This window comes from Nelumbo lutea, chromosome 3 (assembly GCF_056320005.1).
Source record: "Nelumbo lutea isolate HS-2025 chromosome 3, American lotus-T2T, whole genome shotgun sequence".
NCBI lineage: Eukaryota > Viridiplantae > Streptophyta > Magnoliopsida > Proteales > Nelumbonaceae > Nelumbo > Nelumbo lutea.
The window spans coordinates 101,995,403-102,067,491 of NC_142686.1; the positions used below are offsets into that span (position 1 = coordinate 101,995,403).

At 36.4% G+C, this 72,089-nt stretch overlaps 3 protein-coding genes across 3 annotated transcripts; 2 read left to right on the top strand and 1 right to left on the bottom strand.

Annotated features, from left to right (window-relative positions):
• Nucleotides 1–14,982: 14,982 nt before the first annotated feature.
• LOC148867233 (uncharacterized) lies at nt 14,983–16,233 on the top strand. The gene is made up of 2 exons (XM_088976472.1): nt 14,983–15,652; nt 15,839–16,233. Exons 1-2 carry the CDS (start codon nt 14,983–14,985, stop codon nt 16,231–16,233), a joined length of 1,065 nt encoding a protein of 354 aa, XP_088832598.1.
• A 12,086-nt stretch (nt 16,234–28,319) lies between these two features.
• On the bottom strand, nt 28,320–30,351 carry LOC148867234 (exopolygalacturonase-like). The gene is made up of 4 exons (XM_088975973.1): nt 29,962–30,351; nt 29,499–29,810; nt 28,854–29,366; nt 28,320–28,718 (listed from the first exon to the last, which is right to left on the bottom strand). Exons 1-4 carry the CDS (start codon nt 30,085–30,087, stop codon nt 28,494–28,496), a joined length of 1,176 nt encoding a protein of 391 aa, XP_088832099.1. The 5' UTR covers nt 30,088–30,351; the 3' UTR covers nt 28,320–28,493.
• A 3,601-nt stretch (nt 30,352–33,952) lies between these two features.
• LOC148867235 (exopolygalacturonase-like) lies at nt 33,953–35,816 on the top strand. Its single transcript, XM_088975974.1, has 4 exons — nt 33,953–34,174; nt 34,326–34,637; nt 34,770–35,282; nt 35,418–35,816. The coding sequence occupies exons 1-4, from the start codon at nt 34,049–34,051 to the stop codon at nt 35,640–35,642; spliced, it is 1,176 nt and encodes a 391-aa protein (XP_088832100.1). The 5' UTR covers nt 33,953–34,048; the 3' UTR covers nt 35,643–35,816.
• The last annotated feature ends 36,273 nt before the right edge of the window (nt 35,817–72,089 follow it).

Genomic DNA, 72,089 nt, shown 5'->3' on the forward strand with positions numbered 1-72,089 from the left:
TCCAAATATCAGATTTGGATTAAGAAACTCTCTCCTAATTAGATTAGGAGGCTAATCCAAAGAAGACTATAAATAGGGGCAAAATCTAATTTATAATCTGATTAGGACTAGTTGAAAGGATAAGATAAGTCTTATCCATTTAAGAGTCCAGATCCAAATATCAAATTTGGATCAAGAAACTCTCTCCTAATTAGATTAGGAGGCTGATCCAAAAAAGACTATAAATAGGGGGCAAATTCCTTGGTTTTAACATACAACAACCTGTAGAATTCTCTCATATTCTTGCCATCCCTACCTAGTTCAATCTCCTCTTGTGAAATTGATCAAGAAAGGTTATTGATATTGTTTCTTGGTTGAAGAAACAATCTAAAGTCATGCTCACCAGCCTCTATTCAGTTCTTGCTGAAGAGCCATCCTACTGATCCTGCTTTATCTCACATTGTGTCGTATTTAGTGGAAGCAGGTTTTGGCCTTCTCCTTTGACGTGAACACGTTCATTGGGAGTTACTGCTACTTTGTATCAGATATATCTCTCTCCTCTCTTTTGGTTTCATATCTGGTCCTGTTCTGGGTTCAAGATTGATTCTCGAAAATGCAGTTTTCTAAAATAGGGAATGCGATTACCAAATGGGAGAGAGAAATTTTTGAAATTTCCCCCAACCTTCCTACAGGGTTTGGCCATCCATATGATGGATCTCTCATCCCTTCATTACTAACATAGTAAATGGGTAAGAACAGGTCATATCCATAGGGAAGCAAGTGAAAAATTAATATATACTTAGATCTGGACAAGATAATGCAATCGGGAATGGCAAAAAATACGAAAATAAAATCTATTATAACTGAAATTAAATGTTTCAAATTTAAACAAGACAATAAATAAAAATCATAATTTAATAAAGTAAGGGAATCAACAAAGGAAATAAAAGAAATAAATAAAAAAATTATCTAGAATCCAAATCCGATGGCGGTAGTTGCAGATCGGCCAAACAGATTGCAGAAAACCCTCATTACAAGAACTAGGCATCAGTCATTTCTACAACCCTTGAACCCCTCAAGACACCTTAGCCTTGAACCAAATGAATTCAGATCAGCAAAACAGAGAAGCGAACAAGAATTAAATGTAAAACATTACAAAAATAAAAATAACAAGAATGAAAATAAAGAAAAGAAAAGAATGGTTGATCAGATCCAATGGCGGTAGTTGTAGAATGATTGAACAGCTTGCAGGAACCCCTCATGATAAGATCTGGGCGTTCTCCCCTTCTACAACCCTTGAACTCCTCAAGAAACCTTAGCCATGCTAATTGGGTGAATTTACCAACCCCTTCTCCAGGGCCCTTGGGGTCCTTTTTATAGAGAAGGGTGGATATAACTGAAATTAGAGAGAAAGATGGGGGCGGTAGTTGTGTTTTTGCAGAAATATGGGTGCCCTAGGGTTTAGAAAGGAGGGTTAAGGTTGTTCTAAGGTGATCCTAAGGATGAGAAAAGAAGGAGAGGCAGCCCAATATTATGTAGTAGATCCCAAGAATGGAACCATGTTCAAGGATAATGGTTAAAGTCTTAAACAATACATAAAATGAGTTGACAACTTTAGTCTGAGTGATCCAGTTGCGTCTGTCAGAAGACGTTAAACTTAGCAATGGTTGGGAGGCAACCCAACATAGTTTTCTTTTTATTTTAGGATTGGAGTTTTTCTTTTCTTGATTTGAGACCAATTGGCAACCCTTGAACCCCTTGGGAAAATCCTCTTGATCGTTCCCTTTGATCCAAGTCCCTTCGTATCATTCTAGTCATGTCATTAGGGATAATGGCACTTAAGTTGGGGGGTGAGGAAAGAGAGAGAGAAAATTTGAGAAAAAAAAATTGAAGCTAAGCCTTTAGAAATACACAACTAAAAACTTCACTAAAATATTTAAAAATTCTTTTCATTAAAAGAATTTCTCAAACAAAAAAAGTTGAGGAAATTGATAAAAGAATAGTGAATTTCGTAGAAATTGGTAGCAAGTGATAGGAGTGAAAATTGGTCTTATTTGAATATTGTCGAAACCGTTTAGAAATTTGAATATGCACCTAAGTTTGTCCTTATCAAGATAAAAAGAGAAAGATTGAGAAATTAGATAAAAATTCTTCAAATTGTTACAGATAGTGGATTACCTTGAATAATGTTTCAAGAAAAAAGGGTCAATGGACACCCTAGACTTAATAACTGGGTCTCTTCACCTAAGTTAAGTGTCGAGATTCGCATCAAACGGAAAAGGAAATGACAAAAGCACTTACCTAACACTTAGTAACCGGGTCTCTTCACATAAGGCAAGTGTCAAGATTCTCGTCAAACGGTGGAAGGTAGCAATAAAAGTAAGTATACGTATCAAGTTCAGGGGTAGAAATCCACTTTCAGAAATAATGAGAACAATACCTGCTTGCTTTCAAAAATCAATCTCAGCTTATCGAGACAGTTTGCAAATGGAAGGGTATATAAGATTTTTAAGCCAAGATTTTGTAATATTCAAAGAAAGACAGTTTTACACCTTAAACCCAATACCGATTTATACAAAGTTTGAGAATTCTAGAATCAGGATACTTGGCTAATTTTGTTAGGGATGATCTTGTAATGGGAATAATCTCTATACTCAATGTAATTTTAAGGTTGCATTGCTAAGGGACTAGCAATGTTTAAGTTGGGGGGTGTGATAACTCTATAGTTTGATGCCTTAAGGGCATCATTTAAGAGGTATTTTTTGCCTTAAAATAGTCAAAATGTGCCATCTTCCCAGTTAAATTCAATAATGTGACTTCTGAGGGTCTTTGGGCAAATCTCTCTCCTCCTATTTGAACTTTTCTATTTTTGTTTAACGGGCAACTTGGTAAAAATAAGGAATATTTCCACTACAATATTTGGAAATTGTTTTAAGGTTTTTCTAGTATGGCCCAATGAAGACTCGATTTCAAAATAAACACAACAAATGCAACTAATTACAATGCATGAACAAGTATTTCTATTATGCAATTCAGCAATATAACATAAAAGAATAAAATAAACTAATCAAGAGAAACAATTAAAATGATAGAAAGAAAGAAATCCTAACACATTCACAACTAGCAATGATAATTTAACAATTAAATAGATCTATATGATGAATGCTCTTGAATATGAAACCCTAAAAGTTGGAATGCAAAAATTATTTTTATTTTTATTTTTATTTATTTTTTTTATATTTTCTTATTTATATATATTTTTTATTTTTTTAGTTTTTAAATTTTTTGGAAATTTTAAATTCTAAATTTAAATTTTGAAATTTGAAATTCAAATTCTTATTTGAATTTAAATTTAAATTTAAATCCAAACTCATATTTGAATTTAAATTCAAATTCAAAATTTAAACTGATAGTCGAAAATTTAAACAATTAATTATAACAATCAGAAAATGAAAGAAAATTAAATAGGGCAACAATTAATTATAACAATAAGAAAATGAAAGAAAATAATTATGCTAAAAAGATTAACAACTACCAAAATAAATTCTAATAAGAAAATTTCTATTCTAAAAATTAAACCGAAAATAAAATAAACAAAAGAAAATTATGCGTCTATAAATAAAATAGAATAAAATAAATATTTTTTTTGAAATAAAAGAAAAACAAAACCTAATAAGTTAGAAATTCGAGCAAAAAATTAAAATAAAGAAAGAAAAATAGATCTAGAAACAAAATTGAAGAGAAAAAAATAATACTAAAAAAAATTAGATCTAGGAAAAACATAATTAGAAATTCGAAAATCACTATTCAACTGATAAAAAAGAGTTCAAAACTAAATATAAAAAAATAAAAAGTAAAATGGAGCGACTACACCTAAAACCCAATCCAATTTCTCTTTTCTTCTCTTCCGTCTCGTAGTCCCGCAATGCTCTGGTATCGCACCTTTCGGTATTTTGTCTTGCAGAATCAAATCGAAACAAGAATTAAACGGAGATAACAAATCAAATAATTAAATGAAAATAAAAAACATAATCGAACAGATTCGAATAAAGCAAATAAAAATTTTCTCCATTGCTACCCGGGCAACGGTGCCAAAAACTTAGTGTTAGCGAAAGCGAGTCGTTAAACAATCTGCAACACCAATTTAAATATTTATAATTTTTACTGTTTCTCAAACAACTATTTGTTAGATAGTTATGCCCTTATCTCCTATCAAATTGACGTATCTTTTAACATTTATTGTAAATGAATAAATTACATAATTGATTCATGTCATTGTGGTGTGTTTCTATGTAATACCCTTAAACTAAACACTTATGAGACTCGTGTTAGTTTAGAATTTAGGAAGATTTATCCTGTCAAGGCTGACATTGATGTGCCGCCAAGTTGGTTGCGGTGTCTTGTCTAAGCTACCTGGGTGATATTTGAGGTATATGCAGTGTGGGTTTTTCTTGAAACCCTGAACCAAACCAAATTCTAGTATTGTCCTGGACTTTGGAGATAGATGGGAAAAACTGGAATGTTACACCTAATCCCTAGACTCGATTGTGGTACAACACTAAGTGTTGGATTTGGCTGTCTTTGATATGCCAATCAGGGAGATCCTTAGAGGGGGTCAAAACTGGGGTATGGTGGGACAGTTTGAGAATTCACTTGTGTGGGTGATCATAGTGATAGGATCGGCCCCTTTGACAAACAAAGTGAATGATTGGGGAATGCACTCTCTCTGATGGAAATCTAAACTACTAGAAGTTGATTTCAACTGTTGAGATTTGTTTTGCAAAATATATTTATATAGAGATATACATATATATATTATGGTTTCAAAATGTTTGCAAAATTGTTCCTTGTAGCCGAGGGAAACGTCCTCTCTTGTCGGACAGTGCTTGATCATTATGGGCTGAGATGTTATGTGTAAGAACATTGAGGGTAATACCTGATGGGATAATCTTGCATCTGCCCACAGTCCTTGGGTTTTCATAAGTTGGTTGGACCCAAGGACCATTTAGTGTAAATGTTGGGCCCATTAAGATCCCATGGCGATGGACTCAGGGGTTCACTATCTCCTACAGTGAATTTGGCCAGACCTTGTAGCAAAGGCTGGGTTGAACCCATGTAGCTGATGTGTAGATCAATGTTTGGGTCCCATGCCATACAAAGGGAGCCAACTGGGCAGCAGGTTAAGGGTTAAGTGAGCACATAAGCTTAATGGGCCTAAAGCCGAATTCGAACTAGGGTTAAATTGTTAATTAAAAAGAGGCAAGTCTTGATTTATAATCTGATTAGGATTAGCTGAAAGGATGAGATAAGTCTTATACATTTAAGAGTCTAGATCTAAATATCAGATTTGGATAAAAAAACTCTCTCCTAATTTGATTAGAAGGCTGATCCAAAGAAGACAATAAAGAGGAGGTAAAATCTAATCTATAATCTGATTAGGATTAGCTGAAAGGATAAAATAAGTCTTATCTATTTAATAGTCCAAACCCAAATATCATATTTGGATCAAGAAACTCTCTCCTAATTAGGTTAGGAGGCTGATCCAAAGCAGAAGATAAATAGGGGGCGAATTCCTCTGTTTTAACATATAGCAACCTTCCAAATTCTCTCCTATTCTTTCCATTCCTACCCAGTTCAATCTCCTCTTGTGGATATTATCAAAAAAGGTTCTTGATATTGTTTAATGGTTGAAGAAACACTTTGTAGTCATGCTCACCAGCCCCTATTCGATTCTAGTTGAAGAATCCTGGTTCTTGCTGAAGAGCCATCCTACTGATCCTGCTTCATTTCACATTGTGTCATATTCAATGGAAGCGGGTTTTGGCCTTCTCCTTGGGTGTGAACATTTTCATTGGGAGTTACTACTACTTTGTATCAGGTATATCCCTCTCCTCTCTTTTGGTTTTAGATCTGGTATGGTTTTGGGTTCAAGATTGATTCTTGAAAATGTAGTTTTCTAAAATAGGGAATGCGATTCACAGATGGGAAAGAGAGAATTTTTGAAAATTTGCCCAACCTTCCTATAGGGTTCATCCATCCATATGACAGATCTCTCATCCCTTCACTACTAACATAGTAAATGGGTGAGAACGGGTTATATCCACAGGGAAGCAAGTGAAAAATTAATATATACTTAGATCTGAACAAGAGAATGTAATCGGGAATGGCAGAAAATATGAAAATAAAATCTTTTATTGCTGAAATTAAATGTTTCAAATTTAAACAAGACAATAATTAAAAATCAAAATTTAATAAAGTATGGGAATCAACAAAGGAAATAAAAGAAATAAATAAGAAATGATCCTGAATCCGGATCCGGTGGCGATAGCTATAGATCGGCCAAACAGATTGCAGAAACCCCTCCTGACAAGAACTGGGTGTCCGTCCTTTGTACAACCCTCGAACCCCTTGAGACACCTTAGCCTTAAACCGAATGAATTTAGATCAGCAAAACACAGAAACATACAAGAATTAAATCTAAAAGATTGCAGAAATAAAATAACAGAAAAGTAAATAGAGAAAAGAAAAGAATGGTTGATCAGATCTAGTGGCGGTAGTTGTAGAATGGTTGAACAGCTTGCAGGAACCCCTCCTAACAAGATTTGAGCATCCTCCCCTTCTAGAACCCTTGAATTCCTCAAGAAACCTTAGCCTTGTTAAGTGGGTGAATTGACCAATCCCTTCTCTAGGGCCCCGGGGATCCTTTTTATAGAGAATGGAAGATATAACTGGAATTAGAGAGAAAGAGAGAGAGATGGTAGTTGGGTTTTTGCAGAAATATGAGTGCCCTAGGGTTTAGAAAGGAGGTTTAGGAAAGGTTATCCTAAGGCTGAGAAGAGAAGGAGAGGTAGCCCAATATTATGTAGGGCTGAGATTTATGGCTAAAGGTTGAATGGTGAAGATTAGAAGTTAGGTGCTCCCTAGGGTTAAAATGCTAAAAAGAGAGTGTCCAAGAATGGACGATGGAGATTGGATGGAAGGTAAGGATTTAGTAGTTAGGGGCGGCTAAGGTTTGTTATGAGTGAAAAGAATGGGTTAAAATGTGCCCTAGGGTTTGTTAAGGCGTGGGGAGCATGCTAATACAGTAGGAGGTGCGCCAAACTGGGCTTAATAGCTAGGAGGCCCCTTCTTGCTTTCAATTTTTCACAAAAACACCCCCTCTCTCAACTGGACTTCACACCAGCTTCTCAAAATCTACATTTCAGCCATGAAAACTTCCTAGTTTTGAACAAAGACCCTCAGAGGCCACACCATTAAAATTAACTAGGAAAATGACACAATTTGACTACACTAAGGCCGAAAATACCCCTGAATTGATGCCCTTAAGGCATCAAACTGTAGAGTTATCAACGGGGGATGCCACTAATGTAGCAGACCCTACATGTGCATTGTCAACGGGGGATGCCATTATTTGTTATGCCATCTAACTTAACAATAGTCAAACCCATGCTTGGACCAAGTCTCTAGGGGACTTAACAAAGCCAATCATATGCATCCTTCAATATGTTCTTGACAACTTCCATATGAATGGTCCCCCCACAAGAAAAAAAGTCATAGTGAATTGTTTAGAAAGATAAAGCATATTGCGTACATTGTTGAAAACCTTGGTGATGGAAGATTCTGAGCAAAACAGTCATTTCAAAAATACCTCGGGTGATGGAAGATTTTGAGAAAACTAGTCATTTAAAATTGTTCTTCCAATAGAGCTTGATAGCTATAAAAATATAACCCTAGCAAGTGCACTAGTTATCAAGTAGTAAAAAATATTGTTCCCACGGGGATTTAACAAAATAAGTATTAGAACCACAATCTTCCCTAATTATCTGGACAACTGAATTTCAGAATTGAGCAAGAACTATTGAAAATAAAAACTAGAAAAAAAAAATAAAAACAAGGGTGATCACTAATCGAATATGCAAATGATGAAATCGCTAGGACTTTTGGTCCACCTAACCAATGTAATGAATATTGATGGGTCTGATTATCCAAGACTAATTATCATTCCCATAAGCTGAGATTTTTCCAAATTTATTTAATATTCTCTCTCGAGATATACTAAACCTACGCCCATCAGGTAACCCTTCGATCTCTCGAGTAGAGCTGTCAAGATGGAAGTGCATTAAGTCCCAGAAAACCAGTAAATTCAAATGAATCATGTATATATATCTCTATATACCATTCAGTTCACACTTTGAATTATTCTGTCAATTATATGAATTCCTCTCTCAATTCATTCACATAACTCACATCAATTAAGAGGTGGCCAAGCTCTTAATTGCATTAAGCACAATAATTCATAGACTATATGGAAATCACAATCTTGGATAAATCAAGAAGATAAAAATATATTCATTAACATGGTTAGGCTTTCCATAGCCCTAGCAAGAAACAAATCAGTTCATAATAGAAGAATTAAAGCAAACAAAGGGAAAGAAAGAACTCTTGAATTCACCCATGGTGCTGAGATCTCTTCTTCTTGAAGACAGAATAATTAGGGATAAAAATATGATAAATTCTATTCTCATCAAATCCTTCACACTTAAAACTCTTGCCCATCCTCGGGCAAGACAAAACTCAAGCCAGAAATAAAGCTAGAAAAAACTAACTTTCCTACCGATTTTTAAACTGAACTCTCCTTCCTCTTTCTCCACAAATATTCTAGGTTAACTATTGCAAACCATTAAATCAACACAACCATGTTATACTCAACTCATCTATGGACTGAGTGCATTTTATGCTCCGTCCTACAATTGAATTGCTTGGTTGGTAGGTGCATCTTATGCTCTATCCTACCAATTGTAGCAATGGTAAAACAACTACCCCATTTACTTAAACCTGAATTTAGGACTAGCTTAACTGGAAATGGCTTTAGATAAGTCACGTACTCCTTGAGCATACCTCATTACTAGGTTCACAAAAGTTTTCATAGAACATTGTTTTAATTGATTTCTAAAGAGTTGAGGTTTTGATTTTTTTTTGTATGAATCATAAAAAAAATGACCTAAATCAAAAAAATTCTAACCTAAATCCAAAATCCAAAATCCAAAATCCCCTCCCCCACACTTAAAACTTACATTGTCCTCAATGTGAGGTTAAATGTAATGAAATGGCAGCAAAACTAAACTAGAAATGTAAAAAAGAAAAAGGAAAAAAAAAACAAACTTCCCTATCATGAATCAGATCCTCTAACTCTCGTGGTTTCAGCTTTCGGTGTGCTCACCTTCCATCCATCAGGGGTGGGATTAAATATAGAATAGGGGCCTGCAAAACAGAGGGTAACGATCTCTTTATAGAAATCGACAACATAATATAATGAGCATTACCTTGTCCTTCTTGACTGTCCTCCAAATAGTTCAGAACCTTCTTAACTTCCTCATTCAAGTTATCTTTCAAAACTCTTTCAGGGTAAGGGAGAGGAAGTTTAATAGCATCTAAAATCAGCTTAGGTGTACTCCCAATGATCTCTTTTTGTAGATTGGCCACATCAACTTCCTTATCATCCTTTTGGGTCTCACCAATTGTCTTCCCGCTTCCTAAAGCTGTGGCACTTACTTGCTCTTTTGCATTCTTCTCCGTATTGCTGGGCAGCCAATCCTCTTTTCTTTCTAACAACATATGCACAATCTACCCCACTTGAACTTCTAAGTTCTTAATCGATGCTTCATGGCTTTGGAACCTTGCTTTAGTGGCATTAATGAACTTAGAGATCATTTCCTCCAGATTGTTCTTTTTTTCTTGAGGGGGCGACTGTGGTTGGAAACCCATGGGTGCCTTTTGCTGATTGTTACTCCATGAAAAGTTCAGGTGATTCCTTCACCCTGGGTTGTATGTATTGGAGTATGGGTTGAAGTTTGACCTGCCAGCATGAGAGATAAAATTAGCATTCTCATGGGAAATAAAAGGACTATTTAATTGACAATCAAAATTAGTATGTCCTATTTGACCACACAAATCGCATGAGATTCTAGATGGTGTATTCATCGTTGCAATACTAAAATTATCTAGTCTCATATTTAGGTTGGCAATTTGTGCAGATAGGGATGCAAAGGAATCAATGTGGTGTACTCCCCTCTAATTGGTTCGATCATTGCTCCATTGGTAGCTATTTGACACCATCTCCTCTATTAGGTCATAGGCTTCCTCTGGTGTTCTTCTCATGATAGTGCCACCTGCGGCTGCATCAATAATAGATTGATTAGGGGGGGTAAAGCCATTATAAAAGGTCTGATTTTGATACTAAACTGGTATTCCATGGTGAGGATACTCCTTAAGCATCTCTTTAAATAAAGAAGGGTTCTTTCTATTTCAGGATCGAATCTTGCTAGTCCTTCTCTTCTAGTGTGTGTCATGCACTAATAAATCTGAACCAGCAAGAATTCGAACAAATAAACAAAAATAAAAATAATAACAGAAATAAAAAGAAAATAATAACAGAAATAAAATGTCCAAATTAATCAAGGTTAACAAATTTTAATATTATTTTAGGATTAAATCCCCGGCAACGCGCCAAAAATTTGATAGCTATAAAAATATAACCCTAGCAAGTGCACTATTTATCAAGTAGTATAAAATATCGTTCCCATGGGGATTTAACAAAATAAGTATTAGAACCACAATCTTCCCTAATTATCTGGACAAATGAATTTCAGAATTGAGCAAGAATTATTGAAAATAAAAACTATAAAAAGAAAATAAAAACAAGGGTGATCACTAATCGAATATGCAAATGATAAAATTGCTAGGACTTTTGGTCCACCTAACCAATGTAATGAATATTGATGGGTCTGATTATCCAAAACATTATTATACCCATAAGCTGAGATTTTTCCAAATTTATTTAATATTCTCTCTCGAGATATACTAAACCTACGCCCATCAGGTAACCCTTTGATCTCTCGAGTAGAGCTCTCAAGATAGAAGTGCATTAAGTCCCAGAAAACCATTAAATTTAGATGAATCATGTATATATGTCTCTATATACCATTCAGTTCACACTATGAATTATTCTATCAATTATGTGAATTCCTCTCTCAATTCATTCACATAACTTACATCAATTAAGAGATGGCCAAGCTCTTAATTGCATTAAGCACAATAATTCATAGACTATATGGAAATCACAATCTTGGATAAATCAAGAAGACAAAAATATATTCATTAACATGGTTAGGCTTTCCATAGCCCTAGCAAGTAACAAATCAGTTCATAATAGAAGAATTAAAGCAAACAAAGGGAAAAAAGAACTCTTGAATTCGCCCATGGTGTTGAGATCTCCTCCTCTTGCCGCCACTTTCTTCTTGAGATTTCTTGAATTCTTGAACCTTTCTTGAACACTTATTGACTGATTGCTCCTTGCTTGTTGATTCAAATCCGAAATTGAGTGATTTAGTGATGCCTAAACCTGGTCCTTCCCCTCTTTTATATAGCTTAAGGAGAGGGGGTGGTCTCCTACTTCCTCTTGAAGTTTATCTTACAAGAATAGAAAGTCCTATTCTAATCTACTCTTATATCTTTATCTAATGAACTCAATCATTTTATCTTTCTAAGATTACACCAAGAATTTAGATCTGCAAGGACTCTTCTCAGTTTCTTGTTCTTGGATTTGTATTAGACCTCCTCTGCAAATTGGGCTGCTGCTAGGCTTTTCTACAAGTTGGGCTTCAGCTGCGGATTGGGCCTTCATATGAAATTTCCCCGACTTCGGGCCCATATTTGACTTCAATGCAGGCCAAATCAGTAAAAGCTAAAAATAAAAAAGTTGTGGCTTTTTCTCTTATCTTTCCAGTGGGTCTTGAATCGGCTCAATCAAAGTTCAGGTACGCAAGTTAGGCCTAGATTACTGAACGGTGCCAAAACTGTGAAAAATCATCCGATTTGTCTTTCTTTGCTCCTAATGCTTTCTTTCATGCCCCGAACAGAAATATGAGTCCAATTAGGTGCTAATTCAATATAAAAGACAGAATAATTGGAGATAAAAATATGATAAATTCTACTCTCATCAATCATTTCATCCAGATTGTTCTTTTTTTCTTGTGGGGGCGGTTGTGGTTAGAAACCCATAGGTGCCTTTTGCTGATTGTTACTCCATGAGAAGTTTGGGTGATTCCTCCACCCTGGGTTGTATGTGTTTGAATATGAGTTGTAGTTTGTCCTGCCAGCATGAGAGATAAAATTGGCATTCTCATGGGAAATAAAAGGATTATTGATGAGAGTAGAATTTATCATATTTTTATCCCCAATTATTCTATCTTTTATACTAAATTAGCATCTAATTGGATTTATATCTCTTGTATTTTGGTCCAGGGTATGAAAGAAGGCATCAAGAGCAAAGAAAGACAAATCGGATGATTTTTCACGGTTTCGACATCATTCAGTGATCTGGACCTAACTCGCGTCTCCGAACTCCGAATGGACTGATTCAAGATCCACTGGAAAGATAAGAGAAAAAGCCACAACTTTCATGTTTTGGATTTCGCAGATTCAGCCTGCATCAAAGTCTAATCTGGGCCCAAAATCGGGGAAATTTTGTAGGAAGGCCCAATCCGTAGCTGAAGCCCAACTCGCAGAAAAGCCTGCCTGAAGCCCAATTCGCGGAGGAGGTTTATTACGAATCCAAGAACAAGAAACTAAGAAGAATCCTTCTAGATCTAAATTCTTGATGTAATCTTAGAGTAAAAAAGGGATTGAGTTCAAGAGATAAAGAGATAATGTTAGAATTAGGATAGGACTTTCTATTCTTGTAAGATAAACTTCAAGAGGAAGTAGGAGACCACCCCCTCCCCTTCAATCTATATAAAGGACGGGGTGGACCAGCTAAGGGCATCACTTGATCACTGAATCATTCAATCATTCAACTTCTGATTTGAATCAAGAAGCAAGGAGCTATCAGTCAAGAAGGGTTTAAGAAAGGTTCAAGAATTCAAGAAACTTCAAGAAGAAGAGATCTCAGCACCATGGGAGAATTCAAGAGTTCTTTCTTCCCTTTGTTCATTTTAATTCTTCCATCATGAACTGATTGTTTCTTGCTAGGGCTATGGAAAGCCTAATCATGTTAATGAATATATTTTTATTTTCTTGATTTATCCAAGATTATGATTTCCATATAGTCTATGAATTATTGTGCTTAATGCAATTAAGAGCTTGGCCACCTCTTAATTGATTTGGGTTATGTGAATGAATTGAGAGAGGAATTCACATAATTGACAGAATAATTCATAGTGTGAATTGAATGGTATATAGAGATATATATACATGATTCATCTGAATTTAATGGTTTTCTTGGACTTAATGCACTTCCATCTTGAGAGTTCTACTCGAGAGATCGAAGGGTTACCTGATGGGAGTAGGTTTAGTATATCTCGAGAGAAAATATTAAATAAATTGGAGAAAATCTTAGCTTATGGGAATAACAATTAGTCTTGGATAATTGGACCCATCAATATTCATTGCATTGGTTAGGTGGACCAAAAGCCCTAGCGATCCCATCCTTTGTAGATTCGATTAGTGATCACCTTCGATTTTACTTATGCTAGTTTTTATTTTCAGTAGATCTTGCTCAAATCTGAAATTTGATTGTCCAGATAATTAGGGAAGACGGTGGTTCTAATGCTTATTTTGTAAATCCCCGTGGAAACGATATTTTTTATACTACTTGATAATTAGTGCACTTGCTAGGGTTATATTTATAGCTATCAAGTTTTTGGTGCCGCTGTCGGGGATTTAATCCTAAAATAATATTAGAATTTGTTAACCTTGATTAATTTGGACCTTTTATTTCTTTTATTATTATTATTATATTTTCCTTTTATTTATTTCTATTTTTGTTATTATTTTTATTTTTATTTGTTTGTTCGAAATTTTATGTTTTTTTTTTGTTGGTTTAGATTTACTAGTGCATGACACGCACTTGACAGGAAGGTTAGCTGAATTCGATCCATAAATTGAAAGGACCCTTTGCTTGTTGTAAAGGGCCAACATAGGAAAATCAAGAGAAGAGGTTGTTATTTGCAAACCAACCATAGAGATTGAAGGAGAGATGGTAGAAGGAAATCGCACCCTCTTGGATTATGCTTGTCCAAACATTGATGGGGTGACATCCAGCATTTGCAAGCCTACCATCCATGCCAATAATTTTGAAATAAAACGTGCAATAATTCAAATGATCCAAACTAGTATTCAGTTTAGTGGGTTACCAAGTGATAACTCTAATGCACACATCGTTAACTTCCTTGAAATATGTGATACATTTAAACACAATGGAGTTAGTGATGATGCAATTAGGCTAAGATTATTTCCTTTTTCATTGCGTGATAAGATAAAAATTGGCTCAACTCACTCCCTACAAGAAGCATCACCACTTGGAATGATTTAACCCAGAAAATTTTGACTAAATATTTCCCACCCTCCAAAATAGCAAAATTAATTAATGATATTACCACTTTTGCTCGATTTGAGAAGGAGTCCCTGTATGAAGCATGGGAAAGATTCAAGAAGATGCTTAGGAGGTGTCCTCACCATGGGATACCAATTTGGTGACAAATACAAACTTTTTATAATGGTATCACCCCCTCTAATCGATCCATTATTGATGCAGCCGCAGGTGGTACAATCATGAGAAAAACTCCTGAGAAAGCATATGACTTAGTGGAGGAGATGGCATCAAACAACTACTAGTGGAGCAATGATCGAACCAATCAGAAGGGAGTACACCACATTGATTCCTTTGCATCCTTATCTGTGAAAATAGCCAATATAAATAAAAGACTGGATAATTTTAGTATTGCAGCCATTAATACAACACCTAGCATCTCATGCGATTTATGTGGACAAATAGGACATGCCAATTCTGATTGTCAATTAAATAGTCCTTTTATTTCCCATGAGAATGCTAATTTTTTCTCTCATGCTGGCAGGACAAATTACAACCCATATTCAAATACATACAACCCAGGGTGGAGGAGTCATCCCAACTTCTCTTGGAGCAACAATCATCAAAAGGCACCCATGGGATTCCAACCACAACCGCCCCCACAAGAGAAAAAGAGCAATCTGAAGGAGATGATTTCTAAGTTCATCAACACTGCTGAAGCAAAATTCCAAAGCCATGAAACAACAATTAAGAACTTAGTAGCTCAAATGGGGCAGGTTGTGAGCATGTTATCAGAGAGGAAAGAAGGAAGGCTGTCCAACAACACAGAAAAAAATCCTAGAGAACATGTGAATGCCATAGCCTTAAGAAGTGGGAAGACAATCGGCAAAGCCCCAGAAAATGACAAGAAAGCTGAAATGGACGATTTACAAAAGGAGAATGAGGGAAGCACCCCTAAACTGAATTTACATAAAATTAAACTTCCTATCCCCTACCCTGGAAGAGTCTTGAAGGCTAAATTAGATAGACAATTTGAGAAATTTTTGGAAGTGTTTAAAAAGATCCATATTAACCTTCCTCTTCTTGATGTATTGTCACAGATGCCGAAGTATGCCAAATTCCTGAAGGAGGTGATGTCTAATAAAAGAAAGTGGGAGGATGGTGAGATGGTAAAGCTAAATGAAGAATGTTCAACCATTCTTCAAAAGAAATTGCCCCCAGAGCTTAAGGATCCAGGGAGTTTTTCTATACCTTGCACCATAGGGAATATTGAATTAGAAAAAACTTTATGTGATTTAAGTGCTAGTATAAATTTAATGCCTTATTCAATTTTTGAAAAACTTGGACTGCATGAACTGACATCTACAACTATTATTCTGCAATTAGCTGATAGAAGCATCAAATATCCTAGGGGAATAGTAGAAGATGTTTTGGTCAAAGTGGGCAATTTTATTATTCTTGCCAATTTCATTGTGTTGGATATGGAGGAAGATAGGACAATGCCTCTGATTTTAGGGAGACCTTTTCTTGCTACTGGTGATGCTTTAATTGAACTGCGAAAAGGTCTACTTACCCTTAGAATCAATGGTGAAGAAGTGGTGTTCAATGTATTTAAAACCATGGAACATCCCAACACAATTGAACATGAAACTTATGCAATCGATAGCATTGATGTTGGTGCAACTGAAGTAGATACATCTAAATCAGAAGACATGCTGAAAGTTGCACTTAACAATATTCCTAATCAATTGCAACAAGCAAAGCAGAAGTTTGTACTGAAATCAGAATTGCAAAATTTGACTTCTGAGCCACATTCTTTTGAAATTACAATTCATAATGCATTTTTACCTCCATCTCACACAAAACCCCTCCCATCTATTGTGTAGGTCCCTATTCCAGGTTTAAACCCACCTATGAAGGATGAAAGGGGGAAACATCAAAAGTTAAAAACCAAGTGGGGTGAACCCTTTAAAGGGGCTAAAGTATTCCCTCATGGAGCGATTGAAATACATAGTGATGATGGGAGTACATTCATGGTAAATGGACACCGGTTGAAACATTATATTGAAGAACAACCCACCCACCATGGGTCCGTTCTCTCCTTGAAACTGCCATGAGGGAAAGGTGAAAGTCAAGCTCACGACTTAAAACGAGCGTTTGTGGGAGGCAACCCATTTAGTTTAGTTGTTTGTTTTGTTCAGTTTTTTTTTATTTTTTTATTTCTTATGAGTGTGTTTTTCTCTTCTTTGTATCTCACATCTGCAGGATCTCAACGAGGCATTCAGGGAAGTCCTCTTAAATCTCTCTCCTTGTTCTTGTCATGCATATTCCATACATTGAGGACAATGTATATCTTAAGTGTGGGGGAGGAGTAAGGGGTTGATAAATTTTTTTTCGAACTCTAGCATGCTTTGATAATCATTTTTTATCTTTCCTTTTGAAATTTCTGCTCCTTAGAGACTTGTGTTTGAATGATTGCAAACCACCTTGAATCATGTGCTTAGGGAGGATAGACAAGAAAGGATGCATGCAAATCTAGTTGAAATTTCTGGCTAGGGAAGGCATCTCAGTAGTTTGAATGATCAACGGGCAAGATGCAATACAGAGTTGACCCTTGTGAGCATTTGATTTCTAATGGACAAACATGGGTTGATTATTCTAGAACTTGTCTTGCTAGGCATGTTGAGACCACGATAATGAGTTCATGTATTAGAACGTGTTATCCAAAAAAAAAAAAAAGACTCGTGTGAGATGGACCATAAAATGCACTCACACCGAAAGAAAAAAGAGTTAGTGTGAGATGGAGCATAAAATGCACTCACACTAAAAGAATAAAAGGGTGAGATGGAGCATAAAATGCACTCATCCCTAGATCCCAAACCCTAATTCACCTTTCGATGCATTGCACTCATGATAAGTGGTGGAGATGTGATACATAAATAAGCTTAGGGTAATAACATTCTTTGTTTCATTCTAAAGAATCATGAGAGGGTATTTTTTGAATCTTGCCACATGTGATTATGAAAACAAAGAGGCTTACTTTAGCCCTAAATTATTCATGCAAAGAGATGCCTGCTTCCCTTGATTGTCGATGTCACTTGGGGACATGAGGATTGGCGATTTAAGATTATTTTTGGACAAGTTAAAAAAGAAAAGAAGTGGACAAAGGGAAGAAGCATGGATACTGATCAAGGCTTGCAGGAGGACAAATACTCTGTTGAGAGTATCCCAAAACAAATCTTTTAGTTAGTTTGTTCTTGTTTTAATTTTGTTTTGAGTTTTGTCTTGTCCAAGGACGGGCAAGAGTTGATGAGAGTAGAATTTATCATATCTTTATTCCCAATTATTCTGTCTTTTATACTCAATTAGCATCTAATCGGACTCATATCTCTTGTATTTTGGTCCAGGGTATGAAAGAAGGCATCAAGAGCAAAGAAAAACAAATCGGATGATTTTTCACAGTTTTGACATCATTCAGCGATCTAAGCCTAACTCGCGTCTCTAAATTCTAAATGCGATGATTCAAGATCCATTGGAAAGATAAGAGAAAAAGTCACAGCTTTCATGTTTTGGGCATTCGCAGATTCGGACTGCATCGAAGTCTAATCTGGGCCCGAAGTCGGGGCAATTTCATAGGAAGGCCCAATCCGCGCTGAAGCCCAACTCGTAGAAAAGTCTGGCTGAAGCCCAATTCGCAGAGGAGGTCTATTACGAATCCAAGAATAAGAAACTAAGAAGAATCCTTCTAGATCTAAATTCTTAATCCAAGAATAAGCCCAATAAGAAACTTTATGGTTAAAAGAATTATATACTTTAAACCTTTAAGGAATGATCCCATCTGTTTGAGTTTTATTCTTTTTTTATTGATAATGCAATGTAAATCAATATGTAGGGTAAGAGAGGGGACTCAAAGGATTTTTTGGTCAACATGATAAATTGTCATGTGTATGCTATTTGATTGCTATATATTTTTCTTCCTGAATTGTATAATTTGACAACCCTTTTTTTCTAAGTAAAACAAAAGCCTTTTTGTGTATGCATTTCAATATTCATTGTGACAGAGTTTTTGTAATGGTTTATTCCCATCAACTTTTAAAGGTTTGTTTCTTGAAATTGATGGGCTAAGAACAAATCAAAATAGCAAATGCAAAAGAAATATATGAAGTGCTAACTAATATTTCATCACCCTTCCTTGGACCAAAAATCACCACCATTCACGTGCGGTTCACCCTAACCCTAATTTAAAATTTGGATAGAAAGATCCTTTAGGGAAGCCTCACACTTGGTTCAAAGGTGTGCAGAATTTTAGGAAAGAGGTTAAATGGCTATGCCAAAGCGGGTTTTGTGGTTAATTAATTAGGTCCTTGTGAGAGCAAGGGGAGCCTCTCACATCCCCACCTCTTCCCTGGCTAACCAAAGGAAGAGGTGTAATTCCAAGTGAACCTAAAAGTATTCACATCGGTTGAACCACTAGTTTAGGAAACCCTAGGTCAGTCTCTAGGTCGTTGGTTGATTTGTTTGCCTTTAAAAAAAAGAGAAAATTAAAAAATTAAAAATTCAAATTTGAATTTAGATTTTAGTAAATTTAAAAATTTTGAATTTTGAATTAAAAAAAGAAATAAATTTTCAATATTTGAGTTTAAATTTTAGAATTTAAATTTCAAAATCAAAATTTGAAATTAAACTCAAAAATTTAAATTTCCAATTTCAAAATAAAAGGAAAAAAATAAAAATAAAATAAAAATAAAATTTTAAATTGTGTTTAAATTTCAGAATTTAATTTTGAAATTAAAATTCAAAATTTAAATTTTAAATTTAAAAAAAAAACTAGAAAAAGGGGGTTAAAATAAGATAAAACGAATTCAATGGCCAGAGTTTATGGAATGAAAAACTACTTCCAACCTGAGCCACAAATTGATTGAAATAACGTGTCTCAACAATTGGACAAGATTAATGGTATGGCCCAAAAACTTGATGAAGTCCTTGTACGTCGTCAACAAAGTGGCCCATACCCAACCTTGTCATCCTATCCATCGTGTTCTATCTGTGCAAGCCCGACCCATCATGTCAGTCAGTGCCCTGCGGCGGACCCATGTCAACCAATCCGTCCAAACCAAATACATGTGGCCAACAAATTTTTCCAACCCAAGACTAACCCATTCTCTAGCCCATATAACCCTGGGTGGCAAAATCAACCCAATTTCAATTATAGGGCCCAAGTCCAAGCAAACCCATTGCTTGATATGCACTCTCAATGGTCTGAAGCACAAACCCACTGGGAGTACAATGATTACCATGGGACTCAACCGGCTCAACCATGTCAAACCTATACACAGTCCCAATACAACCTATCTAACTCCACCACCCACCAATTTCAGAGGCGACAAATGCAAAGTCAATTCCAGCAGATGCATCCTAGGAACCAACTGGCCCAACCTTATCAGGCTTACCCACAACCTCCTCAAGCACGTACAGTAGATGACTAATTCATGCAGCTTCAATAGCTGATCCTAAATCAATAGTAGTTCATTAATAGATTAGAGAGCCAAATAGGACAGCTAGCCGAAGCCAAGGCAAGGAGAGAAGTAGGGAAAATACCGAGTCAACCAATTGCAACTCCTAGAAATCAGCCATAGGGTTTTCCTCCATAACAAATTTAGCTACCTCCTAAGAACCCTCAGTGTGAAAATACCAAAGCCATTACAACCTTAAGGAGTGGGAGGATTTTAGAGGACCCGTGTGAGAAAAAGAGAGTTAATGAAAAGGAGCAGGAAGACCCTAAGTTGGGGGGAGAAGAAGAAGGAAAGGAAACTTTAGAAGAAGAGCCTATAGTAAACCAACCCGTAGTTCCCTTTCCAACAGCACTCACAGTCAGGCTAGTGCTAAAGAACAAAGAAACTCACAACAAGGAAAGCTAGGAGGTCCATATTAACATCCCTCCCCTCAATGCCATCCAATATGTCTTGGCCTATGCCAAGTTCTTGAAAGAGCTGTATACTCAAATGATGGAGCCACAATTGGCCCCACAAAAATTGATGCTGTCAGCAGATGTTAGTGTACCTCTCCTAAATCAACTCCCCAGAATATGAAAGACCTTAGTGCTCCTCTCATAAGCTATGTCATCACTAGAATCACCTTTGATTAGGCACTAGTGGATTTTAGGGCTAGACTAACTCCGCTTCCATCCATTTATGACAGGTTCAAGATCGATGAGTTAAAATCAACCCCGATAATTCTATACTTCATTGATTGGTCAGTCAACACTCCTCAAAGTGTTATTGAGGATGTCATGGTCAGGGTAGAGCGTTGTCACTTTCCTTTGAATTTTATCCTACATGACCCCAATCGATGAGCTGAACCATATCCTGATAATCTTAAGACGTTTGTTTCTAGCATCGGCCAATACAAACATCAACCGTAAATCGAGAGAAATGAACACTTCATTAGGGAAGCAGAAAGTACAATTAAATGTTTGTAGTGCCCCTAAGTATCCAAACGTAGGGGAAGATGAGTTCAAGGCAGATATAGTGGATACTTTTTTAAATAACTTGTTTACCCCTTGGTTAGCCCAGTTTGAGCCCTGTTTGTCGGAAGATGAGTAAGTCAGAGAGTGTAGATGGAAAAAGTTCTTGAAAATGTCCGACTGAAGACATTAAACTTAGCGTTGGTTAGGAGGCAATGTCTACAAATTCTTAGAAATAAGAAGAGAAAGAGAGAATAAAAAGTCAATGGACACCCTTGACTTAGTAATCGGGTCTCTTCACCTAAGTTAAGTGTTGAAGTTCACGTCAAACAGAAAAGGGAATGCCAAATACACTTACCTAACACTTAGTAACCGGGTCTCTTCACCTAAGGCAAGTGTCAAGATTCATGTAAAACGGTGGAAAGTAACAAAAATAAATTTGCATATCAATTTCAGGGGTAGAAATCCATTGTCAAAAATGACAAGAAGAATACCTGTCTAATTTTAAATTAATCTCATTTTATCAAGATATCTACAAATGGAAGGGTAAATAAGATTTTTAAGACATGTTTCTGTAATATTCAAAATAAGACAATTTTACCCCTGAAGCCCAATACCGATCTATACCGAGTTTGAGAATGCTAGAATCAGGATGCTAGATTAATTCTGTTATGGATGACCTTGTAATGAGAAAGATCTATATACTTAGTGTAATTTTAAGGTTGCATTGCTAAGGGACTAGCAATGGTTAGGTTGGGGGGTGTGATAACCTTGCATTTTGATGCCTTAAAGGCATCAATTTAGGGGTACTTTCGGCCTTAGAATAGTCCAAGTGCACCATTTTCCTGTTTAAAATCAATTATGTGACTTCCGAGGCTTTATATGCAAATTATATAGAAAATTGGGAAGTTTTCATGGCTGAAATGCAATTTTTTGAAAGCTGGTGTGAAGTCCAGGTAAGAGGGGTGTTTTTGTAAAGAACTGAGAACAGGGGGGCGCCTCTTATCTGCTAAACCCAGTTGGCACCCATCCTACTGTGTTACCATGCTCCCCTCTCATTAGCAAATCTTAGGGAGCCTTTTTAACCTAATCTTTTACTCCTTAGCTAACCCTAGCCACCCCATATGTGAAATCTCCATCATCCACTCCTTCTAATCTTCACCATCCATTTTAGGCTCTCCTTTGTAGCTTCTAAACCCTAGGGTGCCACCTAATCTACTAATCCTCACCATTCAGTTCCTCACCATTAAATCTCAGCCACTCCCTCCATCCTATATCCCAACCATTCAATTTAAGGCATCACGTATTCTTTTAATCTTAAGCTTTCAACCCTAGATGTTCTAATCTACACCTTCCATTTCTAGGCATCCAAATCTCAGCCCTACATAATATTGGGTGCCCCCTTTTTCCATTTTCAGCCTAGGATCACCCCAAAACCATTTTAGACATCCATTAAAAACCCTAGGGCATCCCTAACTTTGCTAAATCCCAGCTGTCGCCCCCCATCTTTCTCACTATTTCCAGTTGTGTCCACCCTTCTCTATAAAAAGGGTTCCAGGGGCCCTATAGAAGGGATTGGCCAATTCACCCAGGTAAGAAGGAAGGCTGATCTTGAAAGTTCAAGGATAGAGGAAGAGGATGACGTACAGGCAAGAGGAGGAGTTCCTACTTGCAGTTCACCAACACCATTACTGCCACCTCTGGATTTGAATCCCAACCATATTTTCTTCCATTTTTGAATTACTTTATGTTCTTTAATTTTAGTTTATTTTTCATTCATATAAATTTACTTTTATTAGATTTAATTTGTGTGTTAATTCTCTTCTATAGATCTGAAATCCGGCCATGTAAGACGGAAGGCCTAGATCAAGAAGTTCGAGGTTGGAAGGAAACTGCTACCTCTGATCGGATTCTCAGACATATTTAAAGGCTTTGCTTTTCAATTTTTCTGTTTGGAAATCTCTTTTAATGGAAAGAATTTTTTAAATTTTTAGTGAAATTTTAATTCTACATATTTAAAAGCTTTGCTTTTCAATTTGTTTTTCCTTTTTTTTTTCAATTTTCAAAATTTTTCTCTTTCCTCACCCCCCAACTTAAATGCCATTGTCCCTAATGGCATGACTAGAATGTTGCAAAGGGACTTGGGCCAAAGGGAACAATCAATAGGGTTTTCTTGAAGGGTTTAAGGTCTGCCAACTGGTCTCGAATCATGAAACAAAAAATCTAATCCTAAAAACAACTGAAAACTACGTTTGGTTGCCTCCCAACCAGCGCTAAGTTTAACGTCTTTAGTCGGACACATTCACACACTTCTCCCATCTACACTCTAAGGCTCACTTTGTTCTTCACACAAACAACGTTCAGATTGGGCTAACCAAGGGTCAGAGAAGGCATCTAAAAGATTGTCCACTACATCTACCTTGAACTCATCTTCCCCTAGGTTTGGATACTTAGTGGCACTAAATACATTTAGTTGGACTTTCTGCTCCCCAAATGAAATTTTCATTTCTCCCAATTTACAGTTGATGTCTATATTCCCGCCTGTCACACAGGTGACCTAGGTTCGATCCTCGGCAACGGCGCCAATAGTTCTCCTAAACCACTACTACCACCTTCAGATTCAGATCCCAACCAATTTACTTTAGTTTTAGATTTAATTTCTATTCTTTAATTTATAGTTCTAATTTTTTTCCTTTCTGCAATTTTTTTTATCTAATTTAATTTTTGCTTGCTTTTCTATAGATCTGGGGTTCGGCCAGGTAAAACGGAAGGCCTAGCTTGAGGAGTTCGAGGGTCAAAGGAGAGATCTAGAAAATTACAAACTTTTTATTTAGTTTATTTTATTTATTTACTTCTGTCATTTATTAATTATTCTGCACTTTTCACTTCCAGCTTTATTAATTAAATGAAGATAACAAATCAAATAACTAAATGAAAATAAAAAAACATAATTGAACAGATTCGAATAAAGCAAATAAAAATTTTCTTCGTTGCTACCCGGGCAACGGTGCCAAAAACTTAGTGTTAGTGAAAGTGAGTCGTTAAAAAATTTGCAACACTAGTTTAAACATTTATAATTTTTACTGTTTCTCAAACAACTATTTGTTAGATAGTTATGCCCTTATCTCCTATCAGATTGATGTATCTTTTGACATTTATTGTAAATGAATAAAGTACATTATTGATTCATGTCATTGTGGTGTATTTCTATGTAATACCCTTAAACTGAACACTTATGAGACTCGTGTTAGTTTAGAATTTAGGAAGATTTATCCTATCAAGGCTGACACTGATGTGCCGCCAAGTTGGTTGGGGTGGTTTGTCTAAGCTACCAGGGTGAGACTTGAGGTATATGTTGTGTGGGTTTTTCTTGAAACCCTGAACCGGACCAAATTCTAGTATTGTCCTGGACTTTGGAGATAGATGGGAAAAACTGGAATGTTACACTTGACCCCTAGACTCGATTGTGGTATAACACTAGGTGTCGGATTTGGCTGCCTTTGATATGCCAATCAGTGAGATCCTTAGAAGGGGTCAAAACCTGGGTATGGTGGGACAGTCTGAGAATTCACCTGTGTGGGTGATCATAGTGACAGGATCAGCCTCTTTGTCAGACAAAGTGAATGATCGGGGAATGCACTCTCTCTGATGGAAACCTAAACTGCTAGAAGTTGATTTCAACTATTGAGATTTGTTTTGCAAAATATATTTATATAAAGATATACATACATATATATATATATATATATATATATATATATATATATTATGGTTTCAAAATGTTTACAAAACTGTTCCTTGCAGCCGAGGGAAAGGTCCTCTCTTGTCAGACAGTGTTTGATCATTATGAGCTGAGATGTTAAATGTAAGAACATTGAGGGTAATACCTGATGGGATAATCTTGCATCTGCCCACAGTCCTTAGGTTTTCATAAGTTGGTTGACCCAAGGACCATTTAGTGTAAATGTTGGGCCCTTTAAGAGCCCATGGTGATGGACTCAGGGGTTCACTGTCTCCTACAGTGAATTCGGCCAGGCCTTGTAACAAATGCTGGGTTGAACCCATGTGGCTGATGTGTAAATCAATGTTTGGGTCCCACACCATACAAAGGGAGTCAACTGGGTAGCAGGTTAAGGGTTAAGTGAGCACATGAGATTAATGGGTCTAAAGCTGAATTCGAAGTAGGGTTAAATTATTAATTAAAAGGAGGCAATACCTGATTTATAATCTGATTAGGATTCACTGAAAGGATGAGATAAGTCTTATACATTTAAGAGTCCATATCTAAATATCAAATTTAGATAAAGAAACTCTCTCCTAATTAAATTAAAAGGCTGATGCAAAGAAGACTATAAAGAGGAGGTAAAATCTAATTTATAATCTGATTAGGATTAAATGAAAGGATAAAATAAGTCATATCCATTTAATAGTCAAGACCCAAATATCAGATTTGGATCAAGAAACTCTCTCCTAATTAGATTAGGAAGCTGATCCAAAGAAGAATATAAATAGGGGGCAAATTCCTCAGTTTTAACATATAGCAACCTTCCAAATTCTCTCATATTCTTGCCATTCCTACTCAATTCGATCTCCTCTTGTGGAATGGATCAAGAAAGGTTCTTGATATTGTTTCTTGGTTGAAGAAACAATTTGTAGTCATGCTCACTAGCCACTATTCGGTTCTTACTGAAGAATCCTGGTTCTTGCTGAAAAGCCATCCTACTGATCCTGCTTCATCTCACATTGTGTCATCTTCAGTGGAAGCGGGTTTTGGCCTTCTCTTTGGGCGTGAACACCTTCATTGGGAGTTACTACTACTGTGTATCAGGTATATCCCTCTCCTCTTTTTTGGTTTCAGATCTGGTTTGGTTTTGGGTTCAAGATTGATTTTTGAAAATGCAATTTTCTAAAATAGGGAATGCGATTCACAGATGGGAAAGAGAGAAATTTTTGAAATTTTGCCCAACCTTCATACAGGGTTTGGCCATCCATATGATGGATCTCTCATCCCTTCACTACTAACATAGTAAATGGGTGAGAACGGGTCATATCCATAGGGCAGCAAGTGAAAAATTAATGTATGCTTAGATCCAAACAAGAGAATGCAATCGGGATTGGCAGAAAATATGAAAATAAAATCTATTATTGCTGAAATTAAATGTTTCGAATTTAAACAAGACAATAAATAAAAATCAAAATTTAATAAAGTATGGGAATCAATAAAGTATGGTGGCGGTAGCTATATATCGGCCAAACAGATTGTAGAAACCCCTCTTGACAAGAACTGGGCGTCCATCCTTTCTACAACCCTCGAACCCCTTGAGACACCTTAGCCTTGAACCAAATGAATTCAGATCAACAAAACAAAGAAACAAACAAGAATTAAATCTAAAAGATTGCAGAAATAAAAATAACAAAAAAGAAAATAGAGAAAAGAAAAGAATGGTTGATCAGATCCAGTGGCAGTAGTTGTAGAATGGTTGAACAACTTGCAGGAACCCCTCCTAACAAGATTTGGGCGTCGTCCCCTTTTAGAACCCTTGAACTCCTCAAGAAACCTTAGCCTTGTTAAGTGGGTGAATTGACCAACCCTTTCTCCAAGGACCCGGGGATCCTTTTTATAGAGAAGGGAGGATATAACTGGAATTAGAGAGAAAGAGAGGGATGGTAGCTGGGTTTTTGCAAAAATATGAGTGCCCTAGGGTTTAGAAAGGAGGTTTAGGACTGTTCTAAAGGTGATCCTAAGGCTGAGAAGAGAAGGAGAAAGTAGCCCAATATTATGTAGGGCTGAGATTTATGGCTAAAGGTTGAATGGTGAAGATTAGAAGTTTGGTGCTCCCTAGGGTTAAAATGCTAAAAGGAGATTGCCCGAGAATGGACGGTGGAGATTGGATGGAAGGTGAGGATTTAGTAGTTAGGGGCGGCTACAGTTTGTTAAGAGTGAAAAGAATGGGTTAAAATGCGCCCTAGGGTTTGCCAAGGCGTGGGGAGCATGCCAATACAGTAGGAGGGTCGCCAAATTGGGTTTAGCAGCTAGGAGGTGCCCTCTTGCTTTCAGTTTTTTTACAAAACCCTCCCTCTCTCAATTGGACTTCACACCAGATTCCCAAAATCTACATTTCAGCCATGAAAAGTTAATAGTTTTGCACAGAGATCCTCAGAGGTCACAACATTAAAATTAATTGGGAAAAGGACACAATTTGACTACTCTAAGGCCGAAAATACCCCTGAATTGTAGCCCTTAAGGCATCAAACTGTAGAGTTATCAACGGGGGATGCCACTAATGTAGCAGACCCTACATGTGCATCGTCAACGGGGGATGCCATTATTTGTTATGGCATCTAACTTAACAATAGTCAAACCCATGCTTGGACCAAGTCTCTAGGGGACCTAACAAAGCCAATCATATGCATCCTTGGATATGTTCTTGACAACTTCCATATGAATGGTCCCCCCACAAGAAAAAAAGTCATAGTGAATTGTCTAGAAAGATAAAGCATATTGCGTACATTGTTGAAAACCTTGGTGATGGAAGATTCTGAGCAAAGCAGTCATTTCAAAAATGCCTCGGGTGATGGAAGATTCTGAGCAAAGCAGTCATTTCAAAAAATTATATACTTTAAATCTTTAAGGAATGATCCCATCTGTTTGAGTTTTATTCTTTTCATTTTGATAATGCAATGTAAATGAATATGTAGGGCAAGAGAGGGGACTCATAGGATTTTTTGGTCAACATGATAAATTGTCATGTGTATGCTATTTGGTTGCTATATATTTTTCCTCCTCAACTGTATGATTTGACAACCCTTTTTTGTATGTAAAACAAAAGCCTTTTTGTGTATGCATTTCAATATTCATTGTGACAGAGTTATTGTAATGGTTTATTCCCATCAACTTTCTTGAAATTGACGGGCTGAGAACAAATCAAAATAGCAAATGCAAAAGAAATATATGAGTGCTAACTAATATATAAATTCATTCAATTTCCAGTTGGCTTCTCTTGAAACAGATTTCTATTAAGAGAAAATCATTAAAACTCTCATTTTTCATAAACGTTGGAATCTCCACTGAATATTATTTTAATATAAAAATTGAACATCTCCAATGAAAGCAATCCAAATTTTGGAGAATGCCACTGTGTGCAATCCAAATTCTGATATTTTTTCTAATGAAATTAACTTTGGTTTACATAAGGCTAATAGGAAATATTTTTTGAGAGAGATTTAGGGCCTGATCTTGTAGGTCAAGAATTTCGATTTTTGACATGGTAAATCTGTTGGCCATTTTATTTAAATTCGAGTTGAGTCGGAGAACATCTATATTTTTTTTGAAACTTTAAAATCATTTATGATTAGATGATAAGACCCAATGGTAAAACAAATGATGAGCTTTGGAATTTTAATAAGCTAGTATAAAAGCACGTGTTATGTAGTATTTGGATTCGAGTTTTATGACATGCAGAGAAACCTAGGCAAATTTCTGCTTTATATGGTACTAGAAATTATAGATTTTGGTTGAATGTGTAGTAGAATTTGAATTTAATTCAAAAAATATGTTAGAGAAGAGTTCAATCATAGCAATTGATTGAACATCTAAAAGAAAGAATCTTCTTCTAAAGTGAAAAATAATATCGAAGGCCTCCTTTGACACAACCTAAATTTAATAGGTCGTAAGGGAATTAATTAAGTGCAAACAACAGGTGGGACTTGAGTGCCGGTAAGGGTGGGCTTGGTATTTGCACATGTACAAGTCGCCGCTCCTCCGCTAAAAGCCAAGTTGATATCTCCGATCTCCACGTTCTCACAAGGCAAAGCTGGGCTACAAAAGATTTTTACAGCTTCTTGTGTTGATGAGGTGCCCTTAATGCCTGCAATTTTGATATTGCTAAGCTTAACACGTGATGGTGCCTACACAGGAAAAATAGAAAGAAATGTTAATATATATTACACTAGCTTGATCTTCATGTTCAAGATACTACGTACTAAGATGGTTTCTTATTTATGTATAGGTATAGTCAAAATACAAGTGCATAAAGAAATTACCTGGCTACATCCACCGTATGGGCAGTATGCTTGATCAATGATAACTGGATTACCAACATCGTTCATCACTATATTCTCGAAAGAGATATCAGAGGCACTTCCGGGTTTAGAGTCGGGCCATGATTTAATCCTTACACCATTATCTGTTTTCGTCAAAGTGCAGTCGCTTATATGCACTCCAACCACAGGTCCTTCATTGTCATATTTTCCCAAGCTACCAATACTAAGGCCATGCCCTGGTCCACATGTTACCTTGCTGACAGTTATGTCTTTGTTACCGTCACTCACTGATACACAATCATCGCCTGTGCCAATTGTTGTATCCAAAATTTTCACTCCGGTTGATCTTCCAATGTGGATGCCATCGGTGTTAATACTAGTACCCGGTGCCGTGATTGTAACGTGTTGAATAGTCAAATTGTTTGCACTCAAGATCATGATGTGAATCATCTTACTATTCAATGAGGTTATGTCATGGACCACACCGTTATTGACGAAGTTGAGTCTTAAATTCTGTTATTTGTTCATAAAATGAAGGTAAATTTTAGTATTGTGCATGCCATCTACAAACCAAAGCCTAGGCCATTTTATTATTTAGAAAGTATAGTCCATAATTCTAGTACTTGATGTTTTGAAGAAACTCACTGCTGGCATTTGAGGGCATTTTGAATTTTTGGAACACTCATTGCTTTCCCAAGCCTTTTGTCCTTGACCATCCAAGGTTCCACCTCCAAAGACCGTCAGGTCATCGACATGATCAAAAAGAAGCCAACTTTCGGAGTCCATGGCTGCTGGATCAGCAGGAGCTTGAACTATCCCTTCAAGCTGAAAGTTCATTTGTGCTTGCTTGCAAGGACCTGCCAAATTTACTAAATTCATTGTATACGTCCCTTTGGGAATCAAAACTGTAGCTGCCCCTGTTGCTGCACATGCTGCTTTCCAAGCGTCCATCACAGCCTGATCAAACAGATGCCAAAAAGATACTTTGTGTTATAGAAAGAAAACTCATAAGCAACCTAATGAATGGAAATTCTTAGAGTAAATCAATACAAATCATTAGATATATTAAGATGGTTTAGACCATTGTTATTTCTGATAAAATCTTAACCTGGGTGATGTCTCCACCGTCTTTTCCACCATATGCAGTGATATCGAAGACTCCATTCTGGGCCTCTACAACATACACCAAAAAGAATAATACAAGTATCGTTTGAAGTTTCAAATTGGAATCCATTTTTTTCTTCTCTTCTTGTCCTCTGCTTCCTTCCTAAGCTGTGATGCTGAATTAAAATTCCATCCCTATTTGGGAGAACTTATACTTTAACATAATAAGGAAATCTCCTGGATTTACCACTCTTTTCTAAGATAGACAACCGTGAGAAGCGGTAAATGTTTTGCACATCCAACCACATGTCATGAGTCAAATGTTTATGCTCTTAGCCGTTAATTTATTTTAATAAATTCCAAGGTACCAAGGGAGACATGATACACACCTTCCATTCTTCTATGGATCATTAATTTGTCTCTAACATATATACATAGATTTAAATAGGAATGCCAACAATCCATAAACAATTCTCAAAATCAAATAAATTTTATATCGTAATGTGTCCAGACCTTAGTCGCCAAATTGTTGACAATCAAATTTTGAAATCGAGTCTTCATTGGGCCATACTAGAAAAACCTTAAAACAATTTCCAAATATTGTAGTGGAAATATTCCTTATTTTTACCAAGTTGCCCGTTAAACAAAAGTAGAAAAGTTCAAATAGGAGGAGAGAGATTTGCCCAAAGACCCTCAGAAGTCACATTATTGAATTTAACTGGGAAGATGGCACATTTTGACTATTTTAAGGCAAAAAATACCTCTTAAATGATGCCCTTAAGGCATCAAACTATAGAGTTATCACACCCCCCAGATAACTGCTAAATCCTTACCTTCCATCCCTTCTAATCTCCACCATCCATTCTAGGGCACTCTCTTTTTAGTATTCTAACCCTAGGAGCCACCCAACATCTAATGTTGACCATTCAGCCTTTAGCCATTAAATCTCAGCCTTACATAATATTGGGTGTATTCTCCTTTTCTTCTTATCCTTAGAATCACCCTAGAACCATCCTAACCCTTCATTCTAAACCCTAGGGCACCCATATTTTTGATAAAACCCAGTTGTTGCCCCCTCTTTCTCTCTATTCTCAGTTGTGACCACCATTCTCTATAAAAAAGACCCCAGGGGCCCTGTAAAAAGGGTTGGTCAATTCACCCCTAAGTAAGAAGGAAGGTTGATCTTGAGAATTTCAAGGGTAGAGGAAGAGGATGACGCCCAGACAAGAGGAGGGGTTCCTACTTGCAGTTTGCCAACACCACTATTGCCACCTCTAGATTTGAATCCCAACCATTTTTTCTTTAGTATTAGATTTAACATTCTATTCTTTAATTTCCAGTTCATTTTTTCTTCCTGCAAATTTTACTTTTATTAGCATTAATTTGTATTTTATTTATTTTTTGTAGATTTGAAATTTGGCCAGGTAAGACGAAAGGCTTAGCTCGAGAAGTTCGAGGGTCACTGGCGAGATCCAGAGACTGCTACCTCTGATCGAATTGTGGATTTCTTCTTTTTAATTTCTGTTGTTTACTTATTGTTGTTATTTATTTTATTTTCAGCAATGTTCGAACTCCATTTTTATTTAATTCCAATTTAATTAATGAAAGTTTTGTGATTCTGCAATTTCCCTTTGCATTCTTTTACCCGTATTAAGGTTTGTAATAATTTTTCCCTCACTTCCCTACGGAAATGACCCATTCTCACCATTTACTACGTTTATAGTTGCTATGAGAAACGAAAAAATTATAAATGTTTAAAGTAGTGTTCTAGAGTGTTTAACGATGTGCTTTTGGACACACCAAGTTTTTGGTGTCGTTGCTAGGGAAGCAATGCAGAAAATTTTTTATTTGCTTTATCCGGATCTGTTTCATTATTTTTACATTTTTAGTTTATTATTTGATCCGTTATCTCAGTTTAATTCTTGTTTCTCTTTAATTTTATAGGACGGAATAGCGAAAGGTGGGGTACCAGAGCGTGCTTCTCGAGCACTATGACTTGTCCCCTTTCATGGTAACACTTCCCATTGTTTGATACACATTATCCCTAAAAAGCGCCCACAAGAATAAATTACAATCTCTGACATCCTAGAAAGTGTAAGGTGACATTCATATTAAGATTTGTTGAAATGACAATTAACATGTTTGGGACCAAAGTCAATTAAACACCACTCAAGGTACTTACTTGGGGCTCTGCACAAATCCTAAGGCTGAGAAGAGAAGGAGAGGTAGCCCAATATTATGTAGTAGATCCCAAGAATGGAACCATGTTCAAGGATAATGGTTAAAGTCTTAAACAATACATAAAAGGAGTTGACAACTTTAGTCTGAGTGATCCAGTTGCGTCTGTCAGAAGACGTTAAACTTAGCAATGGTTGGGAGGCAACCCAACATAGTTTTCTTTTTATTTTAGGATTGGAGTTTTTCTTTTCTTGATTTGAGACCAATTGGCAACCCTTGAACCCCTTGGGAAAATCCTCTTGATTGTTTCCTTTGATCCAAGTCCCTTCGTATCATTCTAGTCATGTCATTAGGGACAATGGCACTTAAGTTGGGAGGTGAGGAAAGAGAGAGAGAAAATTTGAGAAAAAAAAATTGAAGCTAAGCCTTTAGAAATACAGAACTAAAAATTTCACTAAAATATTTAAAAATTCTTTTCATTAAAAGAATTTCTCAAACAAAAAAAGTTGAGGAAATTGATAAAAGAATAGTGAATTTCGTAGAAATTGGTAGCAAGTGATAGGAGTGAAAATTGGTCTTATTTGAATATTGTCGAAACCGTTTAGAAATTTGAATATGCTCCTAAGTTTGTCCTTATCAAGATAAAAAGAGAAAGATTGAGAAATTAGATAAAAATTCTTCAAATTGTTACAGAAAGTGGATTACCTTGAATAATGTTTCAAGAAAAAAGGGTCAATGGACACCCTAGACTTAGTAACTGGGTCTCTTCAGCTAAGTTAAATGTCGAGATTCGCATCAAACGGAAAAGGAAATGAGAAAAGCACTTACCTAACACTTAGTAACCGGGTCTCTTCACATAACGCAAGTGTCACGATTCTCGTCAAACGGTGGAAGGTAACAATAAAAGTAAGTGTACGTATCAAGTTCAGGGGTAGAAATCTACTTTCAGAAATAATGAGAACAATACCTGCTTGCTTTCAAAAATCAATCTCAGCTTATCGAGACAGTTTGCAAATGGAAGGGTATATAAGATTTTTAAGCCAAGATTTTGTAATATTCAAAGAAAGACAGTTTTACACCTTAAACCCCATACCGATTTATACAAAGTTTGAGAATTCTAGAATCAGGATACTTGGCTAATTTTGTCAGGGATGATCTTGTAATGGGAATAATCTCTATACTCAATGTAATTTTAAGGTTGCATTGCTAAGGGACTAGCAATGTTTAAGTTGGGGGGTGTGATAACTCTATAGTTTGATGCCTTAAGGGCATCATTTAAGAGGTATTTTTTGCCTTAAAATAGTCAAAATGTGCCATCTTCCCAGTTAAATTCAATAATGTGACTTCTGAGGGTCTTTGGGCAAATCTCTCTCCTCCTATTTGAACTTTTCTACTTTTGTTTAACGGGCAACTTGGTAAAAATAAGGAATATTTCCACTACAATATTTGGAAATTGTTTTAAGGTTTTTCTAGTATGGCCCAATGAAGACTCGATTTCAAAATTTGATTGTCAACAATTTGGCGACTAAGGTCTGGACACATTACGATATAAAATTTATTTGATTTTGAGAATTGTTTATGGATTGTTGGCATTCCTATTTAAATCTATGTATATATGTTAGAGACAAATTAATGATCCATAGAAGAATGGAAGGTGTGTATCATGTCTCCCTTGGTACCTTGGAATTTATTAAAATAAATTAACGGCTAAGAGCATAAACATTTGACTCATGACATGTGGTTGGATGTGCAAAACATTTACCGCTTCTCACGGTTGTCTATCTTAGAAAAGAGTGGTAAATCCAGGAGATTTCCTTATTATGTTAAAGTATAAGTTCTCCCAAATAGGGATGGAATTTTAATTCAGCATCACAGCTTAGGAAGGAAGCAGAGGACAAGAAGAGAAGAAAAAAATGGATTCCAATTTGAAACTTCAAACGATACTTGTATTATTCTTTTTGGTGTATGTTGTAGAGGCCCAGAATGGAGTCTTCGATATCACTGCATATGGTGGAAAAGACGGTGGAGACATCACCCAGGTTAAGATTTTATCAGAAATAACAATGGTCTAAACCATCTTAATATATCTAATGATTTGTATTGATTTACTCTAAGAATTTCCATTCATTAGGTTGCTTATGAGTTTTCTTTCTATAACACAAAGTATCTTTTTGGCATCTGTTTGATCAGGCTGTGATGGACGCTTGGAAAGCAGCATGTGCAGCAACAGGGGCAGCTACAGTTTTGATTCCCAAAGGGACGTATACAATGAATTTAGTAAATTTGGCAGGTCCTTGCAAGCAAGCACAAATGAACTTTCAGCTTGAAGGGATAGTTCAAGCTCCTGCTGATCCAGCAGCCATGGACTCCGAAAGTTGGCTTCTTTTTGATCATGTCGATGACCTGACGGTCTTTGGAGGTGGAACCTTGGATGGTCAAGGACAAAAGGCTTGGGAAAGCAATGAGTGTTCCAAAAATTCAAAATGCCCTCAAATGCCAGCAGTGAGTTTCTTCAAAACATCAAGTACTAGAATTATGGACTATACTTTCTAAATAATAAAATGGCCTAGGCTTTGGTTTGTAGATGGCATGCACAATACTAAAATTTACCTTCATTTTATGAACAAATAACAGAATTTAAGACTCAACTTCGTCAATAACGGTGTGGTCCATGACATAACCTCATTGAATAGTAAGATGATTCACATCATGATCTTGAGTGCAAACAATTTGACTATTCAACACGTTACAATCACGGCACCGGGTACTAGTATTAACACCGATGGCATCCACATTGGAAGATCAACCGGAGTGAAAATTTTGGATACAACAATTGGCACAGGCGATGATTGTGTATCAGTGAGTGACGGTAACAAAGACATAACTGTCAGCAAGGTAACATGTGGACCAGGGCATGGCCTTAGTATTGGTAGCTTGGGAAAATATGACAATGAAGGACCTGTGGTTGGAGTGCATATAAGCGACTGCACTTTGACGAAAACAGATAATGGTGTAAGGATTAAATCATGGCCCGACTCTAAACCCGGAAGTGCCTCTGATATCTCTTTCGAGAATATAGTGATGAACGATGTTGGTAATCCAGTTATCATTGATCAAGCATACTGCCCATACGGTGGATGTAGCCAGGTAATTTCTTTATGCACTTGTATTTTGACTATACCTATACATAAATAAGAAACCATCTTAGTACGTAGTATCTTGAACATGAAGATCAAGCTAGTGTAATATATATTAACATTTCTTTCTATTTTTCCTGTGTAGGCACCATCACGTGTTAAGCTTAGCAATATCAAAATTGCAGGCATTAAGGGCACCTCATCAACACAAGAAGCTGTAAAAATCTTTTGTAGCCCAGCTTTGCCTTGTGAGAACGTGGAGATCGGAGATATCAACTTGGCTTTTAGCGGAGGAGCGGCGACTTGTACATGTGCAAATACCAAGCCCACCCTTACCGGCACTCAAGTCCCACCTGTTGTTTGCACTTAATTAATTCCCTTACGACCTATTAAATTTAGGTTGTGTCAAAGGAGGCCTTCGATATTATTTTTCACTTTAGAAGAAGATTCTTTCTTTTAGATGTTCAATCAATTGCTATGATTGAACTCTTCTCTAACATATTTTTTGAATTAAATTCAAATTCTACTACACATTCAACCAAAATCTATAATTTCTAGTACCATATAAAGCAGAAATTTGCCTAGGTTTCTCTGCATGTCATAAAACTCGAATCCAAATACTACATAACACGTGCTTTTATACTAGCTTATTAAAATTCCAAAGCTCATCATTTGTTTTACCATTGGGTCTTATCATCTAATCATAAATGATTTTAAAGTTTCAAAAAAAATATAGATGTTCTCCGACTCAACTCGAATTTAAATAAAATGGCCAACAGATTTACCATGTCAAAAATCGAAATTCTTGACCTACAAGATCAGGCCCTAAATCTCTCTCAAAAAATATTTCCTATTAGCCTTATGTAAACCAAAGTTAATTTCATTAGAAAAAATATCAGAATTTGGATTGCACACAGTGGCATTCTCCAAAATTTGGATTGCTTTCATTGGAGATGTTCAATTTTTATATTAAAATAATATTCAGTGGAGATTCCAACGTTTATGAAAAATGAGAGTTTTAATGATTTTCTCTTAATAGAAATCTGTTTCAAGAGAAGCCAACTGGAAATTGAATGAATTTATATATTAGTTAGCACTCATATATTTCTTTTGCATTTGCTATTTTGATTTGTTCTCAGCCCGTCAATTTCAAGAAAGTTGATGGGAATAAACCATTACAATAACTCTGTCACAATGAATATTGAAATGCATACACAAAAAGGCTTTTGTTTTACATACAAAAAAGGGTTGTCAAATCATACAGTTGAGGAGGAAAAATATATAGCAACCAAATAGCATACACATGACAATTTATCATGTTGACCAAAAAATCCTATGAGTCCCCTCTCTTGCCCTACATATTCATTTACATTGCATTATCAAAATGAAAAGAATAAAACTCAAACAGATGGGATCATTCCTTAAAGATTTAAAGTATATAATTTTTTGAAATGACTGCTTTGCTCAGAATCTTCCATCACCCGAGGCATTTTTGAAATGACTGCTTTGCTCAGAATCTTCCATCACCAAGGTTTTCAACAATGTACGCAATATGCTTTATCTTTCTAGACAATTCACTATGACTTTTTTTCTTGTGGGGGGACCATTCATATGGAAGTTGTCAAGAACATATCCAAGGATGCATATGATTGGCTTTGTTAGGTCCCCTAGAGACTTGGTCCAAGCATGGGTTTGACTATTGTTAAGTTAGATGCCATAACAAATAATGGCATCCCCCGTTGACGATGCACATGTAGGGTCTGCTACATTAGTGGCATCCCCCGTTGATAACTCTACAGTTTGATGCCTTAAGGGCTACAATTCAGGGGTATTTTCGGCCTTAGAGTAGTCAAATTGTGTCCTTTTCCCAATTAATTTTAATGTTGTGACCTCTGAGGATCTCTGTGCAAAACTATTAACTTTTCATGGCTGAAATGTAGATTTTGGGAATCTGGTGTGAAGTCCAATTGAGAGAGGGAGGGTTTTGTAAAAAAACTGAAAGCAAGAGGGCACCTCCTAGCTGCTAAACCCAATTTGGCGACCCTCCTACTGTATTGGCATGCTCCCCACGCCTTGGCAAACCCTAGGGCGCATTTTAACCCATTCTTTTCACTCTTAACAAACTGTAGCCGCCCCTAACTACTAAATCCTCACCTTCCATCCAATCTCCACCGTCCATTCTCGGGCAATCTCCTTTTAGCATTTTAACCCTAGGGAGCACCAAACTTCTAATCTTCACCATTCAACCTTTAGCCATAAATCTCAGCCCTACATAATATTGGGCTACTTTCTCCTTCTCTTCTCAGCCTTAGGATCACCTTTAGAACAGTCCTAAACCTCCTTTCTAAACCCTAGGGCACTCATATTTTTGCAAAAACCCAGCTACCATCCCTCTCTTTCTCTCTAATTCCAGTTATATCCTCCCTTCTCTATAAAAAGGATCCCCGGGTCCTTGGAGAAAGGGTTGGTCAATTCACCCACTTAACAAGGCTAAGGTTTCTTGAGGAGTTCAAGGGTTCTAAAAGGGGACGACGCCCAAATCTTGTTAGGAGGGGTTCCTGCAAGTTGTTCAACCATTCTACAACTACTGCCACTGGATCTGATCAACCATTCTTTTCTTTTCTCTATTTTCTTTTTTGTTATTTTTATTTCTGCAATCTTTTAGATTTAATTCTTGTTTGTTTCTTTGTTTTGTTGATCTGAATTCATTTGGTTCAAGGCTAAGGTGTCTCAAGGGGTTCGAGGGTTGTAGAAAGGATGGACGCCCAGTTCTTGTCAAGAGGGGTTTCTACAATCTGTTTGGCCGATATATAGCTACCGCCACCATACTTTATTGATTCCCATACTTTATTAAATTTTGATTTTTATTTATTGTCTTGTTTAAATTCGAAACATTTAATTTCAGCAATAATAGATTTTATTTTCATATTTTCTGCCAATCCCGATTGCATTCTCTTGTTTGGATCTAAGCATACATTAATTTTTCACTTGCTGCCCTATGGATATGACCCGTTCTCACCCATTTACTATGTTAGTAGTGAAGGGATGAGAGATCCATCATATGGATGGCCAAACCCTGTATGAAGGTTGGGCAAAATTTCAAAAATTTCTCTCTTTCCCATCTGTGAATCGCATTCCCTATTTTAGAAAATTGCATTTTCAAAAATCAATCTTGAACCCAAAACCAAACCAGATCTGAAACCAAAAAAGAGGAGAGGGATATACCTGATACACAGTAGTAGTAACTCCCAATGAAGGTGTTCACGCCCAAAGAGAAGGCCAAAACCCGCTTCCACTGAAGATGACACAATGTGAGATGAAGCAGGATCAGTAGGATGGCTTTTCAGCAAGAACCAGGATTCTTCAGTAAGAACCGAATAGTGGCTAGTGAGCATGACTACAAATTGTTTCTTCAACCAAGAAACAATATCAAGAACCTTTCTTGATCCATTCCACAAGAGGAGATCGAATTGAGTAGGAATGGCAAGAATATGAGAGAATTTGGAAGGTTGCTATATGTTAAAACTGAGGAATTTGCCCCCTATTTATATTCTTCTTTGGATCAGCTTCCTAATCTAATTAGGAGAGAGTTTCTTGATCCAAATCTGATATTTGGGTCTTGACTATTAAATGGATATGACTTATTTTATCCTTTCATTTAATCCTAATCAGATTATAAATTAGATTTTACCTCCTCTTTATAGTCTTCTTTGCATCAGCCTTTTAATTTAATTAGGAGAGAGTTTCTTTATCTAAATTTGATATTTAGATATGGACTCTTAAATGTATAAGACTTATCTCATCCTTTCAGTGAATCCTAATCAGATTATAAATCAGGTATTGCCTCCTTTTAATTAATAATTTAACCCTACTTCGAATTCAGCTTTAGACCCATTAATCTCATGTGCTCACTTAACCCTTAACCTGCTACCCAGTTGACTCCCTTTGTATGGTGTGGGACCCAAACATTGATTTACACATCAGCCACATGGGTTCAACCCAGCATTTGTTACAAGGCCTGGCCGAATTCACTGTAGGAGACAGTGAACCCCTGAGTCCATCACCATGGGCTCTTAAAGGGCCCAACATTTACACTAAATGGTCCTTGGGTCAACCAACTTATGAAAACCTAAGGACTGTGGGCAGATGCAAGATTATCCCATCAGGTATTACCCTCAATGTTCTTACATTTAACATCTCAGCTCATAATGATCAAACACTGTCTGACAAGAGAGGACCTTTCCCTCGGCTGCAAGGAACAGTTTTGTAAACATTTTGAAACCATATATATATATATATATATATATATATATATATATATATATGTATGTATATCTTTATATAAATATATTTTGCAAAACAAATCTCAATAGTTGAAATCAACTTCTAGCAGTTTAGGTTTCCATCAGAGAGAGTGCATTCCCCGATCATTCACTTTGTCTGACAAAGAGGCTGATCCTGTCACTATGATCACCCACACAGGTGAATTCTCAGACTGTCCCACCATACCCAGGTTTTGACCCCTTCTAAGGATCTCACTGATTGGCATATCAAAGGCAGCCAAATCCGACACCTAGTGTTATACCACAATCGAGTCTAGGGGTCAAGTGTAACATTCCAGTTTTTCCCATCTATCTCCAAAGTCCAGGACAATACTAGAATTTGGTCCGGTTCAGGGTTTCAAGAAAAACCCACACAACATATACCTCAAGTCTCACCCTGGTAGCTTAGACAAACCACCCCAACCAACTTGGCGGCACATCAGTGTCAGCCTTGATAGGATAAATCTTCCTAAATTCTAAACTAACACGAGTCTCATAAGTGTTCAGTTTAAGGGTATTACATAGAAATACACCACAATGACATGAATCAATAATGTACTTTATTCATTTACAATAAATGTCAAAAGATACATCAATCTGATAGGAGATAAGGGCATAACTATCTAACAAATAGTTGTTTGAGAAACAGTAAAAATTATAAATGTTTAAACTAGTGTTGCAAATTTTTTAACGACTCACTTTCACTAACACTAAGTTTTTGGCACCGTTGCCCGGGTAGCAACGAAGAAAATTTTTATTTGCTTTATTCGAATCTGTTCAATTATGTTTTTTTATTTTCATTTAGTTATTTGATTTGTTATCTTCATTTAATTAATAAAGCTGGAAGTGAAAAGTGCAGAATAATTAATAAATGACAGAAGTAAATAAATAAAATAAACTAAATAAAAAGTTTGTAATTTTCTAGATCTCTCCTTTGACCCTCGAACTCCTCAAGCTAGGCCTTCCGTTTTACCTGGCCGAACCCCAGATCTATAGAAAAGCAAGCAAAAATTAAATTAGATAAAAAAAATTGCAGAAAGGAAAAAAATTAGAACTATAAATTAAAGAATAGAAATTAAATCTAAAACTAAAGTAAATTGGTTGGGATCTGAATCTGAAGGTGGTAGTAGTGGTTTAGGAGAACTATTGGCGCCGTTGCCGAGGATCGAACCTAGGTCACCTGTGTGACAGGCGGGAATATAGACATCAACTGTAAATTGGGAGAAATGAAAATTTCATTTGGGGAGCAGAAAGTCCAACTAAATGTATTTAGTGCCACTAAGTATCCAAACCTAGGGGAAGATGAGTTCAAGGTAGATGTAGTGGACAATCTTTTAGATGCCTTTTCTGACCCTTGGTTAGCCCAATCTGAACGTTGTTTGTGTGAAGAACAAAGTGAGCCTTAGAGTGTAGATGGGAGAAGTGTGTGAATGTGTCCGACTGAAGACGTTAAACTTAGCGCTGGTTGGGAGGCAACCAAACGTAGTTTTCAGTTGTTTTTAGGATTAGATTTTTTGTTTCATGATTCGAGACCAGTTGGCAGACCTTAAACCCTTCAAGAAAACCCTATTGATTGTTCCCTTTGGCCCAAGTCCCTTTGCAACATTCTAGTCATGCCATTAGGGACAATGGCATTTAAGTTGGGGGGTGAGGAAAGAGAAAAATTTTGAAAATTGAAAAAAAAAAGGAAAAACAAATTGAAAAGCAAAGCTTTTAAATATGTAGAATTAAAATTTCACTAAAAATTTAAAAAATTCTTTCCATTAAAAGAGATTTCCAAACAGAAAAATTGAAAAGCAAAGCCTTTAAATATGTCTGAGAATCCGATCAGAGGTAGCAGTTTCCTTCCAACCTCGAACTTCTTGATCTAGGCCTTCCGTCTTACATGGCCGGATTTCAGATCTATAGAAGAGAATTAACACACAAATTAAATCTAATAAAAGTAAATTTATATGAATGAAAAATAAACTAAAATTAAAGAACAGAAAGTAATTCAAAAATGGAAGAAAATATGGTTGGGATTCAAATCCAGAGGTGGCAGTAATGGTGTTGGTGAACTGCAAGTAGGAACTCCTCCTCTTGCCTGTACGTCATCCTCTTCCTCTATCCTTGAACTTTTAAGATCAGCCTTCCTTCTTACCTCGGTGAATTGGCCAATCCCTTCTATAGGGCCCCTGGAACCCATTTTATAGAGAAGGGTGGACACAACTGGAAATAGTGAGAAAGATGGGGGGCGACAGCTGGGATTTAGCAAAGTTAGGGATGCCCTAGGGTTTTTAATGGATGTCTAAAATGGTTTTGGGGTGATCCTAGGCTGAAAATGGAAAAAGGGGGCACCCAATATTATGTAGGGCTGAGATTTGGATGCCTAGAAATGGAAGGTGTAGATTAGAACATCTAGGGTTGAAAGGTTAAGATTAAAAGAATACGTGTTGCCTTAAATTGAATGGTTGGGATATAGGATGGAGGGAGTGGCTGAGATTTAATGGTGAGGAACTGAATGGTGAGGATTAGTAGATTAGGTGGCACCCTAGGGTTTAGAAGCTACAAAGGAGAGCCTAAAATGGATGGTGGAGATTAGAAGGAGTGGATGATGGAGATTTCACATATGGGGTGGCTAGGGTTAGCTAAGGAGTAAAAGATTAGGTTAAAAAGGCTCCTTAAGATTTGCTAATGAGAGGGGAGCATGGTAACACAGTAGGATGGGTGCCAACTGGGTTTAGCAGATAAGAGGCGCCCCCCTGTTCTCAGTTCTTTACAAAAACACCCCTCTTACCTGGACTTCACACCAGCTTTCAAAAAATTGCATTTCAGCCATGAAAACTTCCCAATTTTCTATATAATTTGCATATAAAGCCTCGGAAGTCACATAATTGATTTTAAACAGGAAAATGGTGCACTTGGACTATTCTAAGGCCGAAAATACCCCTAAATTGATGCCTTTAAGGCATCAAAATGCAAAGTTATCACACCCCCCAACCTAACCATTGCTAGTCCCTTAGCAATGCAACCTTAAAATTACACTAAGTATATAGATCTTTCTCATTACAAGGTCATCCCTAACAGAATTAATCTAGCATCCTGATTCTAGCATTCTCAAACTCGGTATAGATCGGTATTGGGCTTCAGGGGTAAAATTGTCTTATTTTGAATATTACAGAAACATGTCTTAAAAATCTTATTTACCCTTCCATTTGTAGATATCTTGATAAAATGAGATTAATTTAAAATTAGACAGGTATTCTTCTTGTCATTTTTGACAATGGATTTCTACCCCTGAAATTGATATGCAAATTTATTTTTGTTACTTTCCACCGTTTTACGTGAATCTTGACACTTGCCTTAGGTGAAGAGACCCGGTTACTAAGTGTTAGGTAAGTGTATTTGGCATTCCCTTTTCTGTTTGACGTGAACTTCAACACTTAACTTAGGTGAAGAGACCCGATTACTAAGTCAAGGGTGTCCATTGACTTTTTATTCTCTCTTTCTCTTCTTATTTCTAAGAATTTGTAGACATTGCCTCCTAACCAACGCTAAGTTTAATGTCTTCAGTCGGACATTTTCAAGAACTTTTTCCATCTACACTCTCTGACTTACTCATCTTCCGACAAACAGGGCTCAAACTGGGCTAACCAAGGGGTAAACAAGTTATTTAAAAAAGTATCCACTATATCTGCCTTGAACTCATCTTCCCCTACGTTTGGATACTTAGGGGCACTACAAACATTTAATTGTACTTTCTGCTTCCCTAATGAAGTGTTCATTTCTCTCGATTTACGGTTGATGTTTGTATTGGCCGATGCTAGAAACAAACGTCTTAAGATTATCAGGATATGGTTCAGCTCATCGATTGGGGTCATGTAGGATAAAATTCAAAGGGAAGTGACAACGCTCTACCCTGACCATGACATCCTCAATAACACTTTGAGGAGTGTTGACTGACCAATCAATGAAGTATAGAATTATCGGGGTTGATTTTAACTCATCGATCTTGAACCTGTCATAAATGGATGGAAGCGGAGTTAGTCTAGCCCTAAAATCCACTAGTGCCCAATCAAAGGTGATTCTAGTGATGACATAGCTTATGAGAGGAGCACTAAGGTCTTTCATATTCTGGGGAGTTGATTTAGGAGAGGTACACTAACATCTGCTGATAGCATCAATTTTTGTGGGGCCAATTGTGGCTCCATCATTTGAGTATACAGCTCTTTCAAGAACTTGGCATAGGCCAAGACATATTGGATGGCATTGAGGGGAGGGATGTTAATATGGACCTCCTAGCTTTCCTTGTTGTGAGTTTCTTTGTTCTTTAGCACTAGCCTGACTGTGAGTGCTGTTGGAAAGGGAACTACGGGTTGGTTTACTATAGGCTCTTCTTCTAAAGTTTCCTTTCCTTCTTCTTCTCCCCCCAACTTAGGGTCTTCCTGCTCATTTTCATTAACTCTCTTTTTCTCACACGGGTCCTCTAAAATACTCCCACTCCTTAAGGTTGTAATGGCTTTGGTATTTTCACACTGAGGGTTCTTAGGAGGTAGCTAAATTTGTTATGGAGGAAAACCCTATGGCTGATTTCTAGGAGTTGCAATTGGTTGACTCGGTATTTTCCCTACTTCTCTCCTTGCCTTGGCTTCGGCTAGCTGTCCTATTTGGCTCTCTAATCTATTAATGAACTACTATTGATTTAGGATCAGCTATTGAAGCTGCATGAATTAGTCATCTACTGTACGTGCTTGAGGAGGTTGTGGGTAAGCCTGATAAGGTTGGGCCAGTTGGTTCCTAGGATGCATCTGCTGGAATTGACTTTGCATTTGTCGCCTCTGAAATTGGTGGGTGGTGGAGTTAGATAGGTTGTATTGGGACTGTGTATAGGTTTGACATGGTTGAGCCGGTTGAGTCCCATGGTAATCATTGTACTCTCAGTGGGTTTGTGCTTCAGACCATTGAGAGTGCATATCAAGCAATGGGTTTGCTTGGACTTGGGCCCTATAATTGAAATTGGGTTGATTTTGCCACCCAAGGTTATATGGGCTAGAGAATGGGTTAGTCTTGGGTTGGAAAAATTTGTTGGCCACATGTATTTGGTTTGGACGGATTGGTTGACATGGGTCCGCCGCAGGGCACTGACTGACATGATGGGTCGGGCTTGCACAGATAGAACACGATGGATAGGATGACAAGGTTGGGTATGGGCCACTTTGTTGACGACGTACAAGGACTTCATCAAGTCTTTGGGCCATACCATTAATCTTGTCCAATTGTTGAGACACGTTATTTCAATCAATTTGTGGCTCAGGTTGGAAGTAGTTTTTCATTCCATAAACTCTGGCCATTGAATTCGTTTTATCTTATTTTAACCCCCTTTTTCTAGTTTTTTTTTTTTAATTTAAAATTTAAATTTTGAATTTTAATTTCAAAATTAAATTCTGAAATTTAAACACAATTTAAAATTTTATTTTTATTTTTTTCCTTTTATTTTGAAATTGGAAATTTAAATTTTTGAGTTTAATTTCAAATTTTGATTTTGAAATTTAAATTCTAAAATTTAAACTCAAATATTGAAATTTTATTTCTTTTTTTAATTCAAAATTAAAAATTTTTAAATTTACTAAAATCTAAATTCAAATTTGAATTTTTAATTTTTTAATTTTCTCTTTTTTTTAAAGGCAAACAAATCAACCAACGACCTAGAGACTGACCTAGGGTTTCCTAAACTAGTGGTTCAACCGATGTGAATACTTTTAGGTTCACTTGGAATTACACCTCTTCCTTTGGTTAGCCAGGGAAGAGGTGGGGATGTGAGAGGCTCCCCTTGCTCTCACAAGGACCTAATTAATTAACCACAAAACCCGCTTTGGCATAGCCATTTAACCTCTTTCCTAAAATTCTGCACACCTTTGAACCAAGTGTGAGGCTTCCCTAAAGGATCTTTCTATCCAAATTTTAAATTAGGGTTAGGGTGAACCGCACGTGAATGGTGGTGATTTTTGGTCCAAGGAAGGGTGATGAAATATTAGTTAGCACTTCATATATTTCTTTTGCATTTACTATTTTGATTTGTTCTTAGCCCATCAATTTCAAGAAACAAACCTTTAAAAGTTGATGGGAATAAACCATTACAAAAACTCTGTCACAATGAATATTGAAATGCATACACAAAAAGGCTTTTGTTTTACTTAGAAAAAAAGGGTTGTCAAATTATACAATTCAGGAAGAAAAATATATAGCAATCAAATAGCATACACATGACAATTTATCATGTTGACCAAAAAATCCTTTGAGTCCCCTCTCTTACCCTACATATTGATTTACATTGCATTATCAATAAAAAAAGAATAAAACTCAAATAGATGGGATCATTCCTTAAAGGTTTAAAGTATATAATTTTTTTAACCATAAAGTTTCTTATTGGGCTTATTCTTGGATTAAGAATTTAGATCTAGAAGGATTCTTCTTAGTTTCTTATTCTTGGATTCGTAATAGACCTCCTCTGCGAATTGGGCTTCAGCCAGACTTTTCTACGAGTTGGGCTTCAGCGCGGATTGGGCCTTCCTATGAAATTGAACCGACTTCGGGCCCAGATTAGACTTCGATGCAGTCCGAATCTGCGAATGCCCAAAACATGAAAGCTGTGAATTTTTCTCTTATCTTTCCAATGGATCTTGAATCATCGCATTTAGAATTTAGAGACGCGAGTTAGGCTTAGATCGCTGAATGATGTCAAAACTGTGAAAAGTCATCCGATTTGTTTTTCTTTGCTCTTGATGCCTTCTTTCATACCCTGGACCAAAATACAAGAGATATGAGTCCAATTAGATGCTAATTGAGTATAAAAGACAGAATAATTGGGAATAAAGATATGATAAATTCTACTCTCATCAACTCTTGCCCGTCCTTGGACAAGACAAAACTCAAAACAAAATTAAAACAAGAACAAACTAACTAAAAGATTTGTTTTAGGATACTCTCAACAGAGTATTTGTCCTCCTGCAAGCCTTGATCAGTATCCATGCTTCTTCCCTTTGTCCACTTCTTTTCTTTTTTAACTTGTCCAAAAATAATCTTAAATCGCCAATCCTCATGTCCCCAAGTGACATCGACAATCAAGGGAAGCAGGCATCTCTTTGCATGAATAATTTAGGGCTAAAGTAAGCCTCTTTGTTTTCATAATCACATGTGGAAAGATTCAAAAAATACCCTCTCATGATTCTTTAGAATGAAACAAAGAATGTTATTACCCTAAGCTTATTTATGTATCACATCTCCACCACTTATCATGAGTGCAATGCATCGAAAGGTGAATTAGGGTTTGGGATCTAGGGATGAGTGCATTTTATGCTCCATCTCACCCTTTTATTCTTTTAATGTGAGTGCATTTTATGCTCCATCTCACACTAACTCTTTTTTCTTTCGGTGTGAGTGCATTTTATGGTCCATCTCACACGAGTCTTTTTTTTTTTTTGGATAACACGTTCTAATACATGAACTCATTATCGTGGTCTCAACATGCCTAGCAAGACAAGTTCTAGAATAATCAACCCATGTTTGTCCGTTAGAAATCAAATGCTCACAAGGGTCAATTCTGTATTGCATCTTGCCCGTTGATCATTCAAACTACTGAGATGCCTTCCCTAGCCAGAAATTTCAACTAGATTTGCATGCATCCTTTCTTGTCTATCCTCCCTAAGCACATGATTCAAGGTGGTTTGCAATCATTCAAACACAAGTCTCTAAGGAGCAGAAATTTCAAAAGGAAAGATAAAAAATGATTATCATAGCATGCTAGAGTTCGAAAAAAATTTTATCAACCCCTTACTCCTCCCCCACACTTAAGATATACATTGTCCTCAATGTATGGAATATGCATGACAAGAACAAGGAGAGAGATTTAAGAGGACTTCCCTGAATGCCTCGTTGAGATCCTGCAGATGTGAGATACAAAGAAGAGAAAAACACACTCATAAGAAATAAAAAAATAAAAAAAACTGAACAAAACAAACAACTAAACTAAATGGGTTGCCTCCCACAAATGCTCGTTTTAAGTCGTGAGCTTGACTTTCACCTTTCCCTCATGGCAGTTTCAAGGAGAGAACGGACCCATGGTGGGTGGGTTGTTCTTCAATATAATGTTTCAACCGGTGTCCATTTACCATGAATGTACTCCCATCATCACTATGTATTTCAATCGCTCCATGAGGGAATACTTTAGCCCCTTTAAAGGGTCCACCCCACTTGGTTTTTAACTTTTGATGTTTCCCCCTTTCATCCTTCATAGGTGGGTTTAAACCTGGAATAGGGACCTACACAATAGATGGGAGGGGTTTTGTGTGAGATGGAGGTAAAAATGCATTATGAATTGTAATTTCAAAAGAATGTGGCTCAGAAGTCAAATTTTGCAATTCTGATTTCAGTACAAACTTCTGCTTTGCTTGTTGCAATTGATTAGGACTATTGTTAAGTGCAACTTTCAGCATGTCTTCTGATTTAGATGTATCTACTTCAGTTGCACCAACATCAATGCTATCGATTGCATAAGTTTCATGTTCAATTGTGTTGGGATGTTCCATGGTTTTAAATACATTGAACACCACTTCTTCACCATTGATTCTAAGGGTAAGTAGACCTTTTCGCAGTTCAATTAAAGCATCACCAGTAGCAAGAAAAGGTCTCCCTAAAATCAGAGGCATTGTCCTATCTTCCTCCATATCCAACACAATGAAATTGGCAAGAATAATAAAATTGCCCACTTTGACCAAAACATCTTCTACTATTCCCCTAGGATATTTGATGCTTCTATCAGCTAATTGCAGAATAATAGTTGTAGATGTCAGTTCATGCAGTCCAAGTTTTTCAAAAATTGAATAAGGCATTAAATTTATACTAGCACTTAAATCACATAAAGTTTTTTCTAATTCAATATTCCCTATGGTGCAAGGTATAGAAAAACTCCCTGGATCCCTAAGCTTTGGGGGCAATTTCTTTTGAAGAATGGTTGAACATTCTTCATTTAGCTTTACCATCTCACCATCCTCCCACTTTCTTTTATTAGACATCACCTCCTTCAGGAATTTGGCATACTTCGGCATCTGTGACAATACATCAAGAAGAGGAAGGTTAATATGGATCTTTTTAAACACTTCCAAAAATTTCTCAAATTGTCTATCTAATTTAGCCTTCAAGACTCTTCCAGGGTAGGGGATAGGAAGTTTAATTTTATGTAAATTCAGTTTAGGGGTGCTTCCCTCATTCTCCTTTTGTAAATCGTCCATTTCAGCTTTCTTGTCATTTTCTGGGGCTTTGCCGATTGTCTTCCCACTTCTTAAGGCTATGGCATTCACATGTTCTCTAGGATTTTTTTCTGTGTTGTTGGACAGCCTTCCTTCTTTCCTCTCTGATAACATGCTCACAACCTGCCCCATTTGAGCTACTAAGTTCTTAATTGTTGTTTCATGGCATTGGAATTTTGCTTCAGCAGTGTTGATGAACTTAGAAATCATCTCCTTCAGATTGCTCTTTTTCTCTTGTGGGGGCGGTTGTGGTTGGAATCCCATGGGTGCATTTTGATGATTGTTGCTCCAAGAGAAGTTGGGATGACTCCTCCACCCTGGGTTGTATGTATTTGAATATGGGTTGTAATTTGTCCTGCCAGCATGAGAGAAAAAATTAGCATTCTCATGGGAAATAAAAGGACTATTTAATTGACAATCAGAATTGGCATGTCCTATTTGTCCACATAAATCGCATGAGATGCTAGGTGTTGTATTAATGGCTGCAATACTAAAATTATCCAGTCTTTTATTTAAATTGGCTATTTGCACAGATAAGGATGCAAAGGAATCAATGTGGTGTACTCCCTTCTGATTGGTTCGATCATTGCTCCACTAGTAGTTGTTTGATGCCATCTCCTCCACTAAGTCATATGCTTTCTCAGGAGTTTTTCTCATGATTGTACCACCTGCGGCTGCATCAATAATGGATCGATTAGAGGGGGTGATACCATTATAAAAAGTTTGTATTTGTCACCAAATTGGTATCCCATGGTGAGGACACCTCCTAAGCATCTTCTTGAATCTTTCCCATGCTTCATACAGGGACTCCTTCTCAAATCGAGCAAAAGTGGTAATATCATTAATTAATTTTGCTGTTTTGGAGGGTGGGAAATATTTAGTCAAAATTTTCTGGGTTAAATCATTCCAAGTGGTGATGCTTCTTGTAGGGAGTGAGTTGAGCCAATCTTTATCTTATCACGCAATGAAAAAGGAAATAATCTTAGCCTAATTGCATCATCACTAACTCCATTGTGTTTAAATGTATCACATATTTCAAGGAAGTTAACGATGTGTGCATTAGAGTTATCACTTGGTAACCCACTAAACTGAATACTAGTTTGGATCATTTGAATTATTGCAGGTTTTATTTCAAAATTATTGGCATGGATGGTAGGCTTGCAAATGCTGGATGTCACCCCATCAATGTTTGGACAAGCATAATCCAAGAGGGTGCGATTTCCTTCTACCATCTCTCCTTCAATCTCTATGGTTGGTTTGCAAATAACAACCTCTTCTCTTGATTTTCCTATGTTGGCCCTTTACAACAAGCAAAGGGTCCTTTCAATTTATGGATCGAATTCAGCTAACCCTTCCTGTCAAGTGCGTGTCATGCACTAGTAAATCTAAACCAACAAAAAAAAAACATAAAATTTTGAACAAACAAATAAAAATAAAAATAATAACAAAAATAGAAATAAATAAAAGGAAAATATAATAATAATAATAAAAGAAATAAAAGGTCCAAATTAATCAAGGTTAACAAATTCTAATATTATTTTAGGATTAAATCCCCGACAGCGGCACCAAAAACTTGATAGCTATAAATATAACCCTAGCAAGTGCACTAATTATCAAGTAGTATAAAAAATATCGTTTCCACGGGGATTTACAAAATAAGCATTAGAACCACCGTCTTCCCTAATTATCTGGACAATCAAATTTCAGATTTGAACAAGATCTACTGAAAATAAAAACTAGCATAAGTAAAATCGAAGGTGATCACTAATCGAATCTACAAAGGATGGGATCGCTAGGGCTTTTGGTCCACCTAACCAATGCAATGAATATTGATGGGTCCAATTATCCAAGACTAATTGTTATTCCCATAAGCTAAGATTTTCTCCAATTTATTTAATATTTTCTCTCGAGATATACTAAACCTACTCCCATCAGGTAACCCTTCGATCTCTCAAGTAGAACTCTCAAGATGGAAGTGCATTAAGTCCAAGAAAACCATTAAATTCAGATGAATCATGTATATATATCTCTATATACCATTCAATTCACACTATGAATTATTCTGTCAATTATGTGAATTCCTCTCTCAATTCATTCACATAACCCAAATCAATTAAGAGGTGGCCAAGCTCTTAATTGCATTAAGCACAATAATTCATAGACTATATGGAAATCATAATCTTGGATAAATCAAGAAAATAAAAATATATTCATTAACATGATTAGGCTTTCCATAGCCCTAGCAAGAAACAATCAGTTCATGATGGAAGAATTAAAATGAACAAAGGGAAGAAAGAACTCTTGAATTCTCCCATGGTGCTGAGATCTCTTCTTCTTGAAGTTTCTTGAATTCTTGAACCTTTCTTAAACCCTTCTTGACTGATAGCTCCTTGCTTCTTGATTCAAATCAGAAGTTGAATGATTGAATGATTCAGTGATCAAGTGATGCCCTTAGCTGGTCCACCCCCTCCTTTATATAGATTGAAGGGGAGGGGGTGGTCTCCTACTTCCTCTTGAAGTTTATCTTACAAGAATAGAAAGTCCTATCCTAATTCTAACATTATCTCTTTATCTCTTGAACTCAATCCCTTTTTTACTCTAAGATTACATCAAAAATTTAGATCTAGAAGGATTCTTCTTAGTTTCTTGTTCTTGGATTCGTAATAAACCTCCTCCGCGAATTGGGCTTCAGGCAGGCTTTTCTGCGAGTTGGGCTTCAGCTGCGGATTGGGCCTTCCTACAAAATTTCCCCGATTTTGGGCCCAGATTAGACTTTGATGCAGGCTGAATCTGCGAAAGCCAAAACATGAAAGTTGTGGCTTTTTCTCTTATCTTTCCAGTGGATCTTGAATCAGTCCATTCGGAGTTCGGAGACGCGAGTTAGGTCCAGATCACTGAACGATGTCGAAATCGTGAAAAATCATCCGATTTGTCTTTCTTTGCTCTTGATGCCTTCTTTCATACCCTGGACCAAAATACAAGAGATATAAATCCAATTAGATGCTAATTTAGTATAAAAGATAGAATAATTGGGGATAAAAATATGATAAATTCTACTCTCATCAATAATCCTTTTATTTCCCATGAGAATGCCAATTTTATCTCTCATGCTGGCAGGACAAACTACAACTCATATTCAAACACATACAACCCAGGGTGGAGGAATCACCCAAACTTCTCATGGAGTAACAATCAGCAAAAGGCACCTATGGGTTTCTAACCACAACCGCCCCCACAAGAAAAAAAGAACAATCTGGATGAAATGATTGATGTGAGTAGAATTTATCATATTTTTATCTCCAATTATTCTGTCTTTTATATTGAATTAGCACCTAATTGGACTCATATTTCTGTTCGGGGCATGAAAGAAAGCATTAGGAGCAAAGAAAGACAAATCGGATGATTTTTCACAGTTTTGGCACCGTTCAGTAATCTAGGCCTAACTTGCGTACCCGAACTTTGATTGAGCCGATTCAAGACCCACTGGAAAGATAAGAGAAAAAGCCACAACTTTTTTATTTTTAGCTTTTACTGATTTGGCCTGCATTGAAGTCAAATATGGGCCCGAAGTCGGCGAAATTTCATATGAAGGCCCAATCCGCAGCTGAAGCCCAACTTGTAGAAAAGCCTAGCAGCAGCCCAATTTGCAGAGGAGGTCTAATACAAATCCAAGAACAAGAAACTGAGAAGAGTCCTTGCAGATCTAAATTCTTGGTGTAATCTTAGAAAGATAAAATGATTGAGTTCATTAGATAAAGAGATAAGAGTAGATTAGAATAGGACTTTCTATTCTTGTAAGATAAACTTCAAGAGGAAGTAGGAGACCACCCCCTCTCCTTAAGCTATATAAAAGAGGGGAAGGACCAGGTTTAGGCATCACTAAATCACTCAATTTCGGATTTGAATCAACAAGCAAGAGCAATCAGTCAATAAGTGTTCAAGAAAGGTTCAAGAATTCAAGAAATCTCAAGAAGAAAGTGGCGGCAAGAGGAGGAGATCTCAACACCATGGGTGAATTCAAGAGTTCTTTTTTCCCTTTGTTTGCTTTAATTCTTCTATTATGAACTGATTTGTTTCTTGCTAGGGCTATGGAAAGCCTAACCATGTTAATGAATATATTTTTGTCTTCTTGATTTATCCAAGATTGTGATTTCCATATAGTCTATGAATTATTATGCTTAATGCAATTAAGAGCTTGGCCATCTCTTAATTGATGTGAGTTATGTGATGAATTGAGAGAGGAATTCACATAATTGATAGAATAATTCATAGTGTGAACTGAATGGTATATAGAGACATATATACATGATTCATCTAAATTTAATGGTTTTCTGGGACTTAATGCACTTCTATCTTGAGAGCTCTACTCGAGAGATCAAAGGGTTACCTGATGGGTGTAGGTTTAGTATATCTCGAGAGAGAATATTAAATAAATTTGGAAAAATCTCAGCTTATGGGTATAATAATGTCTTGGATAATCAGACCCATCAATATTCATTACATTGGTTAGGTGGACCAAAAGTCCTAGCAATTTTATCATTTGCATATTCGATTAGTGATCACCCTTGTTTTTATTTTCTTTTTATAGTTTTTATTTTCAATAATTCTTGCTCAATTCTGAAATTCATTTGTCCAGATAATTAGGGAAGATTGTGGTTCTAATACTTATTTTGTTAAATCCCCATGGGAACGATATTTTATACTACTTGATAAATAGTGCACTTGCTAGGGTTATATTTTTATAGCTATCAAATTTTTGGCGCGTTGCCGGGGATTTAATCCTAAAATAATATTAAAATTTGTTAACCTTGATTAATTTGGACATTTTATTTCTGTTATTATTTTCTTTTTATTTCTGTTATTATTTTTATTTTTGTTTATTTGTTCGAATTCTTGCTGGTTCAGATTTATTAGTGCATGACACACACTAGAAGAGAAGGACTAGCAAGATTCGATCCTGAAATAGAAAGAACCCTTCTTTATTTAAAGAGATGCTTAAGGAGTATCCTCACCATGGAATACCAGTTTAGTATCAAAATCAGACCTTTTATAATGGCTTTACCCCCCCTAATCAATCTATTATTGATGCAGCCGCAGGTGGCACTATCATGAGAAGAACACCAGAGGAAGCCTATGACCTAATAGAGGAGATGGTGTCAAATAACTACCAATGGAGCAATGATCGAACCAATTAGAGGGGAGTACACCACATTGATTCCTTTGCATCCCTATCTGCACAAATTGCCAACCTAAATATGAGACTAGATAATTTTAGTATTGCAGCGATGAATACACCATCTAGAATCTCATGCGATTTGTGTGGTCAAATAGGACATACTAATTTTGATTGTCAATTAAATAGTCCTTTTATTTCCCATGAGAATGCTAATTTTATCTCTCATGCTGGCAGGTCAAACTTCAACCCATACTCCAATACATACAACCTAGGGTGAAGGAATCACCTGAACTTTTCATGGAGTAACAATCAGCAAAAGGCACCCATGGGTTTCCAACCACAGTCGCCCCCTCAAGAAAAAAAGAACAATCTGGAGGAAATGATCTCTAAGTTCATTAATGCCACTAAAGCAAGGTTCCAAAGCCATGAAGCATCGATTAAGAACTTAGAAGTTCAAGTGGGGTAGATTGTGCATATGTTGTTAGAAAGAAAAGAGGAATGGCTGCCCAGCAATACGGAGAAGAATGCAAAAGAGCAAGTAAGTGCCACAGCTTTAGGAAGCGGGAAGACAATTGGTGAGACCCAAAAGGATGATAAGGAAGTTGATGTGGCCAATCTACAAAAAGAGATCATTGGGAGTACACCTAAACTGATTTTAGATGCTATTAAACTTCCTCTCCCTTACCCTGAAAGAGTTTTGAAAGATAACTTGAATGAGGAAGTTAAGAAGGTTCTGAACTATTTGGAGGACAGTCAAGAAGGACAAGGTAATGCTCATTATATTATGTTGTCGATTTCTATAAAGAGATCGTTACCCTCTGTTTTGCAGGCCCCTATTCTATATTTAATCCCACCCATGATGGATGGAAGGTGAGCACACCAAAAGCTGAAACCACGAGAGTTAGAGGATCTGATTCATGATAGGGAAGTTTGTTTTTTTTTTCCTTTTTCTTTTTTACATTTCTAGTTTAGTTTTGCTGCCATTTCATTACATTTAACCTCACATTGAGGACAATGTAAGTTTTAAGTGTGGGGGAGGGGATTTTGGATTTTGGATTTTGGATTTAGGTTAGAATTTTTTTGATTTAGGTCATTTTTTTTATGATTCATACAAAAAAAAAATCAAAACCTCAACTCTTTAGAAATCAATTAAAACAATGTTCTATGAAAACTTTTGTGAACCTAGTAATGAGGTATGCTCAAGGAGTACGTGACTTATCTAAAGCCATTTCCAGTTAAGCTAGTCCTAAATTCAGGTTTAAGTAAATGGGGTAGTTGTTTTACCATTGCTACAATTGGTAGGATGGAGCATAAGATGCACCTACCAACCAAGCAATTCAATTGTAGGATGGAGCATAAAATGCACTCACTCCATAGATGAGTTGAGTATAACATGGTTGTGTTGATTTAATGGTTTGCAATAGTTAACCTAGAATATTTGTGGAGAAAGAGGAAGGAGAGTTTAGTTTAAAAATCGGTAGGAAAGTTAGTTTTTTCTAGCTTTATTTCTGGCTTGAGTTTTGTCTTGCCCGAGGATGGGCAAGAGTTTTAAGTGTGAAGGATTTGATGAGAATAGAATTTATCATATTTTTATCCCTAATTATTCTGTCTCCAAGAAGAAGAGATCTCAGCACCATGGGTGAATTCAAGAGTTCTTTCTTTCCCTTTGTTTGCTTTAATTCTTCTATTATGAACTGATTTGTTTCTTGCTAGGGCTATGGAAAGCCTAACCATGTTAATGAATATATTTTTATCTTCTTGATTTATCCAAGATTGTGATTTTCATATAGTCTATGAATTATTGTGCTTAATGCAATTAAGAGCTTGGCCACCTCTTAATTGATGTGAGTTATGTGAATGAATTGAGAGAGGAATTCATATAATTGACCGAATAATTCAAAGTGTGAACTGAATGGTATATAGAGATATATATACATGATTCATTTGAATTTAATGGTTTTCTGGGACTTAATGCACTTCCATCTTGAGAGCTCTACTCGAGAGATCGAAGGGTTACCTGATGGGCGTAGGTTTAGTATATCTCGAGAGATAATATTAAATAAATTTGGAAAAATCTCAGCTTATGGGAATGATAATTAGTCTTGGATAATCAGACCCATCAATATTCATTACATTGGTTAGGTGGACCAAAAGTCCTAGCGATTTCATCATTTGCATATTCGATTAGTGATCACCCTTGTTTTTATTTTTTTTTTCTAGTTTTTATTTTCAATAGTTCTTGCTCAATTCTGAAATTCAGTTGTCCAGATAATTAGGGAAGATTGTGGTTCTAATACTTATTTTGTTAAATCCCCGTGGGAACAATATTTTTTACTACTTGATAACTAGTGCACTTGCTAGGGTTATATTTTTATAGCTATCAAGCTCTATTGGAAGAACAATTTTAAATGACTAGTTTTCTCAAAATCTTCCATCACCCGAGGCATTTTTGAAATGACTGTTTTGCTCAGAATCTTCCATCAGCAAGGTTTTCAACAATGTACGCAATATGCTTTTTCTTTCTAAACAATTCACTATGACTTTTTTTCTTGTGGGGGGACCATTCATATGGAAGTTGTCAAGAACATATCGAAGGATGCATATGATTGGCTTTGTTAAGTCCCCTAGAGACTTGGTCCAAGCATGGGTTTGACTATTGTTAAGTTAGATGGCATAACAAATAATGGCATCCCCCGTTGACAATGCACATGTAGGGTCTGCTACATTAGTGGCATCCCCCGTTGATAACTCTACAGTTTGATGCCTTAAGGGCATCAATTCAGGGGTATTTTCGGCCTTAGTGTAGTCAAATTGTGTCATTTTTCTAGTTAATTTTAATGGTGTGGCCTCTGAGGGTCTTTGTTCAAAACTAGGAAGTTTTCATTGCTGAAATGTAGATTTTGGGAAGCTGGTGTGAAGTCCAGTTGAGAGAGGGGGTGTTTTTGTGAAAAATTGACAGCAAGAAGGGGCCTCCTAGCTATTAAGCCCAGTTTGGCGCACCTCCTACTGTATTAGCATGCTCCCCACGCCTTAACAAACCCTAGGGCACATTTTAACCCATTCTTTTCACTCATAACAAACCTTAGCCGCCCCTAACTACTAAATCCTTACCTTCCATCCAATCTCCATCGTCCATTCTTGGACACTCTCTTTTTAGCATTTTAACCCTAGGGGGCACCTAACTTCTAATCTTCACCATTCAACCTTTAGCCATAAATCTCAGCCCTACATAATATTGGGCTACCTCTCCTTCTCTTCTCAGCCTTAGGATAACCTTTCCTAAACCTCCTTTCTAAACCCTAGGGCACTCATATTTCTGCAAAAACCCAACTACCATCTCTCTCTCTTTCTCTCTAATTCCAGTTATATCTTCCATTCTCTATAAAAAGGATCCCCGGGGCCCTGGAGAAGGGATTGGTCAATTCACCCACTTAACAAGGCTAAGGTTTCTTGAGGAATTCAAGGGTTCTAGAAGGGGAGGATGCTCAAATCTTGTTAGGAGGGGTTCCTGCAAGCTGTTCAACCATTCTACAACTACCGCCACTAGATCTGATCAACCATTCTTTTCTTTTCTCTATTTACTTTTCTGTTATTTTTATTTCTGCAATCTTTTAGATTTAATTCTTGTATGTTTCTGTGTTTTGCTGATCTAAATTCATTCGGTTTAAGGCTAAGGTGTCTCAAGGGGTTCGAGGGTTGTACGAAGGACGGACACCCAGTTCTTGTCAAGAGGGGTTTCTGCAATCTGTTTGGCCGATCTATAGCTACCGCCACCGGATCCGGATTCAGGATCATTTCTTATTTATTTCTTTTATTTCCTTTGTTGATTCCCATACTTTATTAAATTTTGATTTTTAATTATTGTCTTGTTTAAATTTGAAACATTTAATTTCAGCAATAAAAGATTTTATTTTCATATTTTCTGCCATTCCCGATTACATTCTCTTGTTCAGATCTAAGTATATATTAATTTTTCACTTGCTTCCCTGTGGATATAACCCGTTCTCACCCATTTACTATGTTAGTAGTGAAGGGATGAGAGATCTGTCATATGGATGGATGAACCCTATAGGAAGGTTGGGCAAATTTTCAAAAATTCTCTCTTTTCCATCTGTGAATCGCATTCCCTATTTTAGAAAACTACATTTTCAAGAATCAATTTTGAACCCAAAACCATACCAGATCTAAAACCAAAAGAGAGGAGAGGAATATACCTGATACAAAGTAGTAGTAACTCCCAATGAAAATGTTCACACCCAAGGAGAAGGCCAAAACCCGCTTCCATTGAATATGACACAATGTGAAATGAAGCAGGATCAGTAGGATGGCTCTTCAGCAAGAACCAGGATTCTTCAACTAGAATCGAATAGGGGCTGGTGAGCATGACTACAAAGTGTTTCTTCAACCATTAAACAATATCAAGAACCTTTTTTGATAATATCCACAAGAGGAGATTGAACTGGGTAGGAATGGAAAGAATAGGAGAGAATTTGGAAGGTTGCTATATGTTAAAACAGAGGAATTCGCCCCCTATTTATCTTCTGCTTTGGATCAGCCTCCTAACCTAATTAGGAGAGAGTTTCTTGATCCAAATATGATATTTGGGTTTGGACTATTAAATAGATAAGACTTATTTTATCCTTTCAGCTAATCCTAATCAGATTATAGATTAGATTTTACCTCCTCTTTATTGTCTTCTTTGGATCAGCCTTCTAATCAAATTAGGAGAGAGTTTTTTTATCCAAATCTGATATTTAGATCTAGACTCTTAAATGTATAAGACTTATCTCATCCTTTCAGCTAATCCTAATCAGATTATAAATCAAGACTTGCCTCTTTTTAATTAACAATTTAACCCTAGTTCGAATTCGGCTTTAGGCCCATTAAGCTTATGTGCTCACTTAACCCTTAACCTGCTGCCCAGTTGGCTCCCTTTGTATGGCATGGGACCCAAACATTGATCTACACATCAGCTACATGGGTTCAACCCAGCCTTTGTTACAAGGTCTGGCCAAATTCACTGTAGGAGATAGTGAACCCCTGAGTCCATCGCCATGGCATCTTAATGGGCCCAACATTTACACTAAATGGTCCTTGGGTCCAACCAACTTATGAAAACCCAAGGACTGTGGGCAGATGCAAGATTATCCCATCAGGTATTACCCTCAATGTTCTTACACATAACATCTCAGCCCATAATGATCAAGCACTGTCCGACAAGAGAGGACGTTTCCCTCGGCTACAAGGAACAATTTTGCAAACATTTTGAAACCATAATATATATATGTATATCTCTATATAAATATATTTTGCAAAACAAATCTCAACAGTTGAAATCAACTTCTAGTAGTTTAGATTTCCATCAGAGAGAGTGCATTCCCCAATCATTCACTTTGTTTGTCAAAGGGGCTGATCCTATCACTATGATCACCCACACAAGTGAAATCTCAAACTGTCCCACCATACCCCAGTTTTGACCCCCTCTAAGGATCTCCCTGATTGGCATATCAAAGACAGCCAAATCCGACACTTAGTGTTGTACCACAATCGAGTCTAGGGATTAGGTGTAACATTCCAGTTTTTCCCATCTATCTCCAAAGTCCAGGACAATACTAGAATTTGGTTTGGTTCAGGGTTTCAAGAAAAACCCACACTGCATATACCTCAAATATCACCCAGGTAGCTTAGACAAGACACCGCAACCAACTTGGCGGCACATCAATGTCAGCCTTGACAGGATAAATCTTCCTAAATTCTAAACTAACACGAGTCTCATAAGTGTTTAGTTTAAGGGTATTACATAGAAACACACCACAATGACATGAATCAATTATGTACTTTATTCATTTACAATAAATGTTAAAAGATACGTCAATTTGATAGGAGATAAGGGCATAACTATCTAACAAATAGTTGTTTGAGAAACAGTAAAAATTATAAATATTTAAATTGGTGTTGCAGATTGTTTAACGACTCGCTTTCGCTAACACTAAGTTTTTGGCACCGTTGCCCGGGTAGCAATGGAGAAAATTTTTATTTGCTTTATTCGAATCTGTTCGATTATGTTTTTTATTTTCATTTAATTATTTGATTTGTTATCTCCGTTTAATTCTTGTTTCTCTTTGATTCTGCAAGACAAAATACCGAAAGGTGCGATACCAGAGCATTGCGGGACTACGAGACGGAAGAGAAGAAAAGAGAAATTGGATTGGGTTTTAGGTGTAGTCGCTCCATTTTACTTTTTATTTTTTTATATTTAGTTTTGAACTCTTTTTTATCAGTTGAATAGTGATTTTCGAATTTCTAATTATGTTTTTCCTAGATCTAATTTTTTTTAGTATTATTTTTTTCTCTTCAATTTTGTTTCTAGATCTATTTTTCTTTCTTTATTTTAATTTTTTGCTCGAATTTCTAACTTATTAGGTTTTGTTTTTCTTTTATTTCAAAAAATATTTATTTTATTCTATTTTATTTATAGACGCATAATTTTCTTTTGTTTATTTTATTTTCGGTTTAATTTTTAGAATAGAAATTTTCTTATTAGAATTTATTTTGGTAGTTGTTAATCTTTTTAGCATAATTATTTTCTTTCATTTTCTTATTGTTATAATTAATTGTTGCCCTATTTAATTTTCTTTCATTTTCTGATTGTTATAATTAATTGTTTAAATTTTCGACTATCAGTTTAAATTTTGAATTTGAATTTAAATTCAAATATGAGTTTGGATTTAAATTTAAATTTAAATTCAAATAAGAATTTGAATTTCAAATTTCAAAATTTAAATTTAGAATTTAAAATTTCCAAAAAATTTAAAAACTAAAAAAATAAAAAATATATATAAATAAGAAAATATAAAAAAAATAAATAAAAATAAAAATAAAAATAAAAATAATTTTTGCATTCCAACTTTTAGGGTTTCATATTCAAGAGCATTCATCATATAGATCTATTTAATTGTTAAATTATCATTGCTAGTTGTGAATGTGTTAGGATTTCTTTCTTTCTATCATTTTAATTGTTTCTCTTGATTAGTTTATTTTATTCTTTTATGTTATATTGCTGAATTGCATAATGGAAATACTTGTTCATGCATTGTAATTAGTTGCATTTGTTGTGTTTATTTTGAAATCGAGTCTTCATTGGGCCATACTAGAAAAACCTTAAAACAATTTCCAAATATTGTAGTGGAAATATTCCTTATTTTTACCAAGTTGCCCGTTAAACAAAAATAGAAAAGTTCAAATAGGAGGAGAGAGATTTGCCCAAAGACCCTCAGAAGTCACATTATTGAATTTAACTGGGAAGATGGCACATTTTGACTATTTTAAGGCAAAAAATACCTCTTAAATGATGCCCTTAAGGCATCAAACTATAGAGTTATCACACCCCCCAACTTAAACATTGCTAGTCCCTTAGCAATGCAACCTTAAAATTACATTGAGTATAGAGATTATTCCCATTACAAGATCATCCCTAACAAAATTAGCCAAGTATCCTGATTCTAGAATTCTCAAACTTTGTATAAATCGGTATTGGGTTTAAGGTGTAAAACTGTCTTTCTTTGAATATTACAAAATCTTGGCTTAAAAATCTTATATACCCTTCCATTTGCAAACTGTCTCGATAAGCTGAGATTGATTTTTGAAAGCAAGCAGGTATTGTTCTCATTATTTCTGAAAGTGGATTTCTACCCCTGAACTTGATACGTATACTTACTTTTATTGCTACCTTCCACCGTTTGACGAGAATCTTGACACTTGCCTTATGTGAAGAGACCCGGTTACTAAGTGTTAGGTAAGTGCTTTTGTCATTTCCTTTTCCGTTTGATGCGAATCTCGACACTTAACTTAGGTGAAGAGACCCAGTTATTAAGTCTAGGGTGTCCATTGACCCTTTTTTCTTGAAACATTATTCAAGGTAATCCACTATCTGTAACAATTTGAAGAATTTTTATCTAATTTCTCAATCTTTCTCTTTTTATCTTGATAAGGACAAACTTAGGTGCATATTCAAATTTCTAAACGGTTTCGACAATATTCAAATAAGACCAATTTTCACTCCTATCACTTGCTACCAATTTCTACGAAATTCACTATTCTTTTATCAATTTCCTCAACTTTTTTTGTTTGAGAAATTCTTTTAATGAAAAGAATTTTTAAATATTTTAGTGAAGTTTTTAGTTGTGTATTTCTAAAGGCTTAGCTTCAATTTTTTTTTCTCAAATTTTCTCTCTCTCTTTCCTCACCCCCCAACTTAAGTGCCATTATCCCTAATGACATGACTAGAATGATACGAAGGGACTTGGATCAAAGGGAACGATCAAGAGGATTTTCCCAAGGGGTTCAAGGGTTGCCAATTGGTCTCAAATCAAGAAAAGAAAAACTCCAATCCTAAAATAAAAAGAAAACTATGTTGGGTTGCCTCCCAACCATTGCTAAGTTTAACGTCTTCTGACAGACGCAACTGGATCACTCAGACTAAAGTTGTCAACTCATTTTATGTATTGTTTAAGACTTTAACCATTATCCTTGAACATGGTTCCATTCTTGGGATCTACTACATAATATTGGGCTGCCTCTCCTTCTTTTCTCATCCTTAGGATCACCTTAGAACAACCTTAACCCTCCTTTCTAAACCCTAGGGCACCCATATTTCTGCAAAAACACAACTACCGCCCCCATCTTTCTCTCTAATTTCAGTTATATCCACCCTTCTCTATAAAAAGGACCCCAAGGGCCCTGGAGAAGGGGTTGGTAAATTCACCCAGTTAGCATGGCTAAGGTTTCTTGAGGAGTTCAAGGGTTGTAGAAGGGGAGAACGCCCAGATCTTATCATGAGGGGTTCCTGCAAGCTGTTCAATCATTCTACAACTACCGCCATTGGATCTGATCAACCATTCTTTTCTTTTCTTTATTTTCATTCTTGTTATTTTTATTTTTGTAATGTTTTACATTTAATTCTTGTTCGCTTCTCTGTTTTGCTGATCTGAATTCATTTGGTTCAAGGCTAAGGTGTCTTGAGGGGTTCAAGGGTTGTAGAAATGACTGATGCCTAGTTCTTGTAATGAGGGTTTTCTGCAATCTGTTTGGCCGATCTGCAACTACCGCCATCGGATCTGGATTCTAGATAATTTTTTTATTTATTTCTTTTATTTCCTTTGTTGATTCCCTTACTTTATTAAATTATGATTTTTATTTATTGTCTTGTTTAAATTTGAAACATTTAATTTCAGTTATAATAGATTTTATTTTCGTATTTTTTGCCATTCCCGATTGCATTATCTTGTCCAGATCTAAGTATATATTAATTTTTCACTTGCTTCCCTATGGATATGACCTGTTCTTACCCATTTACTATGTTAGTAATGAAGGGATGAGAGATCCATCATATGGATGGCCAAACCCTGTAGGAAGGTTGGGGGAAATTTCAAAAATTTCTCTCTCCCATTTGGTAATCGCATTCCCTATTTTAGAAAACTGCATTTTCGAGAATCAATCTTGAACCCAGAACAGGACCAGATATGAAACCAAAAGAGAGGAGAGAGATATATCTGATACAAAGTAGCAGTAACTCCCAATGAACGTGTTCACGTCAAAGGAGAAGGCCAAAACCTGCTTCCACTAAATACGACACAATGTGAGATAAAGCAGGATCAGTAGGATGGCTCTTCAGCAAGAACTGAATAGAGGCTGGTGAGCATGACTTTAGATTGTTTCTTCAACCAAGAAACAATATCAATAACCTTTCTTGATCAATTTCACAAGAGGAGATTGAACTAGGTAGGGATGGCAAGAATATGAGAGAATTCTACAGGTTGTTGTATGTTAAAACCAAGGAATTTGCCCCCTATTTATAGTCTTTTTTGGATCAGCCTCCTAATCTAATTAGGAGAGAGTTTCTTGATCCAAATTTGATATTTGGATCTGGACTCTTAAATGGATAAGACTTATCTTATCCTTTCAACTAGTCCTAATCAGATTATAAATTAGATTTTGCCCCTATTTATAGTCTTCTTTGGATTAGCCTCCTAATCTAATTAGGAGAGAGTTTCTTAATCCAAATCTGATATTTGGATTTGGTCTCTTAAATGGATAAGACATATTTTATCCATTTAACTAATCCAAATCAGATTATAATTCAGATCTTGTCTCCTTTTAATTAACAATTTAAGACAATTCGAATTGGGCTTTAGCCCCATTATGCTTATGTGTTGACTTACTCCTTAACCTGCTACCCAGTTGGCTCTCTTTGTATGGCATGGGACCCAAACATTGATATACACATCAGGCACATTGGTTCAGCCCAGCCTTTGTTACAAGGTGTGGCCGAATTCACTATAGGAGACAGTGAACCCCGGAGTACATCACCATGGGCTCTTAATGGGCCCAACATTTACACTAAATGGTCCTTAGGTCTAGCCACCTTATGAAAACCCAAGGAACAGTGTTGCACTCTCTACTCATATGGATCCCGGGAATTAAAACCTTTTGCAAATATTTTGAAATCATAATATATATGTATATCTCTATATAAATATATTTTGTAAAATAAATTTCAACGTTTGAAATCAATTACTAGCAGTTTAGGTTTCCATCAGAGAGAGTGCATTCCCCGATCATTCACTTTGTCTAACAAAGGGGCTGATCTTGTCACTATGATCACCCACTCAAATGAATTCTCGGGCTGTCCCAACATACCCAGGTTTTAACCTCCTCTAAGGATCTCATTGATTGGCATATCAAAGATAGCCCAATCCGACACGTAGTGCAGTACCATAATAAAGTCTAGGGGTCAGGTGTAACATTCTAGTTTTGCCCATCTATCTCCAAGGTCTTGGACAATACTGGAATTTGGTCTGATTCAGGGTTTCCATAAAAATCCACACTGCATGTACCTTAGGTCTCACATTGGCAATTGAGACAAGCCACCCCAACCAACTTGGAGACACATCAATGTCAGCCTTGGCAGGATAAATCTCCCCAGATCTATCCAATGACTATGAAGATTCTAAACTAACATGAGTCTCATAAGTGTCTAGTTTAAGGGTATTACACAGAAACATAACACAATGACATGAATCAATTATGTACTTTATTCATTTACAATAAATGTCAAAAGATACATCAATCTGATTGGAGCTAAGGGTATAACTTTCTAACAAGTAATTGTTTGATAAATTGTAAAAATTATAAATGTTTTAAAAAAATCAAATTTGAATTTAAATATTATGAATTTAAATTTCAAAATCTAAATTTGAATTTAAATTTCAAACTTCAAATAGAAAAATAAAAAATTCAAATTTGAGTTTAAATTGTAGAATTTAAATTTTAAAATTTAAATTTGAAAGGGAAATTCAAAATTTAAATTTCAAATTTCAAAAAAAGGGGGTTAAAACAAAATGAATTCAATGGCCGGAGTTTGTGGAATGAGAAACTACTTCCAACCTGAGCCACAAATAGATTGGAACCATGTGTCTCGACAACTGGATAGGATTAATGGGATGGCCCACAGAATTGACCAAGTCCTTGCATATCGTCAACAAAGTGGCCCATACCCAACCTTGTTAGCTAATCCATCATGTTCCATCTGTGCAAGCCCGACCCATCATGTTAGCTAGTGCCTTGTGGTAGGCCCACGTCAATCAGTCAGTCAAAACCAAGTACATGCGACCAATAGATTTTTCCAACCCAATGCTAACCCACTCTTTAGTCCATATAGCCCAAGGTGGGAAAATCAGCCCAACTTCACTTATAGGGCCCAAGCCCAAGAAACCCCCTACATGATGTGGACTCTTAATGGTCTGAAAGCCAAACCCACTGGGATTACAATGATTACCCTGTGAATCAACCAAGTCAACCATGTCAAACCTACACATAGTTCCAATAGTACCATTTATCTAACTCCATGGCCTAGCAATTTCAGAGGCCACAAGGACAGACCCAATTCCAGGAGATGTATCCTAGGAACCAACCGACCCAACTGTTATGGGCTTATCCTCAACCTCCTCAGACTCGTATAGTAGATGACCAACACATGAAGCTTTAGTAGCTGATCCTAAATCAGTAGCAGTCCATCGATAGATTAAAAAGCCAAATAGGACGGCTAGCCGAAGCCAAGGTGAAGAGAGAAGTAGGGTGAATACTGAGTCACCCTATTGTGACTCATAGAAATAATCCATCGGGTTTTCCTCCACAACAAATTCAACCACCTCCTAAGAACCCTCAACCTGAAAATGCCAAAGCTGTTACAACCTTAAGGAGTGGGAGGATGTTAGAGGACCCATGTGAGAAAAGGAGAGTTAATGAAGAAGAAAAGGAGCAGAAAACCCTAAGTTGGGGGAAGAAGAAGAAGGAAAGGAAATTTCAAAAGAAGAACCTTTAGTGAACCAACCTATAGTTCCCTTTCCAACTACACTCATAGTCGGGCTGGTGCGAAAGAAGAAAGAGAGTTGCAACGAGGAGAGCAGGGAAGTCCATATTAATTTTCCTCTCCTGGATACGATCCAATATGTCCTGGCCTATGCCAAGTTTTTAAAACAGCTGTGTACTCAAATGATGGAGCCATGATCAGCCCTACAAAGAATAATGCTCTTGGAAGATGTTAGTGCAACTCTCCTAAACCACTTTCCCCAAAAAATGAAAGACCTTAGTGCTCCTCTCATAAGTTGTGTCATCACTGGAATCACCTTCGATCGGGCCTTATTGGATCTAGGGGTCAGTATAAATATGCTTCCGTCCATTCATGACAGGTTCAGGATTGGCGAGTGTCATCATTGTCAGGGTAGAGGGTTGTCACTTCCTAGTGGATTTTATCATCCCATACATAACCCCAATTGAGGAACTGAACCACATCCTAGTAATCTTAAGATGTTCGTTTCTATCAATGACTGATGCAAACATGTCTGATTTTAAAAATCAGTTATTAGAAATCAACTATTAGAAATGATAAGAAGAATACATGTCTGATTTTAAAAATCAATCTCAGCTTATCAAGATAGTCTGCAAATGGAAGGGTAAATTTTCTATAATATTCAAAGTAAGACAGTTTTACCCCTTAAGCCCAAAGCCGATCTATACAGTGTTTGAGAATTCTAGAATCAGGGTGCTTGACTAATTCTATTAGGGATGATCTTGAGATGGGAAGGATCTCTATGATCAATGTAATTTTAAGGTTGCATTGCTAAGGGACTAGCAATGGATAAGTTGGGGGTGTGATAACTCCGCATTTTGACGCCTTAAGAGCATCAATTCAAGGGTATTTTCAGCCTTAAAGTAGTCAAATTGTATCATTTTCCTAGTTAATTTCAATGTTGTGATCTCTGAGGGTCTCTGTGCAAATTCTATGCAAAACTGGGAAATTTTCATGGTTGAAATGCAGATTTTGGGAAGATGGTGTAAAGTCCAGCTGAGAGAGGGGTGTTTTTGTGAAAAACTCAAAGCAGGAGGGCGCCTCCTAGCTTTTAAACCTAATTTGGCACCCCTCCAATTGTATTAACATGCCTCCCACGCCTTAGAAAACCCTAGGGCGCCTTTTAACCAATTCTTTTCACTCTTAACAAACCCTAGCCAACCCTAACTACTAAATCCTCACCTTCCATCTCTTTTAATCTCCACCGTCCATTATAGGGCACTCTCCATTTAGCTTTCTAACACTAGGGAGCCACCTAACTTCTAATCTTCACCATTCAACTTTTAGTCATTAAATCTCAGCCCTACATAAATATTGGACTACCTCTTCTTCTCTTCTCAACCTTATGATCACCTTAGAACAATCCTAACCCTCCTTTCTAAACCCTAGGGCACCCATATTTCTATAAAAACCTAGCTACCGCCCCCCTCTTTCTCTCTAATTTCAATTATATCCACCCTTCTCTATAAAAAGGACCCCAGGGGCCCTAGAGAAGGGGTTGGTCAATTCACCCAGTTAATAAGGCTAAGGTTTCTTGAGAAGCTAAAGGGTTGTAGAAGGGGAGGATGCCCAGATCTTGTCAGGAAGGGTTCCTACAAGTTGTTCAACCATTCTACAACTACCGCCACAAGATCCGTTCAACCATTCTTCTCTTTTCTTTATTTTCTTTTCTGTTATTTTTATTTCTTCAATCTTTTAGATTTAATTCTTGTTTGTTTCTCTGTTTTTGTTGATCTGAATTCATTTGGTTCAAGGCTAAGGTGTCTCGAGGGGTTCAATGCTTGTAGAAAAGGATGGATGCTTGGTTCTTGTCAGGAAGGGTTTCTGCAATCTGTTTGGCTGATCCGTAGCTACCACTATTGGATTTGGATTCTGAATCATTTATTTATTTATTTCTTTTATTTCCTTTGTTGATTCCCATATTTTATTAAATTTTGATTTTTATTGACTGTCTTGTTTAAATTCAAGACAATTAATTTCAGCAATAATAGATTTTATTTCCTTATTTTCTGCCACTCCCGATTGCTTTCTCTTGTTCAGATCTAAGTATATATTAATTTTTCACTTGCTTCCCTGTGCATAAGACCCATTCTCAGACATTTACTTGTTTGAGAAAAGATAAAAATTGTAAATGTTTAAACTGTTGTTCCAGAGCGTTTAACGACGCGCTTTTGCCAACACCACCCGTGCTCATGCACTAGTAGTTTTGACCTATACAAGGGATCAATCAAGGAGTTATGTGATGTAGCCCTCCATAAGGCTACTTATGGAAGAGTCTAGAGCCACTTTGTTCAGGCTCTTCCCAAACAAAAATACTCACAACCTATAGATCAACATCTAGTTAGAATGCCAACAGTCATGGGAAGGACAGTTCAACCTCCACTGAATAGGAGAACAGAAGAAGATGAAGCAGGTCTGCCATGCTCCTTGAACATAAGACAGTTTGGTGCACCATATAAGGTGTCACTAAGCTTAATAGAAGCAACTGCTATGGTCCTTCACCCAATACTAGTAGTAGAACCCAGGAGGTAAACTCATGTATCAACATACCATATGAACTATTATGTCTAATAATTTATTTTCTACACATTGACTTTATGTTAAATTACATGACAGGAGCAGAGAAGTATGCTTGACCAACCAGAACCCCATTCAGTTAGAGGAAGAGGTTTTTGTACAAAAAGAGGAAATGAATGTACACATGGTGTGGGCTGATAACTCTGCATTTTGATGCCTTAAGGTCATCAATTTATGGGTATTTTCGGCCTTAGAATAGTCAAATTATGCCATTTTCCTAGTTAAATTCGATGTTGTGACCTCTGAGGGTCTCTATGCAAATTCTATGCAAAATTGGGAAGGTTTCATGGCTGAATTGTAATTTTTGGGAAGCTAGTGTGAAGTCCTGAGAGAGGGGGTGTTTTGTGAAAAACTGAAAGCAGGAGGGCAACTCCTAGCTGCTAAACCCAGTTTAGTGCCCCTCCTTCTGTATTAGCATGCTCCCCATGCCTTAGCAAACCAGAGGGCGTCTTTTAACCCAATCTTTTCACTCTTAACAAACCGTAGCCAATCCTAACTGCTAAATCCTTACCTTCCATCCCTTCTAATCTCCACCATCCATTCTAGGGCACTCTCTTTTTAGTATTCTAACCCTAGGAGCCACCCAACATCTAATGTTGACCATTCAGCCTTTAGCCATTAAATCTCAGCCTTACATAATATTGGGTGTATTCTCCTTTTCTTCTTATCCTTAGAATCACCCTAGAACCATCCTAACCCTTCATTCTAAACCCTAGGGCACCCATATTTTTGCTAAAACCCAGTTGTTGCCCCCTCTTTCTCTCTATTCTCAGTTGTGACCACCATTCTCTATAAAAAAGACCCCAGGGGCCCTGTAAAAAGGGTTGGTCAATTCACCCCTAAGTAAGAAGGAAGGTTGATCTTGAGAATTTCAAGGGTAGAGGAAGAGGAGGACGCCCAGGCAAGAGGAGGGGTTCCTACTTGCAGTTTGCCAACACCACTATTGCCACCTCTAGATTTGAATCCCAACCATTTTTTCTTTAGTATTAGATTTAACATTCTATTCTTTAATTTCCAGTTCATTTTTTCTTCCTGCAAATTTTACTTTTATTAGCATTAATTTGTATTTTATTTATTTTTTGTAGATTTGAAATTTGGCCAGGTAAGACGAAAGGCTTAGCTCGAGAAGTTCGAGGGTCACTGGCGAGATCCAGAGACTGCTACCTCTGATCGAATTGTGGATTTCTTCTTTTTAATTTCTGTTGTTTACTTATTGTTGTTATTTATTTTATTTTCAGCAATGTTCGAACTCCATTTTTATTTAATTCCAATTTAATTAATGAAAGTTTTGTGATTCTGCAATTTCCCTTTGCATTCTTTTACCCGTATTAAGGTTTGTAATAATTTTTCCCTCACTTCCCTACGGAAATGACCCATTCTCACCATTTACTACGTTTATAGTTGCTATGAGAAACGAAAAAATTATAAATGTTTAAAGTAGTGTTCTAGAGTGTTTAACGATGTGCTTTTGGACACACCAAGTTTTTGGTGTCGTTGCTAGGGAAGCAATGCAGAAAATTTTTTATTTGCTTTATCCGGATCTGTTTCATTATTTTTACATTTTTAGTTTATTATTTGATCCGTTATCTCAGTTTAATTCTTGTTTCTCTTTAATTTTACAGGACGGAATAGCGAAAGGTGGGGTACCAGAGCGTGCTTCTCGAGCACTATGACTTGTCCCCTTTCATGGTAACACTTCCCATTGTTTGATACACATTATCCCTAAAAAGCACCCACAAGAATAAATTACAATCTCTGACATCCTAGAAAGTGTAAGGTGACATTCATATTAAGATTTGTTGAAATGACAATTAACATGTTTGGGACCAAAGTCAATTAAACACCACTCAAGGTACTTACTTGGGGCTCTGCACAAATCCTAAGGCTGAGAAGAGAAGGAGAGGTAGCCCAATATTATGTAGTAGATCCCAAGAATGGAACCATGTTCAAGGATAATGGTTAAAGTCTTAAACAATACATAAAAGGAGTTGACAACTTTAGTCTGAGTGATCCAGTTGCGTCTGTCAGAAGACGTTAAACTTAGCAATGGTTGGGAGGCAACCCAACATAGTTTTCTTTTTATTTTAGGATTGGAGTTTTTCTTTTCTTGATTTGAGACCAATTGGCAACCCTTGAACCCCTTGGGAAAATCCTCTTGATTGTTTCCTTTGATCCAAGTCCCTTCGTATCATTCTAGTCATGTCATTAGGGACAATGGCACTTAAGTTGGGAGGTGAGGAAAGAGAGAGAGAAAATTTGAGAAAAAAAAATTGAAGCTAAGCCTTTAGAAATACAGAACTAAAAATTTCACTAAAATATTTAAAAATTCTTTTCATTAAAAGAATTTCTCAAACAAAAAAAGTTGAGGAAATTGATAAAAGAATAGTGAATTTCGTAGAAATTGGTAGCAAGTGATAGGAGTGAAAATTGGTCTTATTTGAATATTGTCGAAACCGTTTAGAAATTTGAATATGCTCCTAAGTTTGTCCTTATCAAGATAAAAAGAGAAAGATTGAGAAATTAGATAAAAATTCTTCAAATTGTTACAGAAAGTGGATTACCTTGAATAATGTTTCAAGAAAAAAGGGTCAATGGACACCCTAGACTTAGTAACTGGGTCTCTTCACCTAAGTTAAATGTCGAGATTCGCATCAAACGGAAAAGGAAATGACAAAAGCACTTACCTAACACTTAGTAACCGGGTCTCTTCACATAAGGCAAGTGTCACGATTCTCGTCAAACGGTGGAAGGTAACAATAAAAGTAAGTGTACGTATCAAGTTCAGGGGTAGAAATCTACTTTCAGAAATAATGAGAACAATACCTGCTTGCTTTCAAAAATCAATCTCAGCTTATCGAGACAGTTTGCAAATGGAAGGGTATATAAGATTTTTAAGCCAAGATTTTGTAATATTCAAAGAAAGACAGTTTTACACCTTAAACCCAATACCGATTTATACAAAGTTTGAGAATTCTAGAATCAGGATACTTGGCTAATTTTGTCAGGGATGATCTTGTAATGGGAATAATCTCTATACTCAATGTAATTT

Excerpts from the sequence above, each read along its gene's own strand:
- LOC148867233 (XM_088976472.1), top strand. The coding sequence starts at position 14,983 with ATGGGATTCCAACCACAACCGCCCCCACAAGAGAAAAAGAGCAATCTG. Across the intron at positions 15,653-15,838 it reads TTTATGTGATTTAAGTGCTA|ATAGGACAATGCCTCTGATT; the intron begins GTATAAATTTAA and ends ATATGGAGGAAG.
- LOC148867234 (XM_088975973.1), bottom strand. The coding sequence starts at position 30,087 with ATGGATTCCAATTTGAAACTTCAAACGATACTTGTATTATTCTTTTTG. Across the intron at positions 29,367-29,498 it reads AATGCCCTCAAATGCCAGCA|AATTTAAGACTCAACTTCGT; the intron begins GTGAGTTTCTTC and ends AACAAATAACAG. Across the intron at positions 28,719-28,853 it reads CATACGGTGGATGTAGCCAG|GCACCATCACGTGTTAAGCT; the intron begins GTAATTTCTTTA and ends TTTCCTGTGTAG.
- LOC148867235 (XM_088975974.1), top strand. The coding sequence starts at position 34,049 with ATGGATTCCAATTTGAAACTTCAAACGATACTTGTATTATTCTTTTTG. Across the intron at positions 34,175-34,325 it reads ACGGTGGAGACATCACCCAG|GCTGTGATGGACGCTTGGAA; the intron begins GTTAAGATTTTA and ends CTGTTTGATCAG. Across the intron at positions 34,638-34,769 it reads AATGCCCTCAAATGCCAGCA|AATTTAAGACTCAACTTCGT; the intron begins GTGAGTTTCTTC and ends AACAAATAACAG.